Here is a 72,089-nt window from a genome sequence, read left to right as displayed (position 1 = left end):
TTCCAAGTAGAGAGTTGAGTTATCTCGGGAATGGGATCTTAGAAGAAATCAAAGAGTCATTGCATTGGTGAAAAGGTCCATGATTATGTGGAAGGCAAGGAATGAAGGCCCAATAGAATCACAGAGAATGCAAGTGAGAGAGGGGCCCATGCACCTGTGTATTGATGATATATCCTGGGATTTTGTCCCTAACTCTTTTTAATGGAGCAACAAAGGAAATATTTGGGGAAAGTCTTTCCACAATAACATGTTGGAGCAATTGAACAAGGGCATGAATGAGAAAGCATAAATATGTCGCATGGAAAAGAGGGCCTGAATGAAGCTCATGTGTATGCTTACATCACTCTGGAAGGTAATCCCTAGCGGAAATGAAAAGAGTTTCTCACGAAAGCTCTAGGGAAAAACCTCTAGGCTAGGTGTCAAGCATAAAGATCAAAAGTGGATGACAAGATAAGAAAAGGTTTAATGATTGTATAAACAAACAAACATTGCATATATATATATATATATATATATATATATATATATATATATATATATATATATATATATATATATATATATATATATAGCGAGAGAGAGAGAGAGAGAGAGAGAGAGAGATTCTATAGTGCTAGCCTGCGGTGGTTTTCTCCTTTGACCTTATTTAGTTATAGCTTATTTATTAATACATAAATCATGGTTGTGATGATTATTTAACCCTAAAGCCATATATTAATAAAAAATTACAATTTTAAAGTTTTTTGGTTTTTTTAAAGTGTAAAATTTTGATGAAAGATAGAAATCTATAAGCTAAAAAATTAAATGGGTTCCCATTTTTTATTATGATATAATACAAAATGGGGGTGGTTGTTTGCTACAACAACTAGTGACACACTTGGTGAACTAGTTATCTCTATTTATATTAATGAAGAGAATGAACAAGATAATATTGCAGAGGAGGAAACTTATAACTTAAAAAAAAATCTTGATGAGAATTTTTTGGCCATTTAAATAATAAGAAAGAATGACTTGTTCTCATACATTTTTGTCTTACCTTTATCCAGAAGGGAAAGTGTATATCAATTTAATTATTCAAATAATAAAGTATTATTTTGATTTGATTACTAATCACAACTCACTACCATTATATGCATGTTGTTTAACTCAACTTTCTGTTAATTAACATTGCTTCATTTTCAGCAAGCCTATTCAATACCCCAATGAAGTTGCCTTAGTATTATGTATGCATTTACCCACTTCTAGTGATATTTTCCAATACCTTGGTAGGTTTACATACAATTCCCATGACTTCTTATATTTTCGTTTCTAATTTTATTTTGACAATAGTGTTAGAAATTGCATATTTTGCAATGGCAGATAAGAAGTTGGGTGACAAAAAGGTTATTTAGATACCATGCATATCATGGCATTCAATTAGACATTCATCTTATGATCAACCATTCTTATTGAAAATTAAGCATGTAAAGGGAAATTAATACTTCTAGAAAAATAGTACACTTCAAAGTATTTTCCAAAGAACACTTTTTTAAAAAGGATAAATTAACCATAAAATTCAGTCATGATACTAGATATAGTATAAGTTTCAAACTTGTCTACAATAATTTTAAATGATAATTCTCTATAATAAAATACATATAAACAGGATATAAGAAGTGCAACATGTTGCAAATCATTATCAACAAATAAGAAACTAGAAAGCTAGATTTACAAATATTATTTACATATTTACTATAAGATATATATATATATATATATATATATATATATATATATATATATATATATATTCAAAATTTTCCCATTCACAGGAAGATTTTCTTCAACCCCTTCAAGGGTTTGCAAAACAAATGTGGATGGGCCAATATTTTTAGAGATTTAAAAGGGACCAAGCTAGAGTTTCTGGAATTTAGAATGTTTACCTTTATCCTCATGTGCCTTATCCCATTTCAAAACTAACTCACGAACATTGAAATTTTTTTCACCAACTAAACTATTGTTAAACCATTGTTTGATGATTTTTTGATGACTGTTATAAGTTTTCTTGAGTTTTTCTCTCATTTCATCTAGTTTAAAAATTTGTGCTAAGCATTGTTGTAATCTAGAGCAAGGTTGTTCTTGAATGGACTCGATTAGTGCTATCGACGACAAAGAATTTTTGGAGGTAAAATGACTTCCTTCCTATATACCAAAAAGTAAGGGGAATTTCCTAATGATGCTTTGTAATAATTATATCATCCCATAGAGAATATATGAGATCTTTATGCCAACTTCTCTAATTCTCGTCAATGGTTCTCTTAATGATCCTAAAAAAAATTTTATTAGTTGATTCAACTAACCCATTACCTTGGGGATACTATTAAGTTGAATATTTTAATTTGAAAGATTTCTAAGCACAAAATCAGTTAGTGAAATGGCAGAAAAATAAATAGAATTTTCACAAATAAATGTGTTCAGGAAACCAAACCTAGTGGTTATATATTGATCAATACAAGTTATCACTTGTTTAGCAATAAAAAATTTAAGAGGAATGACCTCCACCCATTTGGTAAAGTAGTCAGTTGTGGTGAGAATAAATCAATATTTTTTTGAAAAGTTAGGAAAAATATCACTAATTACATCAAGACCCCATTTCTCTATGGGTTGGTTGATGATTACAAGATGTAAAGGCAACGCTGCTTTTTTTTCTCTTCCGGCAGAAGTCTGGAAAAAAATTGCATTTTCAAACATATGCATGTTCATCTTTGAAAAGTGTAAGCCAGTAATATACTGCATGAAGGATTTTGTGAGTAGAATATCACCTTTGTTATGCAACGAGCTCGAAAAAAAATAGATCAATGACTTAAAATGTATCCTCTTTGAGGGGGAAACCTCCTTTACATTACATAAATGAACAATACTTGGATGATCCAAATGGCAAGACCTCCTTTGTATATATAGGAGTATAAGGGGTCACAATATAATCAAAGCCTACAAAACAATAATAATGTAAGGGAACGACAATAAAAATAGTGGGCTTCTATGGGGCACCATAATAACAATATGGGGGACATGGAAACAATAATAGCAATAAGGAGGTTACACTAACATGGGAACAATAATAGCAATAAGGAGGCTACACTAACAATAACAACAAGGGGGCTACACTAGTATTATAGGGACCTAACATGCCTCTCTCCTTCAAAAAAGTGTTGTCCTCAATGTTTGAGTAGTTTTGGATGCTTATGTATAAAATTCTCATCCTCCCATGTGGAATCTTTAATGGGTAAGTTCTTCCACTTAATGAGATACTCTGAAATTGATTGATTCTGTAGTTGTCGGGTTCTTATTTCCATGACTGCTTCGCACTCAAATAATATGATTTTACCATCTTCGTCAAGTTCTAGCAACATTGTTTGAACTAGAAGCTTGTCACCGATAACCTTCTTTAAGCATGAAACATTGAAAACTAGGTGTGCTCGGGAAGATGCAAGTAGCTCCAATTTGTATACCATAGTACCAATGTTTTGCAACACCTTGGAAGGACCATAGTACTTGGGTGATAATTTATTATCCTTCTTAGATTTCTTGATAGATATTTGTTTGTATGGTTATAGCTATAGAAATACTCAATCAACTACATCAAAACTTCTTTCACTATGATGTTAATATGAATGTTGTTTCATTCGATTTTGAACCATAGTGAAGTTATCCTTAAGAGTTGGAAAACTTGTTGTTGTTGCTCAGTGTGATCTTCGACTACTTGAACCTTAGAATTTTCTCTTAAAGATGATGTGATGGATGGTGGATGATATCCATAAAGGGGTATAAATGGGGGCATTTTTGCTGCAGCATGGAAGGAAGTGTTATACCACCATTCAACTAGAATTAACCACTTGACCCATTGTGTTTGTTTCTCAGATACAAAGAAATGAAGATATACTTCCAAACATTTTTTCACTATCTCAGTTTTCTCATAAGATTTAGGATGACAAGATGCACTATGATATAATTGAGTACCAAGACAGGGAAATAATTCCATCCAAAATTTTCTAGTGAAAATGGGATCTTTGTCACTTACTATAATATTTGGGTTTCCATGAAGCTTTTCAATTATTTCCATAAATGCAGTAGCGACTGTATTAGCTTTAAAAGGATGAGATAATGCACAAAAGTGTGCATACTTAGTAATTCTATCAACTACCACCATGATGACACTCTTTCCTTTAGATTTGGGTAAACCTATGATAAAATCCATTGAGACCTCCTCCCAATGTTGAATTGGAATGGCTAAAGGTTGTAGCAGACCTGGGGTTGTAATTGTCTCAACTTTATTTTGTTGGTAAACCAAACATTCTACCACAAACTTTTGAATATCAGATTTAAGGCCATCCCAAAAAAAGTTCCTTCTTGACCCTATGGTAAGTTTTTAAAAATCGTGAGTGCCCTCTTAAGGGAGAGGTGTGCAATTCCAAAAGAATATTTTGTTTGAGTTGGGAATTCCTATAAAGATATGAGTGATATTTATACTATAATGAATCATTTTTCCAACTAAATGTATCATATGTACTGGGATATTGTTGAAACTTGTGAATAAGTGACCACACCTCTTCATCATTCTTCCATTCATCCCTTACTTCGTTTATCCACTCATGTTGGATAATAGAAATGGAACAAAGAAATTCTTCCACATCCTCATCCTTTCTTGAGAGTGCATATACAACAACATTTTTCTTCCCTATTTTGTAGATGATTTCAAAGTCATAACCCAACATATTTGTCACCCATTTTTGCTTCTCTTCTGAAGATAATATTTGTTACAAAGAGTATTTAACACTATCATGATTTGCTTTTTCCTTGAAGTGACTTCCCATTATGTAAGGTCGGCATCGCTTTAGTGCATGTAGTCTTGCCAACATTTCCTTCTCATAAATAGGTTTGTGTAAATACTTTCCTTTGATTGGATGACTTTCAAAGCAATGGGTCTTCCTTCTACAATTAAAACAAAACCAATTCCATTTCCTAAGGCATCACATTCCACAATAAAAGTTTTTTGAAGTCTGGCATAGCTAAGATCGGTGCTTGGCACATTACCTCTTTAAGATGTTCAAAGGCCTTCATTGCTTCTAGAGTCCAAGAAAATGAATTTTTCTTAAGTAATGATGTTAGAGGTGCCTCTATTCTCCCATAGTTCTTAACAAACTTGCGATAATACCCTGTCAACCCAAGAAATCCTTGAATATGCTTTATTGTTGTGGGTATTTTCCATTCCTTAATAGCTTTAATTTTGTTAGGGTCTACCTTAACACCCTCATGAGATACAATATGATCCAAATATTCCACCTCCTGTACTCAAAAGAAACATTTGGAGGTTTTTGCATATAATTGTTTCTCCTCAAATAGTTTGAGCACCCTGTCAACATGTTGAACATGATCCTTCCATGACTTGTTGTAGATTAGTATATCATCAAAAAATACTAACACGAATTTTCTGAGGGAGGGTTTGAAAATGTGGAAGGTTCATTAGTAAGGCCAAAAGGCATGACCAAAAATTCATAATGACCCTCATGAGTTCTAAATGTTGTTTTCATAATGTCTTCAGTCTTCATTCTAATTTTATGATATCCTAAACAAAGATCCAGCTTAGTGAAGTAAATTGCTCCATGTAACTCATACAATAATTCATCAATGATAGGAATGGGAAATTTATCTTTAATAGTGATTTTGTTGATCTCCCTATAATCTAAAAACATGTGCCATGATCCATCCTTCTTGTGCACCAATACTACTGGAGCAAAGAAATAACTTTGACTAGGTTGAATTATATGAGCCTGTAGAATTTATGCAACCATACGTTCAATTTCACTCTTTCGGGCATAAGGATGTACGTAAGGCCTAATGTTTGGAGGAAAAATTCCTGGAATTAAAAGAATAACATGATCATGAAAATGAATCGGTGTGAGGCCTTTGGGAGTCTCAAACACCTTGGAATGATTGTACAAGACTTTTTGGAGATCTGAAGAAACAGATGATTTCGATGTTTGAACCTCTAGTGAGCATAATTATTCAATTATACCCCATTTTTCTTTATATAGAAGTTTTTTCATGACATTAGAGTTGATTATCTTTCTTGGTTTCCCTGAGATACCCCTTAATTCAACTTCCTTTCCTTCCTAAGAGAATTTCAATAAAATTTATTGAAAATTGAAAGCTATCGTCCGCAAAGATTGTAACCATTGGACTCCTAGTACAACATCAACCACCCATTGGAATGGAAAGCATTGGGTTATTCAATATGTATTCACCCATGGTTATATTGATATTATGGCACTTTCCAAAGCAATTTATATTTCCTCCATTTGCAACCATCACTTGACGCTCTGGTGTTGGACACAGGAAGAAATTAAATTCCTTAGCTATCTTACAATGAATAAAATTATGGGTACTACCCGAATCAATCAACATTATCACCCTTTTCTTCATGGTATATCCTTCTATATTGAAAGTTTGAGGAGCGGTAATTCCTTCCAATGCATTACAAGATATGGTCGGACTCATTTCATATTTCTCTGGGGTTGGCTCCTTGCATATATTGTCCTCTTTTGATGTTTTTTGTTCATTTTTTTCCTCCTCTTCACAATCTATGTAGAATAATTTCCTCTCAGCACACTTATGACCTTCAGTGTATTTGATATCACAACTGTAACAAATCCCTTTTTCTTTCTTTTTCCTTCAATTTTTGTGGTTTCAACCTTGCAGGTTGTAGAATACTAGGAGCAGTAACACTTCCATCTTTATAGTTGTGAGTGGTATACTTCCTTGTTGCCATAATTTTGCTTCCAATTTTTCTTCTCACCCCGAATGCCTTCTCCAATGAGTAATGTTCCCAAAGGAAAAACTCATGGTGGATGTTATTTTTCAAAGTCCCTATAAAGACATCAATCCTATGCTCCTTTGGAATATTGGTTACCCTAATATTCAATTTTCGGAAGTCTTCTATGTGCTCTGCCATTGAACTCTTTTGTTTGAGATTTATCAATTGGTTAAAGAAGTTGTTTCTCTTTGTATATTCATAATGTGTTATCATTTCCTCCATAAAAATTGACCATGTGACAAGTGGTATACAAGAACAAATTCATCTATACCATACAAATTGATTGGGTTCTAAATATAAAGATGTAATTCATACCTTTTGTGAGGGTTGCACATCTTGTAAATTAAAATATTGCTCCATTTGTAGTATCCATGTTACCTGATCCTTGCCATCAAACTTACTCATATCTGCCTTTGTAATATAGTGGTGGTCCTTAAACCCCACATTGGATTCTCTAAAGTAACAATTCATATTCCTTTTTTCCTCATCATGATTTTCATTGATTACCTTGTCACCACATAGAAGCATTTCTTGCAACAAATTTTTCAATCCTTCCATATTGGCATTCATCATTAGTCCATTTATGATTTTAAACCATTAATGTTTCCTTTTATTTCTATTTTTATATCATCCATGTCTCTTTTTAATCCATCCATGTCATCTCTGGTTTCTCTTTGTGAGAGCGAAATTTGTTGCACTTGGTGCCATAACTTTGATACATCATGCTGCAATTATTACGGTTCATGCGTCATAGTAGAGCTTTATAAGGGATTCATGGGTGTATAATTCTTTTGTTTTGGAGACATTTAGAACCAAATACTAATATCTATGCTTCCATATGCCCTTTGAATCACTTCAAACTGATTTTTCAAACAAAAGTTATGCAAAATTTAAAAAATACACACTGTTTTCTTGCGTTTTAAAAACTTGATATTGAAATTGTTGTATCTTTGTAATTTTGGATTTTCAAGTATTGAAATTCAACCCTGCAGTAGCCATGTGAATCTTATTTCTAATGCCACAATTCAGACCAATATTAGATTCTTCAATATAGAGTTATGTCAAATATCACACGATGACCTGATTATGGATTGATTCAGTAGAGAGAAGTTGTACGAGATGCCGCATGTCACTGTTACAACCATCGGCCCTAATATTTCTACACGAAAAACTACAGTCCATTCTCTTTCAGTCACATTTTACATAATTCAAATCCATTGCCTAAAACAAAGGTTATGACGATTTTCCCTAGGTCACCTATTTGAGACTAAATTCTGGAGCATGCAAAAAACCATAACTTCTTTGGACCATATCTCATAAACTATATTGAACCAAGATCTACAATTCTAGCACAAAGTTCAGCATGATTTTGGGTCCATGTGGTCAAAATTTTAGCTTCTAAAGCTTCATAGAAAAACGTTATAGCGAAAATTCCACAATGGTCTGTTTGAAGCAGCTAAACCTTAGACTGATACCAAATGTTATGCAACCAACTCAAAGAAAGATAGATAATCGACTTAAAATGTATCCTCTTTGAGGTGGAAATATCCTTTACATTACATCAATTAACAATTCTTGGATGATCCAAATGACAAGATAATCAAATCCTACATAACAATAATAATGTAAGGGCACAACAATAACAATAATGGCCTTCTATGGGGCACCACAATAACAATATGGGGGATACATGGGAACAATAATAACAATAAGGGCGATACACTAAAAATAAAAATAAGGAGGCTACACTAGTATTATAGGGACCTAAAAACCTCTAGCATGGAATCATAATTATTTCCAAAAAGTATTCCATTGATAAGTTGGTACTGAGTCGCTTTTAATTTAAAGAACATTTTTTCTTAGATTAGAAATGTAAAGGTCTAGTTCCATGAGTTAGAAAATAGATCAAATCATCATAGTTTGAATTCGAAGCATCAGGCATAAACAATACCTGTTGAATATCCTCTAGCTCTCGATCCTCTAAACTATTCTCTGATGGTGAATCAATAGTTTGAGTGACCAACTTATACAATCATTGACCTCAGAAAATATTCACAAGTTAATTTCCAAATCATACTCTTGTAGTGCAACAACCCAATGGCCTCTTTTTTCACCAAGGTAATTCTAAATTAATAGATTCCTCACAACATAGTAGGACATAACTACCATGTTGTGTGACTTAATTAGAAAGGGTCTGAAATGTTTGATTGATTTGAATATTGTGTATGCCTTCTTTTCAACATTTGAATATTTTAATTTAGCTCCTTGTAGTCCACAACTATTGAATGTTATAGGTACTTTTTCATCTTGACCATTTTTTTGAGTTAAAACAACTACATAAGACTGATCAGAAGAAAATGTATATAAAATGAATTCTTTATTGTATGAAGAAAACAAGGAGTGGGCTTTTATAATAGCTTGTTTAATAGAGCCAAATGCTTGATTTTTTGTAACACTCCACATGAAAATTGCATTATTATTGATCATGTTTTGTAAAGGAAACACTATTTATGCAAATTCAGGAGTAAAATACCTTACAAAATTGATCTGGCCTAAAAATGATTGCATTGACATTTTATTGTGTGGGAGTGAAATTTCTAAAATGGATATAGCTCTATCAGGGTCTATAATTATTCAATATTTAGAAACAAAAAATCCCAAAAGTTTACCTTCTTGAAGAGAAAATAATGAATTTTCAGGATTAAGGGATGTACCGTATTTCCTGCATCGTTCGAAAATTGTTTCAAGTCATGAATATGATCAATTCGGTTTTTGGAATATGGTAATGTCATCAAGATATATAACAAGAATTTCATTTATCAATCTTTCGAAAGCAATATCCATTTCCCTCGTGGATGTTTCCACGGTATTGATAAGATAAAATGACATCTTTTGATAAGCATAGGTTCCCCATTTATTCCTAGTTGTAGTCTTTAATCTATCGCTATGATGGATAAGGATTTGATTATATAAAAAAAAACCCATCAAGGAAGGAAATCAGCTCCAATCCAATTACTGATTGTAAAATATGCTCCATAAGAGACAATAGAAAATTATCCTTTTTCTAATACTTTTTTAAGGTTTTTGAAATCAATACATATACTTATATCTTCATTCATTTTCCTGACCGGAACCAGATTGGATATCTATTTGGAATGCCTAACTAGAAAGATAATATTGGATTTCAACAGTTTGTTCAATTCAACTTTAGTTTGAGGTTCAAGATTTGGATGAATCTTTCTTAATTTCTGCTAGATAGGCCTTTCATTAGGTAGCATTGAGATGGTATGTTGGATGATTAAGGTTTCACAAGTCTTAATATCATCATAATTCTAGGAAAACATTTCCTTATATATTCTATGTAGATGAATAAATGCAAGTTTTTGTCTAATGAAAATCGAAGCTCCAGATTTGTACCTTGAGGATTTTTGTCTGAGACAAGATTAATGAGTTCAAATCTCAAGGAACTTCTACAATTTTTACAGTTTTTAAACCTATCTTTAAGATCGTAAAACTCCTCTAACTTGACTCTAAATTTAGGAATAGAATTCTCCTTTTTGTTTTCATTTAATGATTTGTTTAATTCCTTATCATGAGAGTCCTCATCGATGATCTAGCCATCATATGTTCCCTCTAAAGTGATGAACATTATGATGTCCTCATCATCATTGAAAACTTTTTAGTTGGAGATATTATCAGGTATGGAGGGTTTGAATATCAATTCAATTGAAAAACAATATGGGCTGAAGTGTTCAAGTGGGATAAGCTTAGAGGAAACATTTTCGAAAATATTTACACCTACATTTTGCAATATTAGGATGGAACTAATATCAAACAAGTGAAAATGAGAATTTAATTCTTGAAAAAGAAATTGATAATGTTTTAAGTGACTGGAAACATACTGACTAGTGTTTCTTACCTATTTGAATACGATTTCCGAGTCACCAAAAACTTTTAAATATTTCACACCTAGGATTATTGCTTTTCTTAGTCCTTGTACAAGTGCTTCATACTCAACAATGTTATTTGTGCATTCGAACTCAATTCTGCAAGTGAGAATGGTTTTCTACCCCTTGGGGTTGATCAAATTGCATCCTGCACCAACATTATCATTAGACTTTGAACCATAAAAAATACATAATCCAAAATAAAATATTTACAACTTTATCTATAAGGGAATCTACAATATTTTCACAATGATATGTATCATTCTATGAAACAAATTTGATTTCTAAGTATATAATATCAGATGAAAAAGGAGATAATTGTGCATTGAAATTTCCAGAATGTGATGATATGCATAATAATTTCCTAAGATATTGCTGGTAAAGGTCACAGGCTGATTTTATTCTTCCAGTTCAGTGATACTTTCTTCATATGTTTCTCCCAATCAACTATAATTTGATTGGACTTGTCATTATATGGCATCCAAAGGTGTGACCAATCAGTTCCAAAGTAACCCTTTATCTTTTTTGACAAGTCTCCACTCAAGAGAAGACTATAGGACTCAAAGATATTAGTTATTACAATATGTTGGGTAGCGGAAGCCTCGCACAATGGTCATGGGGCACAAAGCCCGCAATTTTGGGTAAAAACAAGGTAAAGACTCTGCGGGATGCGCAGAGTGCAATTTGTAATAAGTCAAAGTCAAAGGGGCAGTTTGCCAAAAAATAATGTAAAGAAATGTAAGATTGAGTCAGCCGCCCATGGATCACGGTCCATGGAAAGGTATAAATAGAGCGAGGCTCTATGGGTAGAGTAGCTAAGTTTGGTTGTATTTTTCTAGATCTAAGATGTAATGGGTTTTTGAGGAAAGCAATCTGAAAGCATCTGTAAGTCTGAGTCGAGGGTTTGGGGTAGTGGATAGAGGCTCTGTAGCTGTGTGCACAGAGGTTTGGAAGAGTTTGCAGCTGTGTGCGCAGACCCCTGCAGCTGAGTGCATAGGACAGATCTAGATGTATTGGTGATAAAGTGGAAATAAAGATAAGTTTCTCGGGGAATCCTATGTTAAAACTAAATTACCGCACATTTGGCCTTCTGTATGGTTAATAAAACTATTTTGATCTATGCACATATGTTTGTTTCTTGAATACTTTTGAATCTGGGTTTAATATTAATACACGAATTGAATAAATTTGATAAATGTTTGCCTAAAGACCACTCTAGGTAGATTTTATTTGCTATACTTCATCCAATAGATTAGATCTGTAGACTGCATGCTAGTATACAGTAAGAGGTATTCTGGATTTGCGTGAATACAGAGTAGTGTGAAGCTGCAGAACGATGCGCGAAACCTCCAGACAACATGGGCTAGTGCCCTCCCTTACTACCTCGGGTGAGACCTCAGTCCGCGCTTTGTGGGTTGTTGCCGAAAGGGCCAATAGCTGCGGGATTTGTTTGGCTAAATACTTCTTTTGAAACTTGGTCAAGCCCATATAAGCCAACAAATGGTTCCATTGCCAGGACTGAGATCTACCTAAGGGGTGTTTGATGTGGGAACACTAGAACCCTACAAAGAAAGAGATTAACAAGTGGTGGGATCTGAAACTCCACAAGTTTGCAGTTCAGGAAAACAGAAACCCGTGAGTATTAGAGGAAGATTGGGTGGACCATTATATATTCACGGATATTCACAGAATCTTCTTTGCATCATTCCGAGTAGAGTTGTACGAGTGGATCGCAAGGCTAGCTGACAGCGTAGGAAGGTGCAAATTGGACCAGCCTATTATGTGGACCCTGGAACTGTTGAGCAGGCTAGAAGCCACCGAGGATAAAATCACATGTGCAGTAGATCATTGGCTAGATCAGGTAATAGGGGGATTTATCACTAAGTTCATGATAGATACAATTGTAAGCTATAGTGAAGTAGAAATACAGTTTCTTCAAGGACCCCAAGGTAGGTATATCAAGTCATTAAATACTTGGATTAAGATGATGTATTGTGAAAAATTATGCATGTGTATTGATGTCTGGAGTAACGCGGAGCAGAAGAGGTTATCATAGAACGGGAGGGGTAGATAATAGTCCTTTGGCTTCTATTTCCTCGGAAAGTGAGGAGGAGCTCGCGAGGTTCTCACCAGGAAGCATGGTCGGGTTGATCAGGGAGTGCTTCCCACTGATACTGGCTCCATCCACTCCACCACCTGCGTTACCTACATCAAATCCATCCATACCAACCCCGACCCAAACTCCTCCTCCACCACCTCCACCAAAGTTGGGATGGTGAGTGCAATCAAACTACTAGTATTTAAGGGTGTGGGGAATGAAGAACTAGGAAGATTCTAGTTTGTGATACAATCTATATGGGACGCTCAAGGCATCACAAATGAGAACATCAAGAAGGCCACCTTAGTTAGTGCACTATAGGACCGCGCGCTAACGTGGTACATAAAATACTCGACCGATCATCCAAATGAGGGAATAGTGGCAATCCAGGATGTGCTAAATAAAGAGTTTGGATGACCAAAATCAGAAACCCAGTCGGTTATTTGGTTCAAGGAGATCACAATGTTGCCTGGAAAAACTTCGTGGGACCTGGACCAAAGGTTTAAAAGCGTTATTCGCAAAGCCAACACGACCTTGACAGATGCGCAGCATTGTGCATGGTTTGTGGCGTCATTGACACCACATCTGAGGATGGCTCTATCACAACAAAAGATCTCAACTCAAGCCGAGGCACTGGAGACAGCAATGAGGTTACACGAGACCCCAATACCAGATCCAGGGTTGGGAGTTCAGCAAATCCACACGCAACTTCAAAACTTGAGTTTAGAAATGCAAATCTTGAAGCAAGAAAGAGTGTCCCGACCAAAGGTGCATGCGGAGGTAGGATGTATTAAATGCAAAATCCAAGCACACGATAAGGACCATTGCCCTGTCTCAGTGAACTATCTGGCGGGGGGAGGCCCGATGCCATTAAAATTGGAGGTACAAGTAGGACCAAGTGTTGTACCTGCACTATGGTGCACAATTTGTCAAGTGGGTGGAAAACATGCAACAGATAACTGCCACCTATTGCAAAAGTATACCCAGACCCCGCAGCAATTGTATTGCAACTTTTGTCGATCAGTGGGACACAATGAGCGAACGTGTCGAAGTTATGACTTAATGATGGAAAGAACCCCAGCTTACCAAATGCAGACTGAAGTGCGAGGAGGATTTCAAGGATGCGGCCAAGGAAGAGGAATGGGGCCTGGGTGGGGCTGCGGATAGTTGATCTGTTATAATTGTGGAGGGCCTGGGCACTGTGCTCATGATTGCACTAACCCGACCAGGACTTCGTGCCCCTATTGCGAGCAGTTTGATCATGAAATGGTAGACTATCCAACATTAGTTGCTCAAATGCGCGAAAAGGGAGTACTACAATCTCCACCAACCCAGAATATCTAGATGATGCGAGCATAACCTCGTGAAGAGGATCCCAGTATAAATATGGTACGAAGGAGAAGAGCCACTATAGGGGGTAATCCACAAGAAGAGCATGTGGAGGGTGAAAAGAGGCGCCACACAATGACAAAGGAACATGACCCTGAGCCAAGTCAGGGGAAGGAGATGCCAAGGGAAGCTCAGCGGAGCTTCGTGAAAGCCTCTACTCCAAGTAGGAGGGATCAAACGGAGCCAGGATTGGACCCCTCCATGATTACTACCTTTCTAAAAACCTGAATGAAACTATTGTTCAATAGTAAAGATGTTCAAGGGTTATAGGAGCTGATCACTAGGTGCATTGAATCAGGTGAGCCACATGTAGTCCAAAAGATAGGAAGACATGCTCTGCGCACTAGACAGGAAATGAGACTGACAGTGCAAATCGGTGAATATGAAATTGATCAGGTCATCCTAGACTTAGGCTCGGATGCGAACGTATTACCTAAACAAACATGGAAGTGCATGGGAAAGCCTACACTTCAATGTTCCCCAATTCAGCTATGCATGGCCCACCAGCAAAAGATCTTATCAATGGGTTGACTGCAAGGAGTGACCGTGTATATCGACGGTGTAAGTACACAAACCGATTTCGAAGTCATAGAGATTGTTGATGACAATAATCCTTACCCTGCATTGCTCGGAATTGATTGGGCAATGGACATGAAAGGGATCATTAACTTAAAAAGGAATAAAATGAAATTCGAAAATAAGTCACTATGAGTAATAGTTTTGTTGGACCCAGTGGAAGGAGAATGCTACACCGAACCTGTGCACAACAAGGACGGTGACGACAAACTGGATTGCATCTACCAGATAACAGCCGAGGACCAAGATTAGGTGCATTCCGTCGATGGTGGAAGATTCTCGTGGGAACGCGATAACATTTTCACAGTGGATTCTGATGGGGAGATTGAATGATGGCAGAACTGGTTGTAGGAAGTGATGAAACTTAACTGCAATATGATTATTTGGTCATTGCGACTCATAACCACCGAGGAAAGACAACAACCAGTGGAAAACGCCGCAACAAATGAAGGGCAGCTCATCTAGCTCGACACTTTAGACGCAGCATGGGAGCAGCATAATGTGGCGAAAGACGTGTTACATGCACCTGGAGGGGGGGGACCGCAGAAGCTGAAATGTAGGAAGCAGTTATAGGTACACATTGTAGGACGTACACAGCTGCCATGTCATTATAGAATGGTCGTTCATCAACGATGATGGGTACGGGTGAACATCAAGCGGCTATCAACTCAACTGGATCTGTGCGAAACGAAGGCTCACGCGATTAGACAGGGAAGTCTCTCTACGACCGAACAACCCAGCATAGATACAGTTCACCCTACCGGTGACAACATCTGCAAAATAATTCAGCAGCTCTAGGCAGCCATTGTGCGGGGTAAAATGAAATTGGGTAAGTTAGAAGAAACAGGGGCCAGACTCTGTGCACAGAGTGCGAAGCTGAATAAAGCAATTGACAAGTTGCAGTTAGAAGTCACATACATAGACTACGCGAAGGAACTAATGGAGGGAACGGACATGGCTGGCTCTCCTACCCTGCCACAAGCAGTGATCCCGCTAGCATGGTTTCACTTGCACCTAAAAGGACAAGGACGCACACACCACACTCCTTTAACAGAATCAAGGAAACGTAGCTCGGGCTAGTTGAGAAATAGAAGACTTGCGCGAGGGGTTTGCCCACCTGACTATTTGTATGAGGCCCAGTCCCAATGCTCCACGCAGTTGGAAGAGGGCGCAATTGTTATAGACATTTTTGTGCCTTACAGCATGAAGCATGAAATGTCAATAATCTAAGGGATCCAAAGTCCCTAAACATGTTGTTCCTACCCCTAGAGGAACAAGGTCAGCAAACCACAGCACTAAATATCAGTTCTCCACCTGAAAACACTCAAAAACAAGCTAATTCTGGATCATGTCAACTGCTCCACTGAGCATCTACGCTGAATGTCAACTGCTCCACTCTGTACCTGCGCTGAATGTCAACTTTAATGAGGGCTACCTGCGCTGGGCGAGATTGGCCAAGTGGCACAGTCATTCTGCAAGGTGTCAAATGCCCAGGAAGCTTCCAAAATGACACTTGGATCAGGGAATTCGCCTTGTGATGAGTAAGAGGATCTAGATCTCCAAGTGGAAGCAAGAAACTCCAAGTGGACTCAAGAACTGAAGAATAACTGAAGTGGGAGAGGACACTAGTCAGCTCCATGCCAAGCTCAAGCTGACTCATCCTTTCTCCAAAACTCCTATATATAGAGCTCTCTCATGAGGTCTATGGAGGCTGGAATCTGGTGAATGTAAGGAAGTGCTGTTGGTTTGTGCATAGAACTATTGGGTGATTGCTTTGAAGGAGGTGAAGAGGAGATTTCTTTCTGCTGGGAGGTGTTGCTGGATTGGGCCTCTTATGGTTGTAACACTCTCAGAAATTTACTTCTTCCATTAATAAAGCATTTGAGGTTCTTCTATATGCATGTGTCTTTGTGGCGTATTGATACTTGTATGTTTGATTTATTCTAATCCTTGAATCAGTTATGGATGTATGCTTCTTGTAGTTTCCCTTTCTTGTGCTTTTGCAGGATCTCTGTGTAGCTGGGCCAGTGAAAGAGCAAGGAGCTGGGAGCAAGCAGCAAAGAGAGAAGATTGGATCAATCATTAGCGGAAGAGAACGGTTAGTGGATCTCTTTCTCCTCTCTCTTACATCTCATAAAGAAGTAATCTTGAATAGCTTTGCATTCGGTTGTTGCTGAGGTACTATCACCCTTAGAGTGGGATAGGGTCATTCCGTATTGGATACTTTTCCCAACAACAAATTGGCGACTCCACTGGGGATCGTATCTTGTTGGTTGTTTGTGTTTTTTGCTATTCATTTCATAAACACAGGGAGTACCGAATCGAAATGCATTTGGATCTTTCAAATGCAAAGTAGAGGGCAACTACTCTAGCTCAGTTTCTGGGAAAGTTTATGATTTGAAGAGCTGATCCACAAGGACTCTGAACAGCTCTTAGTGATAGCTTTTCATCCTCCTTTTCATCCCTTAGTGTGTACTTGACTGATAGCTTCTGATTTGGCGAAAAACTGTGAATTTTTGAGCAATCTGTGACCCGGAAACCAAGAGAAACGAAAGTTTCGTTCTTCAGTGCAGGCTGTGTGAAGGCTGTCTGCATTTCAGTGCAGTTCCCGAAGGGGCTACCTGCACTGAAGGTCAAACTGCCTGTGTACCACCTGCGCTGAACCAGTCTTGCCTTGTGCTACTGGGGTTTCCTGTTGTTTCTTGCCTTGTTTTCACTCTTGTTTTTGCTGCCTGTTACCAGTCAATGTGCCTATCTGAAACCAACTTTCCTTACCACTATTCCGCCTCGGTTGTATAAATAAAATTTGTTTGTTCTTTGTGTATTTCTTGTATCATTTGCAGTTTCCCATAACGAAAGTGAACTAGTCTTGCTGTGGCCTCTTAGATCTAGACCTGTGATAAAGTGTCGTTTTGATCTTAAGAGTTAGTTTGTTTGCTGTTCATAGCTGATTGAGCTTTTGCTTTCGTCATATGGTTTGAATTTATATATTTCTAGTGTCGAAACAAGTAAATCTTAAGGTGTCTTTTGATTTTGGACAAGCTTGTTTGCTTTCACTTGAAATTGAATTCAAAGTTATACAACAGCTTTCTTTTTGTGTCGCACAAACATTAAGAAAGAGAAAAGAAATACCTGCATTTTGCATTTGGCATATAAGTTTGCTTGTTGATTTAGGGAAAAAGTGCATTAGTGTATGCTCTTTGATCTGTGTGAAAAGATTTTTGTCTCTCTTTTCCCTCAGTAGTTAAGATTTTCATAAGTCGAAAAGATTGAAAAAGCTTGCTTCTCATCTTAGACTGCATTTAGGAATTTGTATCAAAACATCTCGTGGTGAACCTTGAAAGGCAAACTTTAAAAAGATCAACTTAAAATATACTGAATGAACCTAACAACGCTTTGAAACATAACGCAAACACATAGAGGTCTAAGCTAGAGATGTGTTCCGGCGTCGTTAAACGTAGTGACTGTCGATCTCGACGAAGGTGGGTGATTCCTCCTGAGAGTCGGTGGCACTAATACGGACTTGTGATCCCACGTACCGTCGCGTATATATTGGGAGACCCCTATAGGCATATATCTTTTATCCATAGGAAGCCGTGTCGGCCGCCCTACTGATCGCAATGCAGTGAACACAGCATTCACGAAGATTGACCACCCGTACCGTAAAACGTATTCTGTGGTTTTGCGAAAGGTTTGGCACACCCTCTGCCTAGATCTCCAGAGCAGTTTCTTTTGGCCTTTTTCAAACTCTATAACTGAAAAAGTCCAACCGAGCATTTTTCACTTCAGGCTCGTTAATACATCGAAGGAGACTAGAGTCATCTTTAGTTTTTTCTCGACTCTTAAAAAGTGAAAAAGAAAGTTGTGTCTAAAAGCGTCTAATAAAATTCATTCAGTTCGGAAACACAAATTTCCCCTTTTAATATTTTGGTTGATCGAGTAATCCGCAATCGTGGAAGAAAGTCAATTGAAACCCCGTCGTTCGCGGAGCCTTACAAGTCAACCGTCTTTGTCTCCAGAATCGAAAACAGTACGGACAAAGCGAAATCGTTTAACCGGTTCAAAATCTCCTTTAAAAGTTAGAACAAGTGTTCCAACTACATCTGAGGTTCCGGTTACTCCAAACATTTCTGGGAACCCTGCCTCTATAGAAGAAGTTCAACAACCACAGAAGGACAGTAATACTGATCCTAGTCTGGGGGCAAATACTTGTGTAACTGAACCAGTTCCATCCGTAACCGGTCCAGAGAGTTTTGTTCCTCAAACAACTGTCGCTGTCGAAGCAACCACTTCTTCGACACCAGAAATATTTTACGGACCTGACGGTCTTCCTCTTCCACCGGGTTTGATTGTGATAGAGGAAATTGCAGAGGATCCGCAAGCAAGTACTCCAACTCATTTTGGAGTCGGGATCACTCTATTTCCTTCATCAGAAGTTAATCCACCACAAGTGGAAGTCCCTGTAGAATCGCTAGGCAATCTATTGGATAGACTTAAGATGTCTGAACAACCGTCATCATCTAGGACTGTGTCAAATGACACAGTGACAGCAGAAGCCCCTGCCGTCACTCCGACAATGTTTGCCGGCATACCAGCTGTCCCAACTAGTTCTCAACAGCTAGAAGGAGTCCACCAAGGGACTATTTCGACAGTATGGTCTATTCCAGTTTGTTCTTCCGGAGTAATACCCGGTAATTCTTATGTTGAAACTCGACAGATTGATCCTCATGGAAGTCAATTTGGGCCATCCAGTCCTCAAGGACTAACAATCCCTCTGAGTTCCGGATTGCTACCGTATGGGGGGCAGTATGCCCTTTCGTTACCTCCTCCGGGAGGATATCCATATGGCAGTTCTCAACAGTATTCAGGTTATACTAGAATTGCATCAAGTAGTTGGGTACCAATGCTACCTCAACAACCGAGGATTGTATATTCTATGCAACGATGTGTACCTTTGACGAACATCCCAACCACACCGGCTATTGTAACTGTGTCACAAGTTCAAGTGATACCTGTTACATGTCAACCTTAGATTTCTCAGGTTGTAATGCAACAGCCGTTTGACCATGGGTCACAACCACAATCGCCAACTGGTGGGACGACACAGGTCCAAACGGGTACAATTACCCCACACCTTGGTCCAACGGTTAGCATAGCACAACAGAACATGGCGTCACAACCGTGGCTTGTGCAATACCAACAACCGCAGTTCCAGCAAGTGTACCAAGGTTCCGAGCAGCAGATCTTTGCGAACAGTGGACAACCGTATATCCAAAACGGTCAAAACCAACCACTTTACAGTGGTCAAGTCCACCAACCGTATCATTCATACCAACATCAATTACATTATGCTGGTATGCAAAGACCCACTGCTCAAACGATTCCATCGTACCCTGGTTACGCTTCGCCTAACCTGAATCAACAGTTACCATTCGTGGAAACTTTAGAGTTACCCGATTTACACCGTTTAACCAATGATCCGATTGCTTATGCCCCTTGGTGGCCAGCGATTCCTCACAAACTTCCATCTGACATTCCTAAATTCAATGGAAATCCAGGTGAAGACCCGTCGAATCACGTGATGACTTTTCATCTGTGGTGTTCGTCGAACACCCTTAACGACGATTCGATAAGGCTTCGCCTTTTTTAGAGGACATTGACAGGTACAGCGGCTAAATGGTATATTGAATTGCCAAGAGCCTCTTTCGACAATTTTAGTTCCCTGGCCACGACTTTCTTAACCCATTTTCAATTACCGATAAGGTATGAAACGGGAACAGAAATATTAACCAACTTCAAATAGACAACTGCTACCCATATATCTGATCATATACATGAGTGGCGTCGTCGTCGTAGGATGGTGAAAACATATGTTCCTGATCAGCTATTAGCTGAATGGTTTATAAAGTCGTTACTTCCAGCTATTACGGAAGATGTGGCCAAGGGGGGAGTCGTAACAGAGGAGCAAGTGATTGCTCGTGCACAATATTTGGACTTAGTTTATACTCAGTCCGGCACACTCTATGACAAAATACCTGACGCCCCTAGACTAGAGTTTTCAATTCCTCCCCCTCCTAAATCAAATAGTGACTCTCATGCCGGTGACGGTGTGATTGGCACAGCAAACGCGAAATCGATAAAGGCTTCGTCAAAGAAAGCCCGTAAGAATTCGGATCAAAATGCAAAAGAAGAAATTCTTGCTTCGGAAGTAAATGCCGTATCAGAAGATAAAGGCAAAGAAACCAATCAACCGGGAAGCAAGAAGAAGCAAAACAAAGGGAAGAAGAAGAAACAGGGTAAGTCATCCCCTGGGAAGAATTCTTCGAACCCTCCTGGGAAAGGGAAACAAAATTATCCATGTCTAATATGTGATGATAAGGATCATACCACAAATATTTGCCCATTCAAAGCTGAGTTAAAGAGGTTCTTTAAAAGTTCCCAAACCTCAGCTGTGTTAACTGATCCATTTCCCAACCCAGGTCAAAATCTGGTTGATAGTGGAAATGCTTCCCCGTCACAAGTACTTATGTTGTCGGTTTCGAAAAAGCAGAATGATGCTTTGATTTCGACAAGGAACAAAGATTATGGGAATCCTCAGCTGTCGAACGAAAAAGGTAAAGATCAACCAAGTAGTTCGACAACAACTTCGTCAGAAGTTGTAACGCCCGCCATCCCTGAATTAACAATAAAACCGCCAAAGGGTGTAGTACACAAGTCGACATTTAATCCTCGCGCCAGAGCGGCGCAGCATTATAACATAGTGGAAGATTTGGCACAATCGCCATCCGCTATGTCGACTCTTGAAGTGCTACAGAATTGTCCAACCCAAAGGCAGGCATTGTTATCAACTATTGGTGGGGTTGATCCCAAGGATTCCAATCTTGTATCCTTTGATCACAAAGGATATGATCCTCAGTTACCAGCACAATTAGCTTTCCTTATTCAAGTGAAAGCCCTCAACAAAACTGTTCACAGAACAATAATTGATGAGGGAGAATCAACATGTATTATGTCGATGAGCTGCTGGAAAACATTAGGATCTCCAACCTTGTCGCGATCATCGACAACATTAAAAGCATTCGACGGAAGGACTTATACCCCTTACGGTATCCTTAATAACTTGAAAGTTGAACTAGGAGGAAAAACAGTGGAAATTGATGTTGAGGTCATTGATGGAAATCTTGACTATAACATCCTACTGGGTAGACCATGGATTTATGCCATGGCAGTTGTCGTGTCGACTTATTTTAGGAAGATCGCATTCCCGTTTGAAGGAGGGATTACGATCGTCGACCAACAGAATTTCCTCCCTAATGGTTCACAAGTTACAGGAAGCATTCCCATGATCCATGAGAGCAACCATTCAATTCAAGATATCGGAGTAGGATTATTGAAAGACCCCACATTGATGGGAACTTTCGCGCTACCACCTCCTATTTACATAGGAAACATACCATTTGTAGCAACCTGCAACATGATATCTTCCACGAAGGTCGACATGGATCATTCAATGGTTTTGCCCCCAAGCCCTTTAGAAATATTGTAGCAATCAATGTTTCAAGCATGGGAGGCGAACCCAAATCAACGCTCGGCAAGCGTTTGGGTAGATAGGTCTAGAGAATATGGAACCCCATTAGATCCTTGGTCAAAAGTACATGGGACTGACGAAGGAATCTTACAATCAATGTTGATTGAGGGGGCACCATGGAATGATCACCACCATCGTTCCCTTCTTCCGGAATATGAAGAAGATACTCAAAGTGACCTTTATCACCCTTCAGTTTTTGAATTCCTAACAAATACTGTAAACACGGTGGATTCCGAGCGAAACCTATCCAATATTGAAGAGACTATAGCCATAAATATCTCGACTAAAACAGATGTTGTAGAGAATATTTATGTCGGCAAAGGTTGTTCCCCTTCAGAACTGGAAATATATAACGCTCTTTTTCACGAATTTAGAGATGTCTTTGCTTGGTCATATGATGAAATGCCAGGCATTGACTCGAGTATTGTTGAACATGAAATTAAAATGTATCCTGATGTCAAACCAGTAAGACAGCGACTTTGGCAAGTGCACCCGAAGAAAGCCACTGCCATTAAGGCGGAAGTTGAAAAACTTCTCCATGCTGGATTCATCTACTCGGTTCCTCTAACCGATTGGGTATCGAATATTGTCCCTATTATGAAGAAACAAGGGACGATTAGAGTGTGTGTCGATTATAGGGATGTAAACCAAGCTTGTCCGAAGGACAACTACCCTACACCCTTCATCGACCAGATAATTGATGAATGCGCCGGATGTGAAATCTTTTCATTTATGGATGGATTTTCCGGGTATAATCAAATAAATATCCGCCCACAGGACCAGTCAAAGACTGCATTTATTTGTCCGTGGGGCACATTCGCTTATCGAAAATTACCCTTTGGTTTGAAGAACGCAGGGGCGACATTTCAGAGGGCGATGAATTATGCCTTCCATGACATCAAGAACATTGTTCAACCTTATCTCGACGATTCCGGCTCATTCGCGAAAGTGGACTGATCATCCGCAGCATTTAAGAGCGATATTTCTACGTTGCCGACACTACAAGATAAGACTCAATCCACACAAATGTGTGTTTTGCGTCGGTTCTGGTCGTTTACTTGGCTTTGTAGTCTCTAAAGACGGGATTCGTCTCGACCCCTGCAAGGTTCAGGCAATCATTAATTTGCCTCCACCTTCAAATTTGCTTCAGATTCAGAAACTCCAAGGGAAAGCAAACTTTCTGAGGAGGTTCATTCCAAATTACGCAGAACTTGCTAAGGGTTATACTCGTCTTTTGAAAAAGGATGTACCTTTTGGGACCAGGTGGCGCAAGCTTCCTTTGATGCTCTGAAAGATTGTCTAGTAAAAGTATCATTAATGTACGCCCCGGATTATCAAAGAGATTTTAACCTGTATCTGGCTGCAGCGGATACGACCATTGTGATGGTTTTAGTTCAAGAAGTCGATGGAATAGAACATCCTATTTATTATTTAAGTAAAAACTTAAATGATACAGAAAGTAAATATTCTTATGTTGAAAAAATAGCGCTTGCAGTTGTTCAAGCGATTCAAAGGTTTCGACATTATGTCCTCTTTCAGAAAACTACCATCTTATCAGATTGCAACCCCATGACTTATATACTGTCGCGACAGTTGCTGGGGGGCAAATATTCAAAATGGATAGCGATCCTTCAAGAGTTTGATCTGGAATTTGTGAAATCCAAATCAAAGAAAGCTCTAGTTTTCGCAGAATTATTGTGCGATCTCCCATCATCGTCCAACGATGAAACATCGGAAGAGTCAATCGTGGATGAAAGTTTGTTTCTGATATCTGTAAGCGATGAGTGGTATGGAGATATCATAGTTTATCTCCAAACCCAAAAGTTCAGGCCTAACACCTCTCGCTCCGAACAAAAACGTATACGATACCAAGCAAAAGACTACATGATCGTCGGTGATACACTTTACCGTCGTGGTGTCGATACAGTTCTGAGGAGGTGCCTTACCCATGAGGAGGCCGAAAAAGCCCTGAATGATTGTCATTCAGGCGCGTGTGGGGGGCATCAGTCTGGATATGCAACAGCACAAAGGATCTTACGAGCAGGATACTTCTGGCCAACCATGTTCAAAGATTGCATAACCACAGTCAGAAGTTGCCATGCTTGTCAAATTTTTGATAGCAAAGCCAGACGACCACCCGCACCTTTACAGCCGATAGTTGCTGTTGGGCCCTTCGCCAAGTGGGGCATCGATGTCATGCAATGTAACCCCACCTCGACCGGGGGGCATGGGTATATTATAGTCGTTGTTGACTATTTTACCAAATGGGCCGAGGCGATGCCTACATTGGATAACACTGGTGAAACAGCTGCCCTTTTCTTTTTCAATCATGTAGTCGCCAGGTTCGGCGTACCACAGGCTATAGTTACAGATCATGGGTCGCATTTTCGCAATCACATGATGGTCGAATTAGCTGCCAAGCTAGGGCTATCTCACGACAGCTCTACCCCATATTATCCGCAAGCCAACGGACAAGTTGAGGCAATCAACAAGGTCCTGAAGCGTATGTTGCAAAGGATGATCGGGGTTCATAAAAGAAGGTGGCACCTAATCCTGTACTCAGCCTTATGGGCTTACCGAACGTCGGTAAAGAACGCAACCGGGTTCACACCTTTTCAACTGGTGTATGGCCTGGAAGCAGTCTTGCCAATCCAGTGCGAAATTTCGTCGCTTAAACTCGCAATCGATCTTCTCCCCGGAACTTCAGAAGAAGAGGCTCGTTTCTTGGAATTAATCCAATTGGATGAAACCCGTCGTGATGCCGCTTTGGCTAATGAGGCCCATAAGAAACAAGTCAAGGCTCAGTTCGACAAAAATGTCAAACCCCGTGTCTTCTCAGAAGGTGATTTGGTCTTGCTTTATGACCAAGAATCCGATAAATTGGGAGCAGGAAAATTCAAGTCCTTATGGATGGGCCCCTATATTGTTAAGAGGGTGTTAGCAAAAGGAGCCTACGAGTTAATGGATTATGACGGAATTCCACTGGCGCAGCCCCGTAATGGGTTGTACCTCAAGCGTTACTATGCTTAAATAGTAACCTGCATGCTTTTGTTGTATTTTGTTTTCGCTAAGGTGTTTGTTCTGGTCAAGTGATCCACCTTTTTCGTTCGTTGCAGATGTCAAACCTTATGGAGACATGTGTTGGATATGCCGACGGAGCGAGTCGTAGTTCGCGGAACCTATCCTCCGCAGCCTGGGCCATTTTTGATCCAAGCGGTGAGTTAGTAAGTTTCAGAGGTGTATGTATTGGGCAATCAATGAATAACATCGCTGAGTATAGCGCGTTGATAGAACTACTCTCTGATGCCATCACACGTGGCATACGCCGACTAATTGTCAGGCTAGACTCACAGCTCATAATACTACAACTCAATGGTATATATTCTGTTCGCAATCCAGCTATTTATCGCATGTTCCTAAGGGTTAAGATCTTGGAAAGACGATTTGATTCAATTCAATATCAACATATTTCAAGAAACTTAAACACATTAACTGACTCATTAGCAAACTATGTGTTAGATAGACATTTGCAACATTTATAAAAAGGACACATCATCAAAGATTGTGCATATGGATCACGCAAATCAACCAGAATAAAACTCGAAAATCAAAATATATATAAGCTGTTTATATAGTTCATACATAATGTTCTGTAACCAAGACAAAATTGGTCATATGACCTAAAACTCAAAAAGATGCTAGGGGGCACCCTAGCCTAGTGGTGCTCATGATAGTACGTCACGGCCTATGCAATCATGCGCAAGAGACGAGTCCATCGTCTAGGCACACCAATAGTATGCCGCTGCAGCTGTAAAGGTAACTCGTCAATCTGTACATCCGGAAGACCACGAGTAAGGCTCTCAACCTGCTCCTGCACAGCTGTAAGGGTCTCAGTATCGTCAAGATCGCGAATAACAACTCTCCTAGCAGGCTCCACTGCCGGGGTAGCAACTGGCGATCTCGGACGAACTGCTAGACGAATAGGACCAATATCTGCATGCACCCAAGAGTACAATTAAAAGTCTTGATAGAATAAAGCACTGCAACATTATGAATAAGAACAGTAAGCAGTAATATGGTCAAGGAGTTTACCAATGGCGCCCCACTGTTCGCCATCCGGTAGCACCAAATCCGGGTCACCTCGGAAATCCATACCCACATATGGATACTCTGAAAACGCCATCTCCTGGCACTCGAACCACCTAAAGAAGGCCTCAGTAAAAGTAATTTGAGGTTGACCAGCATGCCTAGACATGTGGTCAACCCACCTCTGCATGCGTGGCTCGGTCGGAGAAGGCAAGTCGAGTATGATGTACTGAGGCTGCATCAGTGGGATTTTCTCCAAGGCGAAGGCAGTCAGAATAGAACCAAATCCAAAGTTCTTCAGCTTCCCGTCCTTTACCTTGGTTAATTGACTTTTCATCTGAACAAGTACTGCATCACACCAGTTGAATACTTTCGGTTGGAGACACTCCAAGGCGTGCTGCATATAAGACCTGTTGGCAACATGTAGAGCTGCTCTACCGGCCATCCTACCAATAGTGAACAGAATGGACCTGAGAGCCCGATCAGTAATCTCACGGATAACAATCTTGCCGTCTCTGCTCGGCTGAGAACCTTCCCTGCAATACTGGCGGACATAATCTCTGGTGGAATCAGTCCCCCGGGCCGTACCTGACAAGGAAATGGAGGCACCTTGTCTTGACAGTCCAGTCAAGAAGTACATGTCCTCTATGGTCAAGGGGATGGCCATTCCCCTAATCTGGAACACTTGGTTAACAGGATCCCAAGCATCAAGCATGTATTGCAGCAAAGAAATCTGTGCTCTCATACTAGAGATACGGAAGAACTTCAGCAGGCCACAGTTCCGCAACGCGTTCACCGTGACAGGGTCATGGAGGGAAATCATGTCCTCCTCTTCATGTTCTCATTCTTGCCATGTAAGGGACATTTTGTTCAAAGTTCCCTGCAAAGCAAACAAAGAGAAGGAGTAAGTTCCTGATTTTGATGAAAAACTGGCGAAAAATCATCAAAAAATGACCTGAAAACTCAGTTTTCTGAGCCCAACGCAGGCAGAGAGTCTCCCACCTGCGCTGAGGGTCAGGCTGCCTTAAGGCAGCTTGACCTTCAGCGCAGGTTTCGAAAGGGGAACCTGCGCTGGAACTAGGGCGATTTTGCAAAACCCCTGGGGCTCAGAAATACTGGAAAACTGGCATGAAACAGGAAAATGAAACCATGAAGAGAAAGAGCTAGGGTTTAGCTCCTACCTCGTCCAGACGGCGCCGAAAATCGCCCGCAGAATCTCCCGGAATCAGCTGGTGAAAATCAAGGGGGAAGAGGCACCTCCAGGGCTCCGACAAACCAAATGCAAATGAAATGGTAAATGAGAGGTAAAAACACCTTTTAATGGCTTTTTACGCAGTTTAAAGTAAAATATTAGGGTTATAATCTCATTTTCATGCAAATATTATCCATTTCTAACAAAGTTTGTTGCAGCAATTGAAAATGCAGTACTATACTTGAAAAGAGAAAAGCTAGTAATGGTAAAAAATCAAAATTTGACCATATAACCGAGCAGTTTTAGCACATAGTTCATGCTCGTTAAAAAATAAACATAAGATCGAGCAGTTTTACCGTGGAATTTATGCTCGTTAAAAAATAGAAAAGCGTGAGCAAGAGTTTCCTCCAGAGTTTAAGCTCATTAAAAAATGAACCTATCTCGGTAAATAACCATTGTGATCGTAAATTTATTAGCCATAAAAAGCCTTGGTCGTGTTTTGCACCTGCCACCTCCATTCCATTTGGCCAATCGTTCACCTCCATATGATTGTTTACCCATTTTGAGGAACAGCTGCGAAGAGTGATTTCACTTAGCCATCCTTGTGACACTGCCGTGATTGGAAAATTCCAACCTGTACCTGGAATCTGCTGCTATCCCCGTTTATCACTCGTTCCTCAAAAGACGAGTCTTCTTTGAGCTCTTTTCATCTGACTCGTAAAATATGAAAAGTTTGCCGAGTTTTTGCCTTCCAGCTCGTTAAAGTGACCGGAAGAGCTATCCCTCCTCTAGATTTTAATCTTTTTGGACCTGAGGGATTATTACACAAAAAGGTCGAGCGCTTGTTTTATTCGGCTCATTAAAGTTATCGAAAATTCATCCCTTCTGTAGTGTTTTATACTTTTTCGGACTTAAGGGATTAGATGAAGAAAAAGGAATTTTGGAGTTAACTTTCTGTACCTTTTCAGACTCTCTAAAAATGAAAAGGACCGAGTTTTCCTTGTCGTTAGACTCGTTAAAATGATTAAATAGCGACAAACTTGTCTTTAGACGAGAACGAGTTTCCCTATCGCTAGGCTCGTTAAAACATAGCGATGGGCTTGCCCGAAGGGCAAGTTATAGAACAAGCATATGTTATCCTCCTCAAGCTTGACAAAAATAAAGAGGTACTGGTCAGAAATGACTGGGGAAAAATTGGGAGAACCTCAAAGCTTTAATGGTAGCAAGTCGCTCTTGAACATGACACTTTGTCCTCTGTATCACATCGGGTTGGGTTGTTTCATTCACCGGTCTCATCACCATGGTCTTCGCCAAACCATCCACATTTGGGGTAATGCTACCGATCCATCACATCAGTGTCATTATATGTTCAAGAGATGTTGTTCAGAAAGAGTCAACCGTGTCCCATCCACTGCCATACATTATCCTTCATCCACCCATGATCGCCACCCTGAATCATATTTCACAGATTGTTTTCACCTCCACTAAAATCATTAGCTCCGTTCCGTGTCACTGATGTGGGATTCATTAAGGCCCTCCTGTGACTGATCGCTTCTTGTCGACTTCAGCTCATTATCCAAGAAGTTGATCTAGGAACAACCCCTTCAGTACTTTGACGCTTGCATGCCTCAATGGCAAGTTTCTCACTTCCGGCGACAGGTATACATTAATGACCTTCGACCAGAAGATTTTGCGTGGTGTTCGACGCTGAGTCCTTTATTCACACCACGTGAATTGTACTGCAGTACCTTGAGGGTCATTGTCATTATTGGTGATTCCTCTCGCGCTTGTTAACGGTTTACATTATTGACCGGTAATCAAGCGATGTCTTTCCATGTTCGACTTCAGCGCAATTCTCACATGGATCGACTTGTACTTAGAGTGAAGATCGAACGAGTATTGAAGACCCCGGATCTAGTTTCATCCATCCGAGCTGCGATATATATTCAGGAAATATAAACACATTTGATATGTACATCATTACAGCAGATGATCATCCTACTCAAAGGATGATAATTTCAGCAGAGAATTATCAGTCTACCATCAGACGATCGTCTGTTCTATGTACCAAAATGAATTTATAAAGCTGAGCATGGGAATGCCCGCCTCAGCTAGATCATGAAAGCAGAATGAAAAATAATGTATTCTATTGTATTTTATTACAGGACACCTCTCAGCGGTTGAATGAACTTCGGATCCTCCTGATAAAGCATTTCACCCGATAAACGACCTCATACTTTAGGGGGCAACTGTTATAGACATTTTTGTGCCTTACAGCATGAAGCATGAAATGTCAATAATCTAAGGGATCCAAAGTCCCTAAACATGTTGTTCCTACCCCTAGAGGAACAAGGTCAGCAAACCACAACACTAAATATCAGTTCTCCACCTGAAAACACTCAAAAACAAGCTAATTCTGGATCATGTCAACTGCTCCACTGAGCATCTGCGCTGAATGTCAACTGCTCCACTCTGTACCTGCGCTGAATGTCAACTTTAATGAAGGCTACCTGCGCTGGGCGAGATTGGCCAAGTGGCACAGTCATTCTGCAAGGTGTCAAATGCCCAGGAAGCTTCCAAAATGACACTTGGATCAGGGAATTCGCCTTGTGATGAGTAAGAGGATCTAGATCTCCAAGTGGAAGCAAGAAACTCCAAGTGGACTCAAGAACTGAAGAATAACTGAAGTGGGAGAGGACACTAGTCAGATCCATGCCAAGCTCAAGCTGACTCATCCTTTCTCCAAAACTCCTATATATAGAGCTCTCTCATGAGGTCTATGGAGGCTGGAATCTGGTGAATGTAAGGAAGTGCTGTTGGTTTGTGCATAGAACTATTGGGTGATTGCTTTGAAGGAGGTGAAGAGGAGATTTCTTTCTGCTGGGAGGTGTTGCTGGATTGGGCCTCTTATGGTTGTAACACTCTCAGAACTTTACTTCTTCCATTAATAAAGCATTTGAGGTTCTTCTATATGCATGTGTCTTTGTGGCGTATTGATACTTGTATGTTTGATTTATTCTAATCCTTGAATCAGTTATGGATGTATGCTTCTTGTAGTTTCCCTTTCTTGTGCTTTTGCAGGATCTCTGTGTAGTTGGGCCAGTGAAAGAGCAAGGAGCTGGGAGCAAGCAGCAAAGAGAGAAGATTGGATCAATCATTAGCGGAAGAGAACGGTTAGTGGATCTCTTTCTCCTCTCTCTTACATCTCATAAAGAAGTAATCTTGAATAGCTTTGCATTCGGTTGTTGCTGAGGTACTATCACCCTTAGAGTGGGATAGGGTCATTCCGTATTGGATACTTTTCCCAATAACAACAATACTATAAAATACGCTACTGCGAAGCCGCGCAACATGGCCATAGCATACATACAAAAACCGCACTTGCAACCCTGGGGATTCACTACCACGAAGGAAAGATGGAAAGCGACCGTTGCAGGTACTGTTCATGATATGATGGCCCATTTAAAGCACATTGGAGTGGGTGGGGGGCAATTAAGGTAGAACCGCCAAAATCGCATTTATGAGCTGCCGCAAGGGAAAACAATGGATTTTAAATTTGAAATCATATATAATCATAGTAAGGGTCACACCACCACATCTTACGTTCCTGCAAGAAAGCCGCCCTATGTCAGAAACAAGCACAAGATGAATAACAAGCAACTCGAAGAAAGTCCATGGTTTTAGGCATTGCCAAAGCACTACTGGGAAGCAATCCTCAAAGTGAAAAACCCTACCACCAATAGTCCACAACAAGCTTCGCCATAAGCAGCCGAGCTCCCTAAATCACCCCAGATGCCGAGGACTAGTAAGGACCCTCAGGTTCCAAAATTAGTACGAAGGTCGTCGTGACACTTGCACTTTGGAAAGTTCACAATGGAGAAAGAGGGTAAAACTATTACAATTGATAGCGATGAGGAAGCAGAAGAGAATCCCACATATGTCGAAGAAGTAAACCCTTAGGAGGATCCCTTACAGCCAGTGCGACAACCCAAGTATGTGCCTCCTAGCAAGGGGAAGACGAAGGTACCTGCAAACCTAGATGAAGTCGACACTGTAATCGTTACCCCGTCTCTACCAAAAGCAATCCTAGTGGAAAAATCGATGGTTGGCCATGTTGCGACCATGAAATTCAAAGATTGGGACCTCACAGATACAGTAAAATTTCCCCACCTGGAGACTAATGCACTGATGGAGCAGAGTGTAGAAGGGACGGTGACAACACTACAGTTGAAGGAGCGGCTGCGGAAGGTGGACAAATCCAGGTTGCTCTATCTCTTGTCTATTCCTCGCTTCCTCCAGCCTCCTATCACCATGTTGGTCATAAAGCAATTGCTCTGTTTAGTTCATGAGGAAATATTATGGGTCGGCAAACCCGTCCATATCACAGCTAAACTTGTTCATCGGGTTTCGCACCTTCCTTGTGACGGAAGAGACCCTCAGGAAATTGTTGATAGAAGTAGCGATGTCGCGATGATAGAGCAACTGAAAAATAAGTATCAACTCATGAAGGGGCAGCGAGGGTACACCATTGATAGTATTTTAGATAACGCAGTTCGCGTTTCCACTCAATTGCTGGTAGTGAAAGTAATGAGGAAATGTCGAGGCACTGAGATTCTAACAGTAGTCATTGCCCTCGCTGAGGGATGCACAGCTAGAGTACGGTTCAATTGGTCACAACTCCTTTGTGAAGAGTTTTTGACCAACTGCCACGAAGTGCAGGAGGAGGGCAAGATTGTCCATTATGCGTGGCTACTCCTGTCCATCATGCTGGTTGCCACCGACTTACCCAAAGAAAGCCAATTCCCTGTCTTCGACTTGGAATGGCCGGAAGCCACTCGATATGCTTCCCTCTGGGTGAGAAGGGACGCAGGACAAATTCGAAACATCAAAATCTTTTGGATATTGATGGATGCGAATGTACATTAATGGATTAATGAGCTACCCCACCTGTCCGATGGGAACTATGAAAGCACGAAGCATATTGCTGAATTTAAAGCAGACATGCATCGTATCTACATCAGGGCGCGTAAGGACCCGACATGGGCATGGATTTCACTCTAATTTATTTCCATTGATGATGTTTTCGACGGGATTGTGGATACCTGGCCACCAGCATGGCACTGACCAAAGGCGGTAGAGCGCAATGAGGTCACTATCTGGCAGAAAAAGGAGGAAGCTAAGTGTGTCGCGCAGCAAAAGCGCAATGAACAGTTCACCACGAAAGTTCAGGCAGCTCAGGAGATGGCACTGGCAGCAGCAAGAAAGACACCACCATGAGGGGCTGCGTCGACAACAAATTAGTCAGAAGGAACCCACTAAGACGGTTGCGGACGAACCACCAACAACGGGCACGGATTCACCTTTGAAGCGGCAAGCGCCATCGGAATAGCTGAAGCCATGAAAGAAGGCAAAGGCGTATAAAACAGACAGCAGCGTGAGCACTTTAACTGAAGGGGACCTAATTGACATAGAAAACACCGTTTGGGATGCTGCTCGAGATGCAGTCGATGAGGCCATGTTAGAGCAACAAATTATGCTAGGGGAACTCTATACGCAACTACAAGAACTTGGAACAAGAATCACGTTGATAAGCACTAGTGCTATGCTGGGGGTTTCTAGTATGACAATTGCGGAACTATTTTTCAAAGCCCAAATGGCTCATTCCATCCCGATTCTAGTGGGAGCATTAATCACCACAAATGCGGAGGACCGAGCAGTGCTAGGACAACTTATAGGACTAGGGCTAAACATGGCTACTATACCATGTGAAAGTTTGCAAAAACTCCACGACAACACCACAATTGAGCTCCACACCAAGGCCAGCTGCGCCGAACAAGCACTCCAGGAGCAGAAAATTAATATCGAACAGCTGCGCATCCAATGCAACGAAGCAGTCACACAAAAGCAACAGGTGGAGAAGTTAGTAGAAGAAGCCTGCTCGAGTGCTCGAGAGCTAGAAATTGCAGAGGACGTGCCTATTGAGACACAAATCCATAAATTGGCTACTGGGTTCCGAAATGCAAAGGAGGAGGCCACGCGGATCCAACTAGAGCTTAGATCGCAGATCGCGGACTTAAAACTACAAGTTCCAACACCAACACCACCAGAGATCCTAGAGGAACGTAGGAACATTATTACTATGGGGCGCGCGATGCTCACACGTTCAATGGTGGAATGTACTGAGCTACTAACTCATCCAATTGTTACGCTCACTACCCTTCAGGAGGATCCAATGCTTCGCCGATTGGAAACCGAGGCCCAAGAGCTCCAACAAGCTTACGATCAGCTCAAAGGAATCGCGTAGACCATTGTTATTACGTAACACTTGGCTAAGATGTGGGAGGCACAAGACTTGAAAATCCAAACTGATGCCACCAGACAAAAGGAAGCAGTGGTTAAAGCCTATCTCCAGTCGTGGCTGGATGAGGCATTTGTGGTTTCAACCACCATATAGTGAAAGGTAGCCCACATGCAGGTTGAGTATGCCACTATGGAGATAGTAGAGACAGGGACTGAGGTGTCGACGACACACGTGGAACAGATGCAGCGAATGACGGAAGAGTTTGTTGTTAGCACAAGCGATGCACAGAAGATGCTCACCGATCTCCGTGCAAAGTTGGTCGAACCAGCTGAGTGACTCGAGATGAGTCACGATGATTGTGTTGGGGGATTGTTGGGTAGCGGAAACCCCGCACAATGGTCATGGGGCACAAAGCCCGCAATTTTGGGTAAAAACAGGGTAAAGACTCCGCGGGATGCACGGAGCGCAATTTGTAATAAGTCAAAGTCAAAGGGGTAGTCCACCCAAAAATAATGTAAAGAAATGTAAGATTGAGTTGGCCCGCCCATGGATCGCGATCCATGGAAAGGTATAAATAGAGCGAGGCTCTATGGCTAGAGTAGCTAAGTTTGGTTGTATGTTTCTAGATCTAAGATGTAATGGGCTTTTGAGGAAAGTAGTCTGAAAGCATCTGTAAGTCCGAGTCGAGGGTTTGGGGTAGTGGATAGAGGCTCTGCAGTTGTGTGTGCAGAGGCCTGGAAGAGTCTGCAGCTGTGTACGCGGACCTCTATAACTGAGTGCGCAGGATAGATTTGGATGTATTGGTGATAAAGTGGAAATAAAGATAAGTTTCTTGGGGAATCCTATGTTAAATCTGAATTATCACATATCTGGCCTTCTGTATGGTTAATAAAATTGTTTTGATCTATGCACATATGTTTGTTTCTTGAATACTTGTGAATCTGGGTTTAATCTTAAAATGCAAACTGAATAAATTTGATAAATGTTTTCTCAAATACCACTCTAAGTAGATCTGATTTTCTATACTTCATCTAATAGATTAGATCTTTAGACTGCGCGCTAATAAACAGTAAGAGGTATTCTGGATCTGCGTGGATACAGAGAAGCACAAAGCTGCAGAATGGTGCGTGAAACCTCTAGACCACATCTAGGCATCCCAAGGGTGCAGAAACCTGGTTCCAACACCCTCCCCTGCTACCTTGAGTGAGACCTCAGTCTGCACTTCGTGGGCTGTTGCCGAAAGGGCCGGCAGTTGCGGGAATTGTTTGGCTAAATGCTTCTTTCAAACCTAGGTCAGGCCCATATAAGCCAACACAATATCAATCATTTGAAATACTTTAGGATAAGAATCTAATCTAATTAGGACATCTTTCAATTCACCAAAAAACATGACTTTAGTTCTACCAAGTTGTATAATTTTAGTGGATAATTCCTAGGGTCTCGTATTATTTTTTTTTTAAATAGAATATGGCATAATGTTAGAAGAGGCACCAGAATTAACCAAACAATTATGAACATTCTTATTAAAGATATCAAAGGTCAAGAGAAATGGTGGTGTATGTGGATTAGGCCTATCGCCTATGAAAATTACATCTGCTTATTTCATTTTATCAGAGGAAGAAGGGGACTTCGTCTTAGATTTAGTTTTATTATTCACAACAATATTATGTAGGGGATATTTTGAAGTAGAATTCAGAGAATTTAATAAAATATTTTTCTTATATTTTAATTTAATAACCTCATATAGTGAAATATTAGCCTTGGTATTCTCCATATCCTCTATAGTGTTATATTCTATATTATTACAAATTACAATATTTTTGTGAGCATCTTATTTGGAGTGGCACTTTTATTTACAATGGAAGGAGGCAAAGTATTAGGAGTAGTCATAGGAGTTTTTCTCGTTGGCGCTGAAGAGGAACTTGTAAGAGAATGTTTATTGGATGGAGAAGCATTTGTAGGAGGGATTTGATTAGCAATAGATGTACCTATAGATCTTTTTACTCTTGTTGTTACAGGGAGGGCTTCTTCCTCGTCATCTGATAGGGCGCCAATGAAATCCCAAGTCGCATTAGCATCAATTATTTCTTCTTCATCTTTAGTTTGTTGTAGATCCTCTTCCTCATCTTCCTCTTCATCAAATGTTGAAATCTTCCTGGAAGGTGGCGTTTGTTGAGTCCTTCTAAATGGTCTAAAATTTCTTCTTGAAGATGATTCTTCTGTGACTTTCTTCTTTAGGTCAGCAACCTCGTTTGGTAGATTTTTGATGACAATTTGAAAGCCTTCCACATCAAATGCATCTTGAGTGATCCTTTTCTTCTTTTGATCCTTAAATGTGATCATTTTGGTTAGATGAGAGGAAGTTTTCTTCTCTTATATGGGATATTTCTTATCAAGGGCAAGCTTTTTCTTCTCAACATCCATTGATTATTTCATATTATTGGTGAGAGTAATCACTCTAGCCCTATCTATGAATATATCCATTAAAGAAGGAAGAGATAAAATATACCAATCAACTTGAACATATTCACTTGGCTTATACATACTTGGCATCTTATTAAAAAAATTATTAAATCATGAATTGAAATCTTTGACTCATTCGTCAAAACCCATATTTATATTGGACAATTCAATTATTAATGAAGATGATGTCTTTCCATCACAAAATTTCTTTAAAAGTACATCCTCAAAAGTATCCCAATTGGTTATGGATTTATAGGGTAAAGTAAAGTACCCGGAAGGTGTTAGAAAATTATATATTACAGATCAATGGAACACATAAAATATTGCAGAAATATAAACACAGAGGATGCATAAAACAAGAGAGACACAGATATACGTGGTTCACCCAGTTTGGGCTATGTCCACAGAGAAACAGCCAGTCCTTCCTATTATATTATCCAACAAACTGAAGAGATACAACCTATATTAGATCCACTGTAATTCCCTTTTCGCTCTCAATCTTCTCTCTCTTCCTCACTCAGAATACAGATATACATAAACGCGATACAATTCCCTCATATATAGCGAGGGGTTGCCTTCTAGGGCAAAAAACCCTAAATTAAACATAACTTCTACCATTAGATCTCTGCCTAATAAACAACCCAGATTGACTATGAAATTACAACATTTTACAAGGCAATTTTACATCTATTCTTAGCTTCGGGGGCACTGCCCCTGATCCCCTCGCCAGGGGTGGGCTCCCAATGGTCGCAGCTGCCCCCCCCAGACCCCCTTGCAGTGAATATTTTATAGGTGGAATTGCCGCCCCATTACGAAATGGGGTCCAATGCAGTGATACCTTTGAATACAGAAGATAATCAGGCTCCACACCCAACAGAAGGAGCCTTGCCTTCAAAAGTATGAGGAAAAATTCTAGAAACTACATCTTCTTTTGAAACATCTTTTAAGTTGATACCTACCATAAAATTATTGATATGTTCTTCAGGAGGTATATCACTAAAGATTAAAATTTTGGTAGCCATATTTTAGGATGATTAGGAAGAGGATATTGTTTACCCCCAATGTTCACATCTCCAAGGGTTTCTTACAGCCTTTGTGCCATTCTAGTAATTATAGGGGCTGAACCAGTTACAATTGTAGAAGTAGTTATAGTGGATGATGATGAGATTGTGGGTGATGAGGGACGTGTTAGAACTAAAATATTGGAAGATATTGTAGGTTGAATTGAAGACAGAGATGTAGATGAGGATGAAGGATGAAGATCTTGAGATGATTGTGTAGAAGTTAGAGTGATGGTAGGTGTAGGAGGAGGGGAAATAGGAGTAACAGTTTCACTAGCTACTAAATCAGAACATGAGACTGATTTCTTCTGATGGTGTGTGTCTAGTGGAAACTTGAAGGGTTTTTACTCCTAATTTCTCACTTTGACCTCTTTTCAAGATGCCAAAACTCTTCAGTGACGATGTAACACTTCCTTCAGAAGATTCAGATTCTTAAAGTTGATCTCCTAATATTGGTAATCCTTCGATCTTTTGAATAATGCTTTGAATTTAAGGTGATACAGTTGGACCTTGAGGTAAGGGTGTATTAAGTTAAGGTCCCCTAGAAGATCTACGAATAGTAACAGGAAGCAAGTGAGAAGTAACTACAACATCATATCATAAGCGAGGAGATCATGAAGGATATCCCGAACTTGTGGGAGAGATCAAGGGTGAAGATGAAATCTTTGAATGGTTGGCACTTTTATGATGTGATATTCTTGCCATTCATAGTTAGATGGCCCTCCTTATAGAACTATAAATGATTACGGCTAGAAATAACCTCATCAGCATTTGTGAAACCACCCAATCAGAGACCCAAATTAAACTCTTTTATGTTTGGGCTAGTGGTTCTTACTAGTTTTGAATTGGATCTAGTTACTCATATGGAAATTTCTCTAGTGTATGGAGGCTTGAGAATATATGAAATATAAGAGAAATATGGAAAGCAAGATAATAATTCTAAGTAAATAATAAAAGAAAAATGAATAAGATAAAATTAAACTATATCATTTAACATATAACCTAGGTGAAATTGCATATATGAAATGAAAGAGAACTCAAAAACAAGAGATATATATCTCTTCATTAAATTGTTTACTTAAAACAAATGGTAAATGACAAAAAATTCAATTAAATAGTTAATTGAATTGTTATATGAGGAACATCCACATATAATCTCAAATTATTATGTTTGTAAATGATAGATACAATAAGACATAAACGAATGCTTAAATTGTTCACTTACAAACATGAATAAATTCAAATGATTCCAATAAAAAATACATGTACAAAATAAATAATAGTAACAATTTTGCCCTACTTCTTTGAGACATGGAATCAAAATTGGCTCATCTTATATTAGAAAATAAATTCGTACAAAAGTGCAACAGGATCTTTCTTTCAAAATTTCAAAACCCCTAGCCCTAGGCTTGAGAGTGGTTTAAATAGTTATTAAAAAAATAGGAGAATATTTACATCTCTAAAATTCTAAAACTAAAGCAAAAACAAACTTGAGAAAAACATAAATTTTGTTACACGTTTTAAAAATGAAATTTAATTTTCAACTAAGAGGAATAGTTGATGATTTAGAGCCAATGAGTTCTTTCCATTCTTGATAGACTTATATAAGATGATCCAGTTTAGGATGTGAGAAAGGTCTAATGCTAACTTGAAAACTATACACTTGAGCTTGCAAGGATGGTAGTAATTGAGTTCCATGTTCAATGATGACCTTAGTTACTTGAAGCTAATCATGAGGTTTGATGAGGAATTACCAGGTCAACTCGAAATTTACCTTTGACAATTGTTCAATTCTATCATGAACCTCTGCCGTCTCATTTTTCTATTTTTCTTTCAATACTTCTACTTCTAGGAGAGTTTCCTCTAAATTACTTGGTATCATTTTCAACACCTTAAGTGATAGAATGATAGATTGAACAACAAAATTAGAAATCCTTTTAGCATCCTTTACCAATTCCTTAACCATGCATATATTAGTCTTCCAAACATGAAGAACTTTAGATTTTTTCATTTCATTAATTCTAGGTAGGTTTGGAAGGAACCATTTCAGATCCTCGTGCCATTGCAAAATATCATTGAGCCTGCACTTGGTTTCAACATACTAATTTCCAATATCAATCGCATCATCAAGAAAAAAATTAGCCAATTTTTCCAGAGACTGTATTATGCCTAATTTGTTACAGAAAAGTTGTTGCTCATGTTGAATTTTTTTATTTAATTCATGAGCTTCATGCTTAAATTTAGCCAGATCTAAAACATTTGCTTCAATATATTTTATCTACCTTGCAATTCATTTATCTTGACATCCTTTTGTTTGATTTCAAACTCATATTAACTTCTAACAAGGGAAATTTGAGCTTGCATTTGGGCTTTAGTTTGTGAAGAGTGTTGCTCCAGTTGATGTATCCTTTCATATTTTTTCTTGACAAATTCCCTAAATTTTGTTTCTTTATCCATACTGGTAAAAGCATAAGCCCCTACATATTGGGTCAATTCTTCAAATTCCTCATCAAGTGTTGTTGATGTACTTTCCCAAATTAACTCTAACACTAGTACAAAATGAGAGATTAGTGACTACGCAACCAAAAAAGGTAGACACCACAATTATTTCAAGTGAATTATGACTATATTTGACCAATTTTAAGTGACCGAAAAAAAAAAAAAAAAAAAAAAAAGGACGACTAATTTAGTCTAGGGATAAAATATAGGACTAGATATTAAGTGACTCAACTAAAAACGACTAACTTAAATGACTAATTTAGTCTAGGACTAACATATATGACTAGATAATAAGTGACAAAATTAAAAATTATTAACATAAATTAAAAATTATTAACGCTTTACTTGTAAGGGCACGATATCATATTTGTACTTGTTCATATTGGATTTTACATATCTAGGTAACATATCTATGGAATATTAAACATTCTTAAATTTCACATGAGTACATGAAAGCATGAAACACCTTGATATTTAAGCTCTTTAATTATAATTGTGAAAAGGGTTTACAAATTTGCATCATGGTCAAATTTTGTTTTGATATATTAATTTCTTAAATTTTTTGAACACATTTGACATTTTAACCACACCCTTACACAAATCAATGCATGGGAATGTGAAATGACTTTGTTCATCAGGCTAACAGTTCACTATTTTTAAGATTGTCTTGACAGTTTACTTGCTAGCCTTTTTGTAGATGTATGGTCACTTTCTAATATAAAATTCCACATCCTAACACACATAACGAGATAGTGATTGAATCCCAATATTACGACTATTGGTGCACTTTGCACACAATTTAGACAATGCACACAATTCTTAAATATTTGATGTTGACATATGGAATTTATTATTGTTTAGGGGTGCTTTAAAACTTACATTGATATTTATTCTTAATAGAAATTTGTTCTTAATTCACACTGGTTAATGTTCTCACACTATAATGGTATTGCTCATGGTTTAATAGTTGTAATTACACACTTTGGAATGTTACAAATACATCATTTGGGTCACAATTCTATGGTTAGAAACTACCCAACTATAAACGGTGATAAATTGATGATAAATGGATGACATTTAAATGTTACAAATGTGTAAGTGGTCCACATTCAACTTTTTTGTCTTCATTGACCTTAGTGTTGTAGAGGTAAATCCTCTATGCGGATAGACACAATCCCTACTAGCCCAGACCGGGTCTAGCAACAATCACACAATGCTATCACGCAAGTTCCTAATTGCAAATAAGAAGTGGATGGTGAGAACCTACTTGGATTCCAACGCTAGTGTTCGTAGAAGAGATATCGCCCTCGTTCCTTTGCCTTGGCCAGTCACGATCCCCACGATCTCCGTGATTGGACACCTGCACATGCAAAGAACAACACGAAAACAAGCATAAAATCTAGTAGATGCAATTATATATCAGTCAGAAAAGATATAACTCAACATCAAACATAAAACAATAAGAGTGGAACCATAATGATAGTCATCTATTATTAATAAATAACAGAGAAGAATACAACCAAAGTTCTAACGTCAAATCCTTCTCAAGAGGGTCCAGCCAGTAAGTCTCTTAAGCATTCACCTTTGGAGGTAGATCTCCCAAGACAAAAACTCTGTCTCACACAAGTTTACACAAGAAAGAAACACTTCACAACCTTCCTTAAGCTCTTTAGCAATCCCACACTTGTCACACCAACTACCTATCAAGTTCACACACTAGCAGCAACACTCTAAGCACTATCAATTCCAAACTCCAAACTATCCAAAACTAGCTGCTCATGGCAATGGTAGAGGCTTAAATAGGAGAAGGAGTCTCCACAAATGGTGGGAGGATGAGCTTGTCTCCAAGGAAGGTGGCTCAAATGACGAAACAGACATGCCAGAGAAGGGAGGGCGACATTTACAAGGCCAACAACCAGGTCTGGAGTCATCTGGAAGGCCGGCTGTTAGAACAAACTCGCCCAAACTGGATCAGCGCGGGTCCATAACTGTACTGGAGCGCTGACATCGCAGCTCAATAACAAAGAAGGTCATGTCAGCACGATCAGATATGAATAACAGACGCGTTGTCTCATGAAATTCGACCAGCGCAGGAAACACGTGTACTTCCGCGCTGGCAGCGCATTACGTCTGTTATGGAGCGCCCATCAGCGCGTTTATCTTGACAACAATTGCGATGATAGCAAAAACTTTGGCAAAGTGGGTCATTTGGCAACATTAGAGAGCATGAGCATGGATGAATTGGACTCATGACACAGTAGAAAGACTGACAGGGAGACAGTGACAAATTACTGTGTAACAGATGCCCCCTAAAGCATGAAGCCCGAGAGAGTGGGAGGGGTGAAATGCTTTACAAAACTCGCTGAACTGGAACACCACCAAGAAGAATCTGCACATACGTACAACTGATATCTCTGATAATCAATTACATGTAGTCTAGGCATGGGCGCAACCATCCAAAAGACATATGAATGAGGTTTATGGTATGGACGCAGCCACCCAGCTAAAGAGACCATGATGATAATAAAGGTATGGTCGCAGCCATCCATGAAGACTCAGGTATGGGCGCAGCCATCCATCAATGAGTCATGTAATGATCCTAATAATCCACAAAATCGCAGCCTGGATTTCAACAGACAAAACCTAGGGTCTTGCGCTCCATCTCGTCCCAAACAAAGTACAAGTCCAAGCATGTGAATATAGGAGTTGAGGTCAAACATGCAAGAACATCATCTGATTACCAGTCAATGATGAAAACCATTAACAGATGCAAGAGGGACCACCAATAATGACAATGGTCCTCAAGGTACTATAGGTACAATCCACGGCGTGCGAATCAATGAGCTGGCGTCGAACACCCGCAAAATCATTCGATCAGAGGCCAATGATGAAAACCTCGCGTCGAACACGAAGAACCTGCCATTGAGGCATGCAGGCTCTAAGGCACCTGAAGGGAGTCTCTAAGTCACCTTCCTGGATAATGAGCTGAAGTCGACAGGAAGTGACCTTGATCGAAGGTGGGCCATAATGTTTCTCACATCATTGACACGAGACAGAGAAGGATAAGATATTTTATGTGAGGTATCAGAGGGAGGTTGTGATTCTTGCAGACGTCAACTTCTCTTGAACATATCGGCGGCACGATAGTGGACTTGACAGTATTGATATTCAAATGATCAAGGATCATGGTGACAAGTCAATGAGCAGATGAAAAGTCAAACAGGATAACCCAAACCCATGGAGGCCAGTGTAAAACAAGATGAGATGTCCCCACCTCGACACGAATGCAGACTAGTGCCATGTTCAAGAGTGACATACTGCTAACACGACAATGATTATGATTCCATTTTCCCCACCATTCCTGGCGAGTACCCCGATTATTTTTTAACAAGCTTGACGGGGATAGCATATGCTTGGAAGGCGTCATTTTGACAGAATCTGATGTCATTAATTTTTAACGAGTCTGACAAAGGAAGAACTCGGCGTCTTTTCCTGTTTAGAGAGTCTGAAAAGACAACAGAAAGGAAAACTCCAGGGGGGTCCTTTTTCGTAAAGTTGTGTCTCCCGAGCCGAAAAAAGTATAAAACAATGCTTGAAAGAACCGCCCGACCATTACGATCGAGGACTACTTTTCATATATAGTGACATCGACCTGAAAAAGTAAAAAAGCGATCGACATCACGTCATTTCGTAACCATTAACGAACCTGAAACGACAAGGGTCCGACGATCTTTTCGTTTTTACACGGTCGAAAAAGAGTTTAAAGATGACCACCTCTTATTTACGTTTAACGAGTCAAGAGGAATAACTCGGTAATCTTTTCATCTTTAAACGGTCGGAAAAGAGCTGAAAGCTGACCTCCATTTTATTTTCTTTAACGAGTCAAAAAAGGAAAAAATACTCGGCAATCTTTTCATATGTTACGAGTCAAAAAAGAGCTTAAAGGCGACTCATCCTAGAGGAACGAGTGGTATAAAGGGTAGCAACTGGTTCTGGCAATGGTGGAACTGCTCAAAACATGTAATGGTCAAGAGGCTGGCTAATAAAACCACTCATCACTGCGGTTCCTCAGGAAAGGATAAACAACCAAGTGAGAGCATATGATCGGCCAAAGAGATGGTGGCAATGGAATGAAACAACCAAGGTTCATCTAACAGAAATTAGCAGATAAAAGGCAATCACGAGATGTAAATCAGGTATGGGTTCATTTTTACACAAGCTTGAACCATGGAGAACTCTGCTTGGATTCGGTTTCATGTTTACACAAGCTTGAAACGACAAACTATGCTTGTTATAAGTTCGCATGCCCCCAGCATAATGACGCAAATCGAGGTACATTCCCCCCAAGCTTCATTGCATTCAACAAAGTGGATAGAATGAAGGTTCACTCTCGAGATCGATGAAAGACTCGACTTGTAGTTTACGAGATCTTAATCAAAAGAATCGATTTAGAAAGGGAGTTGTTCCATTTTTTAATGAGGTTGAAATAGTAAAAGAACTATCCTCATAACCCTTGTTTCATTTTTTAACGAGCTTGACACAAGATCAGGAACTATGCTCTCACCAAACTTCATCATAATGAATAGAAAGTCAGGGCTTCCAAGTTTGCCACTGCCGGTGGAAGGGAAACATCTCGGAAGTCAGGGCCTAATGCCCCCAGGACACTATGCATGATGGCGGCATCACTGGATCCAGGCATGGGATAGTTGGCCACGTAGTTGATCTGTGGTGGGGTAGATGCAACTAGTGGGTGAAAACTAGGAGGGGACGACAACGGCGCAGGAGGCATCGGGGGACTAACGAATGACACTTGATCAATAGTCACAATTCTTTCATCGTGCGGAAAGAAAACCACACGGAAAAGCGAAGAAACGAGGGCCCCCATGGCGTAAACATAGTCGCGACCAAGGAGAAGACTAAAGTCTAAAACACCTTGGGTAACCAAGACGTCTATATAGACGGTTTTTCCTCCCAAAGTAATAGGGAACTTCGGGAGAACTCCTAGAGATGGACAGGCTCCTCCATCGAAGGCCAACAGATTCTGAGTGACAGGCCCAAGCTGCGGGGAACCTAAAGCTTGCCAAGTAGTGTACGGCATAAGACTGACAGACGCCCCTTCATCCAAAACAGTGCCAGGTACGGCCTTAGCACAGGCATGTACTGTGATTTGGAAAGGAATATGGGATGGAAGGTGACCGGCGATCAGGCGATTCCAATCAAAGGAAGTGACCAGACTACTTGGTGGGGGAATCGTATGATTTCCCCCACGTGCTAAAGGAACTGAAGGAGAACCTTCGGGAGCAGCTGGGTTAAGACAGTCATTTCGGGACTCAAGAGAACCTGAAGAGACGAGAAGAACATGGGCGTGATTCTCTTCCGAAACCGAGTGAGCAAGCGGCGGACTCGAGTCGACACTCTTTCCGACCAATGGTTGGTCTGGAACAGGCTGGGGGCAACCAGGTTCGGGAAGAGGGGCCTGGACAAGAGAAGAATTTGAAGCAATCTCTTTGTCAGCAGGGGAACGATCTGCAGCTGCAGAGAGACATCGATATCCAATGGTTAGTTGGGGTAAAGGAGTTGTAAGACTTGCCAAAACACTGGAGGCTTTATCCATGAGTGGAAAAAGGTGAAGGGGATGATTGCCTTCACAAAGTCTACAGGGGATTCGAATCTTCCCTTTCTCCTTACCTTTGTGAGTCGATAGGGGAACATCGCCATGAGCCTCAGTGGACGATGAGGGGCAGGCCGGATCACGAGACCATACTTCTAAGACCCTGGGGATGCCAGGACAATCATGAAGAAGATGGTCCCCCTTGCATAATCTACAAGGAAATTTGACCTTCCGCGGAGGAGCAGAAGGTGGCCTGACTTCAGGTGTACTCGGAGTAAGAGCTATACTTCTAGCCTCTCCCTTGGGGGCCTTATTCTTTTTCGTCTTCTTCTTCTTCTTCTTAGCCACCGGTTACTCGAATCGAGACTTTCACCAGGCGAAGTAGAAGATGAGGATGTAGAAGTAGGCATAGAAGGGGAGAGGTCCACCTTAGAATCAACATGATGTTGTTCAGGTGGAGGGACTGATTGATCAGATGGTGAGACCGCAGGGACCAAAGAGGTTGAGAACAACCAAACCAGCAACCCAACAGTTAGCCCTGGGAGGGACAACGTTGCCATATAAGGAGCACCAACATTTCCAAAAGGAGCGAAATGAGCAGGGTTCCTGTCAGAGGGGATCCCTGGGTTGGTGAACCCTAGAAAAGTTGCCATCGAGAACGAAAAGAAGCCTACTCAAGCTAACGCAAACAAGATCTAACCGGGTAATGTTAATCACGGCCAAATAAATTTTAAGATGCAAGGACACAACTTGACCTTTTCATGTTTTAAGAGTCGAGAAAAGGACAAAAAGGTGACTCTAGTCGCCTTCGAATGTTTTGTGAGCCTGAAGTGACAAACTGCTCAAGTGAGCCTTTTCTTTTAAGGATTCCGAAAAGGATCAAAAGTGACTACTCTGGAGAGACTAGGAAAAGGGTTTACCAAACAAATCCCTAAAACTGCATATACACCTTGGCAGTCATATGAAAACCAAGGACTTCTTGTACGGCAGTCAATCTTCCCGAATGTTGTGTGTGGTGTGTTACGGCTTGTAAGGCAGCAGACACGGCTTCCTATGGATAAAGGATGATAACCTAGTGGGGTCTCCCCTATATACGCGACGGTATGTGGGAGGTCAAATCCGTGCTAGACCACTATCGAGTCACAAAAGGAGGAATCTCCCAACCGTAATGTGAAACAACAGTGACTAGGTTTAACGACGCCGGAGCACGTCTCTAGCCTAGACCTCTAATCAATGAGCGTTATGTTCCAATGCATTTTTAAGTTCATTCAGTTCATTTTATGGTTGATCTTGAATTAGGTTTCGGTTTTCAGGCCCTACCGTATGTAATGTCTCAAAGCCTAGGATGCAGCTAAAATGAATGAAGTATCCTTTTCTTCGATGAACACCTACCTATGGGAGGGTAGAAATATCATTCCCAAACCAAGACAAGCGAATGCAAACACTAAGAAACACAATGCATGAATACACTAATCTCACGATGCATCGATACTACTAATGAAAGATTTAAATTTTGCTTTTCAATTTCTCAAACATGAAAATTCGTAATGCAAATGCACTTTCACTTTCGTATGCTAAATGAATTTTTTTTTTTCTTTGTGAATTCAAAGAGACAAACAAGCAAGTGTGAATTGATCAATCCAAACAATTGTGATCTATGCTTAGTAGTGAAGAATTCTAATCAACATAAAAAATCGGTTCATTAATCGACACTAAAAATCAACCAGCAACAAGCAGTGAAAAAGCCTCAAGCAAATCAATAAGAAGGTTGTGGATGAACCTTGAATAGACAAGTAACCAGAGCAAACGGTTTCTCGATGAAACTTCTAAAGGGCTAGGTCACATGGTCTAAAAAACACAAGACTCACTCGAATGAAATCAAAGAGAGAGCGCCCCTAACCAAAAGCAATGAAAACAAGCTAATGAGAGACCAAAGATTCTGGGTTCGATCCCCAGTGGAGTCGCCAAATTGTTGTAGAGGTAAATCCTCTCTGCGGATAGAGACGATCCCTACTAGCCCAGACCGGGTCTAGCAACAATCACACAATGCTATCACGCAAGTTCCTAATTGAAAATAAGAAGTGGATGGTGAGAACCTACTTGGATTCCAATGCTAGTGTTCATAGAAGAGATATCGCCCTCATTCCTTTGCCTTGGCCGGTCACGATCCCCACGATCTCCATGATTGGACACCTGCACATGTAAAGAACAACACGAAAATAAGCATAAAATCTAGTAGATGCAATTATATATCAGTCAGAAAAGATATAACTCAACATCAAACATAAAACAATGAGAGTGGAACCATAATGATAGTCATCTATTATTAATAAATAATAGAGAAGAATACAACCAAAGTTCTGACGTCAAATCCTTCTCAAGAGGGTCCAGCCAGCAAGTCTCTTAAGCATTCACCTTTGGAGGTAGATCTCCCAAGACAAAAACTCTGTCTCACACAAGTTTACACAAGAAAGAAACACTTCACAACCTTCCTTAAGCTCTCTATCAATCCCACACTTGTCACACCAACTACCTATCAAGTTCACACACTAGCAGCAACACTCTAAACACTATCAATTCCAAACTCCAAACTATCCAAAACTAGCTTCTCATGGCAATGGTAGAGGATTAAATACGAGAAGGAGTCTCCACAAATGATGGGAGGATGAGCTTGTCTCCAAGGAAGGTGGCTCAAATGACGAAACAGAAATGCCAGATAAGGGAGGGCGACATTTACAAGGCCAACAACCAGGTCTGGAGTCATCTGGAAGGCTGGCTGTTAGAACAAACTCGCCCAAACTGGATCAACGCAGGTCCATAACTGTACTGGAGCGCTGACATCGCATCTGAATAACAAAGAAGGTCATGTCAGCGCGATCAGATATGAATAACAGACGCATTGTCTCATGAAATTTGACCAGCGCGGGAAACACGTGTACTTCCGCGCTGGCAGCGCATTCCGTCTGTTATGGAGCGCCCATCAGCGCATTTATCTTGACAACAGTCGCGATGATAGCAAAAAATTTGGCAAAGTGGGTCATTTGGCAACATTAGAGAGCATGAGCATGGATGAATTGGACTCATGACACAATTGAAAGACTGACAAGGAGACAGTGACAAATTACTGTGTAACACTTAGTAACAACAACAAGTTTGAATATTTACTTTATTTATCATCGCAAACACATAACTCTTTGTCGTCCCAAACATAGTTAATATTATTGGTGTATGATCTCTTAATTGTGGAATGGTCTCTTGATGATGATAACGAACTCTCAATATTCAATGCTCATGAATATGATGAATGAATGATCTAATGACTTACTTGTATGGACACAATTTATGATTTATTTTCTACTTTTATTGTACTATTTTATATATGCTTCGCTAGCATCTCATGTTATATGGTTAATTGAGAAAGTTTTATCTTTCATTTTTCAAGTATAATTTCGTTGCATGAATAAGAATAGTTGTATAATTAAAATAATTTAAAATTTGTTCATAATTCATGGTTTGTTTGACTATTCACGCACATATCCATGGCCTTTTACTTTGAGAGTGAGTAGTGCCAAATCACTAGTCTTCGTTAAGGAACTTCCCTTCCTTACTCAATGACCTATCTTATCCCAATCTTTAAGGATTCCCCCCTTGAAAAGGATATCCTTCAGTGTAGTCTAAAGAATGAGATAAGGCCACCAAGGTGACATTGGGTGGCTTGCTTGAGAGTTTCCTTTAAGGCATTCTGGGTGGGGTTAAGACCTTTTTTTTTTCTATGGGAGTGTTTGAGTGGGGACGTAATTTAGAAAATGCTTACAAGAAAAATAGTTTCCCTTATTTCCATCACATCAACTACCTGCAATAAAATCATGTGTTTTTAATAACAGCTAATTTTGATAAATATTGAATTCAATAAAAATAAAAAATAAGATTATTATTATTATTGTTTTTTTTTGGTATATGGAAGAACTGACAACTATAGCGAGCTTTTACTTACGTGACAGAGGATCGATTATATCCACTACCAAATTCACCTCCAAGTGTACCCACAATCCCTCACATATGGCACACTTAGATACTTAGATATTAGACGAAAGACCAAAGTGTCAAAACAAATCTCGAGAGATTGAAAACCCTATTAGAGAGGTAAAAAGAATTAGAATAAACATTATTAAACGAACCTAAAGTCCTACAATTGACTAACTTATTATTATTATTATTATTGCTACCATTGTTATTATTATTAATATTAAAAGGAGAACCATCATTTTTAATGTTCTTATTATATTTATTATACCTCTTAATTCTATTATAGTTATTAATAACTTGATTTTCATTATTAACCCCAATAATCCTATTATTCAAAATAATAATAATAGTAATAAGAATAATAATAATAATAATAATAATAATAATAATAATAATAATAATTATTATTATTATTATTATTATTATTATTATTATTAATCATATTATTATTAATATTATTATTATTAAAACAAATCATATTAATACTATCAAGATTCTTATTACTATTATTGCAACCCCTACATTGGGTTTATGGTTAAACGATCCAACCGAAACCATACACGAATCCGCAATAACAACTTTGGAGACAAAGTCAACAATTCCTTTGTCCAACTGAGGTCGCGAGAAGAAACATGCTAATCCACCATCAGAAACACAGTCTGAGAAAGCACCAAAGAGGGTAGCACACCTACCTGAGGGTCGATTGCTGAAGAGTCCACCGGTGAGGCCGCTTGCGGTGAACGAACATCGAAGCTGGCCCTGCCTATGGCATACCAAGGGGAAGGTGAAAGTTGGAATTTGCAACTTCTTGAAATTATGAATGGAAGCATAACTTATGTGTTCATTCAGAGACTCGAAAATCCCATCAAGCATAATGGAAGCATATGCAGATGAGAGTTTTGATCAAAGTATGATAAAAGTTACAAATTCAAATCAAAATATGTTTGTGTTTTGTTGTGAATTAGGTTATTTGCTAGGGAATATTTATGATTTATACTCATCCAAGTACAGGAGCGGTCAACAACTAAATGATGTAGTGAATCTGTTCCACCAAAAGGGAATTGTGATTGTGGGCGACATCGTGATAAACCATTGGTGTGGGATGAAGCAGGATGATAAAGGGTATTGGTGCATGTCCGAGGATGGGAAGGGGGATAGGAGTCTGGACTGGGGACATTGGTAGGTGTTGTGGTCACCAACAACCCCCCCCTTTTTGTTTGACATTAGCAATAACACCAAGCAAAGGGGGGACCCTGAATAAAAAATCCAAAAAATATTTTTGTTAAAGTTTTTGTGTTTTAGACTCCCTAAGGCTTGATCGCATCGCAAAGAGAGAGTGAAGCGTTTCCTAAGCGCAAAAAACAAGCTACGAAGAAGCGACGCGAAGTTCATCGCATCGCATACATTCAAAGCGCTCTTAAAAAAGAAAATCTTAAGGAATCGGCGATCGCCGATATGCGACATCGCATATCGCAACGTCGCTTGAAACAACATAAGTAACTGAATGAAAATCTGCGATCTGCGATCTGCGATATCAACGATCTGCGATCTGCGATATTGGCAATTTGCGATAACACTTAATGACGTCGCAGTCCTCGATATTGCAATTCCAATCGCAGAAAGGACTCATCGCAAGAATTCTCCGACATAAACGGTAAACCCAAAATTGAGCGCGCACCTTAAGGGAAATTAATGATTGCATGCTTGAGTATCCAAGAATGATTGTATCGCATTTTTCGAAGAGTCAAATCATGATGAGTGTCAGAATTACGCATTCATTAGAACTTAATGCTTTCATGTCAATCTTTTCGTCATTTCTCTTCTTCTTTGCGTAAACTGCAAGACATGTAACTGATATAAATCTATATGCAGGAAACATCTAAGGAAAAGAGGAAAGCACCAATGGGGTAACAGAGAGAAGATGCCTCCGCAAATGGATGCCGCATGCAGCAGGACCGCAGATTCCAGAGTATCACCCAACAGGCGCTGATGAAAATAGAATATCTAAGACTCAGAGTCAAAGGTGCACAAAAGCAGCGTGTTTGCAAAAGATCTTGAAGCTCAGATTGGGTAAAGCAAAAAGAGAAACGTAAAAGAAGGAGGACGCTCCAGAAAAGCCTGGAACAAAGAACGGAAGCAATTCTCGATACAGGGTATTGTCCAGACAACGCGACTCCTAACTCATTGAGTCATTCGCACGACCGGAAACCGAAATAGCAACAGTAAAATCAGTTCGAAAGGAACCTGGGTTGTACTAAGTATACGCACAGCGAATACACCCAGCTAGAGAAAGGTTTTCGAAAATATCTTCTAGTCTGTCAGAAAGAGGTGCCAGCTCTTGTTGTTTCCACTTTTATCACTCAAACGAAAGAAGAAGATAGCGAGCCGACTCTTCCCAGGCAAACGTTGCATTGCTTACAGCACTAAGGAGCAGATATAGAAACGGTTAGAAATTAGATTTCATTTTTAGAAATAAATTTGCTTTTAGTAAAATGGCGGTCATTTGAAGCCGTTCCCTAAATTTGTGTAATTAAGATTAATTAGTTAGTAGTATTTAACCCTTCTCATGGCATTTGGAGAAGGGTCCGGAAATCTGTCAAAAAACTTGTCCTCAGAACATGCACTTTTGCACCCTCGGAGGGGGTTTTTGATGAATGGATGGATCGAGATTTATTTATGTTTGCATTTTAATGTCTGTTACTGATGTTGCACTTCTGTACTCTTAGCAGATATTAGAACAAGTAGAAATAAATCGTTATTGCTTGAAGTTTATTAGTGAAATCAGTCATAAATGGTACTTTTATCTCTTGATTAATTTCTGCTTATATTCCTAAAGTGATATGCAGCTGAGTTCTTTATATGTTAATGTATGAATGTGTGTATTACCATTTGGCACTTATGTACGGTGGAGTCATTTATTTGTGCTTGACATATGAATAACTAATTATGCGATATGCTGTTCACAACTGTTTTGCCTAACTTTTTATCCAGAATGGTTTATCTTAATGGATTTCTATTCTTATGATATCTGAATGATCTTTATTACCAGCTATTGTTCGAAATCTTTTTAGATCGCATAATAGAAGAAAAATACCCCGGGTTAGCATAGATTAGATGTATTGTTTTTCATTAGATTACAATAGCATAGAATTAGTTTAGAAGTTAGAATTAAATTAGCTTAAAATACCCCTAGATCAATACCATCAAACTCTACACACACACACACCCCTCACATTGGGAAACTGGTCCCATTACCCCCAGTCGGACCCGCTACTCCAAATGGGCAAGGAGCCACCAACCAGGTTCCGGACTGGGTGGGTATCCCCCTTGTTGTTGACCCGATTTTGGGGCCCTCAACATATTTGGCGCTAGAAGGAGGGCACGAGCTATGAATGGCGCATAAATCAAAATCTAAATACCATTCTGAGAGCAAATCACCCTCACCAACTCCCCCGACTTCTCCGATACGATTAAACTCGGAGCTAGAAGTCGCTCGGGCATCCACCGCTGCTACACACCCTAATATATCAGACCAGCTTATCATTGATCCCCCTGAACTTCAAACTTTGATTTGTAAACTCCAGGGATTCTCTATTTTTACTCAAGGGTCTAATAAATCTAAAGGCAGCGTGACTTCGCAGTACAATCCTGCTCATCCCCTGACCAGATTGAAGAGTGAAAAGTTTGGCATCCAGCCAATTGAAATCCCTCTCCCCACTAGGAAAAGAGCAAGGAAAGCACTTCCAGAGTCTGACAGAGAGACTCTTTCATCTACCTCGTCCATTTCAACTCCCTCACCGCGAAGTCAGCCACCCACATCTTCACCCCAGATCACTCATCCATCTTCCGCAACCCTTCCTCCGCGATCATCGAAGATCATAATATCTCCATCTTCTCAGCATCAGAGATCATCTTCTGCACTTCTATTAACTAGCAGCTCAACGATGGCCCAGTCTCCATGGAACAACCCTGGGGCGGTTTTAATGCCTCCACCCCTGAGTCCAATACCGGCCCATCCTGAGAAATGGCTACCTAAATTCAATCCAGAAACAAGCATGCTAGCTGAAGAACATATCAATAATTTCATGCTTTCTGTTAATCTCAACGGAGTTACCAACGAAGATGCTGTTGTCCGGCTTTTCCCCTATACAATGCAAGGAACAGCCGGGTCATGGTACTTTTCGTTACCTTCCGGATCTATCACGAGCTGGGACATTTTTCAAAGTCAATTTCTAACCAAGTTCGGTGATGATAGATCAACAACGACATTGATCAACGAATTATCCAATCTTAAAGCTGAGGCTAGAGAACCCATTAAAGATTTCAATTTATGGTTCAATAAGATCCTCAACAAAATCCCCGCTGCTTCTTAACCTAGCGAGGAAGTAAGATGTGAATGGTATATTACGGCCTTACCATCAAACTTGGCCATCTTCGTAGATAGGGCAAGCAAGACAACCTTAGTTGAAAACTTAACAGAGGCGTTAGCAGTTGAAAAACGCGTAGTAGCCCTTGAAAAGAGATCTGCAATTGAAGAACGTAAATCTAAGAAAATCTCTTTCAAAGAAGACACCAAGAAGAAACAAACGAAAGATCCTTTCGATATGGAAGGATTACAAAAAGTCTTAAAGGCCATGTCCAATGAGATGATTGATATAAGAAAACAAGTAGCAGAAACGTCTTCAAAAAAGCCTTTCAGGACTTTTAAAAGAAACCCTCCCATGGAGACGAAGCCACCCAACGCTGTCTCAAACGTTGCATCTGAAGAAGAAGAAGAGAATACCATCGAAGCACAGACCGACGATGAAGAAGTGGTGGAACTACAAGGAATGTGGGATTTCATCCTCCCACAAGAAGAGGATCAAGAAGCATTTCCGGTTAGCACACGAAGCAAAAATCAACTTGATCCTCCCCAAACTACCCCTAAACAGAAGGGCGCAAGCCCTACAGCAAAAGATAAGGTCGCAACAAAGAAAACAATCTCTAGAGCGACCCAATTTAGCCTAGTCCAATCAGACCAATCGCCTCCATCAAGAACACTGATAGTGTCGGATGAAATGGAGTATAACATCATCGATGACATGAAAAAGACTAGGGCTAATATCACCCTTTACGAGTTGAGCAAATTGAAACATCAACAGAAAATAATGATGAAAGAATTACATGCCGTGCCTACTACACCTTTACCTACGGCTGTAGCTTCCCACAATGTGGGAAGACATCCAATCAACATGATCAATAAGATTGATCCAAATGACATCGCCTTAATTGGAGGAAGATCTAGATCTCATACTCCTCCTTTTCTCCTCACTTATGAAATTTTCAATAAAAACGTGCACAATTGCTTGGTTGATTCTGGTGCTTCAACCAATATTTTACCTAGGTCAATATGTGCCAAATTGAATGTTCAACCGCAAAAATCTGCAGTGCGCATAGTTCAACTTGATCGATCGCAAGTCGAAGTGATAGGTGAACTTAATCAAGTGACCATAAGACTGTCGTCTAACCCCAAGGTATGCTAGGTTATCGACATTCTAGTAGCTGATATCCCTGAATTCTATGGTTTGATTCTTAGCAGGGACTGGTCCGAAAAACTCCACGAATACTTTTCAACCGACTGGTCACACATGTGGTTACCCTACAACAGTAAACCAAATCAAATAAAGGTTGAACGAGAGTTGCACCAAAAATACATAGTGACAGAATTGGAAGGAGAGAATGAAGCAATAGCATACAACAACAGCATCATAGGAAACTACTCGGTAGATTCTTTCCTCGGAAATTTCAATGCTCATATATCACCTTATTTGGAAAATTCAGTTTTGTCCCAAGTAGAAAACTTTTCCCAAACTGATGATTCAAAATGTGTTAGTTTTTTAGATAACCCTGTAAATACATCTTTATTTTGGAAATTATATTTTGATGGCTCTAAGTCCAACGATGGAGCAGGAGCAGGATGCATTCTGATTAGCCCAGACGGAAATAAGACCATGCTTACATGCAGACTTGAGTTCGATTGTACAAACAATACAGCGGAATACGAGGCCTTGGTGCAAGGCCTATACAAAGCAATCGGATTGAACGTTAAGTATCTTCAAGTCTTTGGAGATTCTGAGATTGTCGTTAAACAGGTACGTAACACCATACACTGCATGTCAAGTCATTTGAAGCACTATCGATCTTTAGTACAAGATCTGACTGCACATTTCATAGCATTCAATATTTCGTCAATCCCAAGACTCCAAAATGCAAGCGCAGACCTGTTAGCTAACGTAGCCTCTAGACTTATTCCCTCCGAAGATTTCTGTCCAGATAGATTCTCAATAGAATTAATCTTTAGACCGTCCATCCCTGACAACATCACCAACTGGAGAGTATGCAACGACGATCCGGACATCGTAAGTTTCCTCACCTCTGAAGGATCCTACTCAAACCAGATAATCGACGAAGACTGTCATGATCACCAAATACAACAAAGTAGCACTGATAATGCTATACCCAAATCGGTGGTCAAGTTAGAAGACCTATATGATTTGAAAAGTCGGTTCAAAAGGTCAGCTAATGCCAAACTCTACAGTTCAACTCTGAACTATGAATCGGTGAACCTAGGAACCGATGAGAAGCCACAAAACGTTAATCTAGGCCAGGGCCTAGCCCCTGAAGAAAAATCAGCATATATCCGTCTTCTGAGACAGTACAAAAACGTTTTCTCCTGGAATTACGATGAGCTGAAGACTTACAACACTTCTATCATTCAACACACTATCCCTATGATTGACAATGAAAAACCTGTCCAACAGAAGCTAAGGAAAATCCACCCCAACTTGGAAAATCAGATAAAGACTAAGTTGAACAAGTTGTTGAGAGCCAGAATAATTTTCCTGGTCAGACATTCCAAATGTGTATCCAATATGGTACCCGTTAGAAAGAAACACGGAGATATTAGGATCTGTATCGACTTCTGGAATCTCAACAAAGCCTGCCAGAAAGACAATTTTCCCCTCCCACCTACGGAGCAAATATTACAGGCAGTAGCAGGCTCAGAGTTAATGTCTTTTCTGGATGGATTTTCAGGATACAATCAAGTGCTGGTACATCCCGATGATCAGTTAAAAACCACCTTCCGAACCAAATGGGGTACCTACGCGTATCGGAAGATGCCATTTGGTCTGATCAATGCCGGCGCCACCTTTCAAAGAGCCATGGACATTGCATTTAAAGGTTTAGTCAATAAATCGGTAGTGATTTACCTGGACGATATAACAGTGTACTCCAAGAACCGAAGTGACCACCTCAAAGATTTGAAACAAATCTTTCAAAGATGTTTAAGGTATGGGATCTCACTTAACCCGAAGAAATCTTTTTTCGCATTAAGTGAAGGGAAATTGCTAGGATTCATAGTGTCAAAATATGGTATTCACATTGAACCTGACAGAATCAAAGAAATTTCTAAGATATCCATGCCCCATAACAAAAAGACCATGCAATCTTTCCTGGGACAGATCAATTTTGTAAAAAGGTTTGTCCCGGATTTTTCACGTATTATTTCTCCTTTACAAAAAATGATAAAAGAGAATTCAAACTTTAAATGGGGTCTAGACGAGCATGAAGCATTCAACTTGATCAAACAAGCCATCATCAACGCTCCATCTTTAGCAACCCCAAATTTTTCAGAACCTTTTATCTTATACACGTTTGCCTTAGAGAAATCTTATGCTACGATTTTAACTCAAGCGAATCAAGAAAAGGCAAAAGCTCCAATCGCATTTTTTAGCTCGAACTTACAAGGTGCTGAACTCAATTATTCAGACGTGGAGAAACAGGCATATGCTGTTTTCAAACCAATCAAATATTTAAGACCTTTCTTGCTAAAAGGACATACCAAAGTCATAGTACCATTCCCAGCGGTAAGAAACCTCCTGATACAGAAGGATGTGGGTGAAAAGAGAGCGAATTGGATCACCGCCTTACAAGAATACGATCTTGAGATCAAGCCAGCACACATCGTGAGAGGTCTAGGCTTCTGCAAGATGTTAGCTGGAGCATCGCAAATTCCTAAGAACTCGTCTGAAGAGGTACACACGTGTGAGGTAAGCCTAAATGACGCAAAATCATTATATGCTGACACCATTTATTTTCTTAAGAACGGGTATGCTCCATCTCACCTGGATCACACCAAGAAGAGGGCCCTGAGATTGAAAGCTAAATAATACCAGCTCATAAATGATGTTCTGTTTAAAAGAAATTACGATTCTGTGCTTCTTAGATGTCTTGAGAAAACTGAAGCCGAAAAGGTTTTGCAGGAACTTCACGATGGACCAGCAGGTGGACACTATGCTAGAGAAGCCACCGCACATAAAATCTTGCATGCAGGATATTACTGGCCCACGCTGTTCAAAGACTCATACAATTACGTAAGGAAATGCCAAGTCTGCCAGACTGCTGCAGGGAAACAAAAGAAGTCATCCATGCCACTGCAGTTGGTTAACATTGAGCAACCGTTCAGTCAATGGGGCCTGGACATAATAGGTGAGATCGTTCCTCACTCTTCTAAACAGCATAGGTATATCCTCACGGGAACTGACTATTTTACCAAATGGGTAGAAGCAGTTCCTCTCAAGACAGCTAATTCTGAAAACATTATTGAATTCATAGATCAGTTTATCATCACTAGGTTTGGATTGCCAACGGCCTTAATGTTTGATAATGCATCATATTTTTCTGGAAATGCAATGACTGAGTTTGCGCTCAAAAGAGGGTTCAAACTGAAGTGTTCTGCCAACTACTATCCGCAAGGTAACGGGTTGGCCGAATCAACAAACAAGAACCTAATCAGGATTATTAAAAAGACAGTCGACCAAAACAAAAAGAATTGGCACAAAGCGCTGGTAAATGCCTTATGGGCAGATAGAATTACAAAGAAAGCTTCTATCGGCACTTCTCCCTTTAATTTAGTTTATGGGAGAGAATCGGTTCTTCCTACTCACTTAGTCATCCCCTCTTTGTCCTTAGTTCAATACATCGATGAAGTACCTACTTCCTCCTTACAATTAAGACAAATGGAAATAACCAAACTAGAAGAACGACGAGAACAAGCTAAGAAAACCCATGCTCACCACCAAGCGCTAATAAAATCCTCTTTTGACTCAAACATAATGACCAAAAAAAATTTTCAGATGGGAGATTTAGTTTTAAAATGGGATAAGGCTCATGAAGAAAAGGGAAAACATACGAAATTCCAGAAGCTGTGGCTTGGTCCTTTTCAGATTGTAGAGGTCATAGGCCCATCGACTTTTGTGTTGCAGGATTTAACAGGCAGGAGAGATTCTCTGCCTGTGAATGGACAAATTCTCAAAATGTATTTTCCATAGAAGATCATTCTTCTATTTTTTGTAGGATAGTTTTAGTTTTATTTTTGTTTTTCTTTTCTTATAAATAAGACTGGTTGTGAATGATCATAAATAGTCATGAAAGAGCACACCATTTCTCTATCAGATTTTATTTTCACTTGTATAAATAGCAAAACTTTTCGAAAAATCTGACTTTTATTATTGACAAATAGAGTTAACTTTAACCTGAATATGATGTTAGTTTCAACTTCGAAAATCTTGGATGAAAGCAACTTTTGGTAAAATATTGTTTTATGCCAACACAATGAAAGGTATCATCAATAATAAAATAAATATTCTCTGTAAAACTGTTGTTTTCAAACTCTATTATTATCGTCCAGAGCTTTCTTAAGCAAAAACAATGACTTCCTCCCTGCTGAGGGAAATCGCAGCATCCAGAGAAACAATCCAAGAAAACACTATATCTCAAAGAATAAGAGGTCTCATCACGAGCCGGCTTATCATGATCACAGATATTATAACTTGCTGACTTTGCCAATACTGTCTATCAAAACAGGACAACGATTCAAGATTGTTGCAATCAAAAGACAAGGGGTCTCATCACGAGCCAACTTGTTCAGCAGAAGTGTAAATCAAGTGAATGACTGTGTCATAATTTGGCCACCAAACCAAGACATTGTTCTTTAGAGAATAAAAAAAAGAAAAAAAAAAGTGTCAAAAGGATTTTTCTCTAAAATGTTGTAAATAACCTCAAGCAGGAAAAAGGATCATTGCTGGATAACATGGTAACCCTGTCGAGGCTATGGACGCTTGCGGGCAGCAGAGGCTCTACCTACGACAAATGAGCATATTTTAGAAAGCCAGTACGCAGAGAAGACCTTATTTTATCTTTAAAAAGGACCGAGTAATGTCTGGTATGAATACAAGAACTAACCTAGAGGAAGCAGACAATCGGAATAAAAAGGTTGTGACGAAATATCATTGACAGGATAAGGGGTAATATACTCTATCTGTCCATAACAAAATTTAGACATACGAAAATTTTTCTGTTTTGGAAGTGAAAATGCAATAGAAAAGCAGAGATAACTAGTTCTTCACAGTGAATCTCCATTGTTGTGGTCACCAACAACCCCCCCTTTTTTGTTTGATATTAGCAATAACACCAAGCAAAGGGGGGACCCTGAATAAAAAATCCAAAAAATATTTTTGTTAAAGTTTTTGTGTTTTAGACTCCCTAAGGCTTGATCGCATCGCAAAGAGAGAGTGAAGCATTTCCTAAGCGCAAAAAACAAGCTACGAAGAAGCGACGCGAAGTTCATCGCGTCGCATACATTCAAAGCGCTCTTAAAAAAGAAAATCTTAAGGAATCGGCGATCGCCAATATGCGACGTCGCATATCGCAACGTCGCTTGAAACAGCATAAGTAACTGAATGAAAATCTGCGATCTGCGATATCAACGATCTGCGATCGGCGATATTGGCAATTTGCGATAACACTTAATGACGTCGCAGTCCTCGATACTGCGATTCCAATCGCAGAAAGGACTCATTGCAAGAATTCTCTGACATAAACAGTAAACCCAAAATTGAGCGCGCACCTTAAGGGAAATTAATGATCACATGCTTGAGTATCCAAGAATGATTGTATCGCGTTTTTCGAAGAGTCAAATCATGATGAGTGTCAGAATTACGCATTCATTAGAACTTAATGCTTTCATGTCAATCTTTTCGTCATTTCTCTTCTTCTTTGCGTAAACTGCAAGACATGTAACTGATATAAATCTATATGCAGGAAACATCTAAGGAAAAGAGGAAAGTGCCAATGGGGTAACAAAGAGAAGATGCCTCCGCAAATGGATGCCGCATGCAGCAGGACCGCGGATTCCAGAGTATCACCCAACAGGCGCTGATGAAAATAGACTATCTAAGACTCAGAGTCAAAGGCGCACAAAAGCAGCGTGTTTGCAAAAGATCTTGAAGCTCAGACTGGGTAAAGCAAAAAGAGAAACGCAAAAGGAGGACACTCCAGAAAAGCATGGAATAAAGAACGGAAGCAATTCTCGATACAGGGGATTGTCCAGACAACGCGACTCCTAACTCATTGAGTCATTCGCATGACCGGAAACCGAAATAGCAACAGCAAAATCAGTTCGAAAGGAACCTGGGTTGTACTATGTGTACGCACAATGAATACACCCAGCTAGAGAAAGGTTTTCGAAAATATCTTCTAGTCTGTCAGAAAGAGGTGCCAGCTCTTGTTGTTTCCACTTTTATCACTCAAACGAAAGAAGAAGACAGCCAGCCGACTCTTCCCAGGCAAACGTTGCATTGCTTACAGCACTAAGGAGCAGATACAGAAACAGTTAGAAATTAGATTTCATTTTTAGAAATAAATTTGCTTTTAGTAAAAGGGCAGTCATTTGAAGCCGTTCCCTAAATTTGTGTAATTAAGATTAATTAGTCAGTAGTATTTAACCCTTATCATGGCATTTGGAGAAGGGTCCGGAAATCTGTCAAAAAACTTGTCCTCATAACATGCACTTTTGCACCCTCGGAGGGGGTTTTTGATGAATGGATGGATCGAGATTTATTTATGTTTGCATTTTAATGTCTGTTACTGATGTTTCACTTCTGTACTCTTAGTAGATATTAGAACAAGTAGAAATAAATCATTATTGCTTGAAGTTTATTAGTGAAATTAGTCATAAATGGTACTTTTATCTCTTGATTAATTTCTGCTTATATTCCTAAAGTGATATGCAGCTGAGTTCTTTATATGTTAATGTATGAATGTGTGTATTACCATTTGGCACTTCTGTACGGTGGATTCATTTATTTGTGCTTGACATATGAATAACTAATTATGCGATATGCTGTTCACAACTGTTTTGCCTAACTTTTTATGCAGAATGGTTTATCTTAATGGATTTCTATTCTTATGATAGCTGAATGATCTTTATTACCAGCTATTGTTCGAAATCTTTTTAGATCGCATAATAGAAGAAAAATACCCCGGGTTAGCGTAGATTAGATGTATTGTTATTCATTAGATTACAATAGCATAGAATTAGTTTAGAAGTTAGAATTAAATTAGCTTAAAATACCCCTAGATCAATACCATCAAACTCTACACACACACACACCCCTCACATTGGGAAACTGGTCCCATTACCCCCAGTCGGACCCGCTACTCCAAACGGGCAAGGAGCCGCCAACCAGGTTCCGGACCGGGTGGGTATCCCCCTTCTTGTTGACCCAATTTCGGGGCCCTCAACAGTAGGTCACCGTGAATGACCAACCATATGCGTGCGGCTCCGGCCAGGCAGACACCGACGAGGACTTCGTAGGAGCCCCAAATGTGGACCACACCAATCCCAAGATACAACAAGATTTGTTGGAGTGGATGAATTGGATCAAGTCCAAGGTGGGGTTTGACAGGTACAGGTTCAACTTCTCTAATCGGTACATTAGAAATATGTTGGGTAGTTATATACAAAACACCACCCCCAATTTCGCAGTTGGGGAGATGTGGGACACCGATCGCCAAAAAGTAGTGGATTGGATGCACTCAACGGGTGACCAAGCCTTCGACTTTGATTTCCATACCAAAGAGATCCTGTAGGATGCACTCAATTCTAATGACCTCTCGTACCTAAAGGATTTTGATAGAAAACCCCCTGCCATGGTCAGCCTGTTGCCCCAGAAAGCATCACCTTCATTGAGAATCACGACACCGGCTCCACCCAGAACCTCTGGCCCTTCCCCTCTGATAAACTGCTACAGGGATACACCTACATTCTGACTCACCCCGGCATTCCCACCATTGTAATCATCTTCTATACTCTTTCTTGCATTATTTGCGACTAATTAAGGTGGATATTTAGTTAATTGATAACGTTGTTTTTTAATTTGCAGTTTTATGATTGTTTCGTGGATGGGAATTTGAAGAATGAAATTAAAAACCTAATTTTCATTCACAAGAGAAATAACATAAATGCTAATAGCAATTCTAGATTTATAACTATGGAGGGTGAACTGTACATGGTGTCTATTGAAGAAAATATTGTGATGAAGACATGGGCGACATGGGGAAGATGATTTCTTGAAAAGTATTATTAATGTAGACTATCACTTTTGGGGAGATGTTGTCTTGGAAAGTATTATGAATACAGTGCAGTCATCGAATCTCATATGGCTTCACACGGAGGTATGTTCCTACCCTCGCATGGCCTCTTGGCCTCCATTATCAAAGTTAAGAGTTTTAGAAGTGCTCAATGAGTGGGGTGGCTAGAAGATTCCATCATTTTGGCCACAGGAATCGCAGGTGAATAGTTATTTGTTGAATTAAAGTGAGAATATATGTGTGTGTGTGTGTGTGTGTGTGTGTGTGTGTGTGTGTGTGTGTGTGTGTTTGCGTGTGTGTGCGCGCATGTGTGTGTGTGTGTTAGGTTAAGGATAAATTATATAAGAAATTGATGTATGATATATTTTAGTGACTTTATAGAAGGAAAACATGATGACTATTAGGCAGCACAAGATCTCCAATAAATTCCAAAAGGAGGTTTTTATTTTTGTAACTACTTTGATTACTTAGGAACCTGATATAACATTTTTGTAAATACAGTCATCTCTATCATTAGAATAATTAAAACATGTCAACATTTTTGCAAGCCGCTTGCGGTCAACGAAGATCGAAGTTGGTCCTAGCCCTGACATACCAAGGGGAAGGCGACATTGACACGTAGAGACATGCTTGTGTTTTGCTCTTGGAGTCCCTTCCTTTTGTTTTGTCACCAAACTAGGTCTTGTTGAAGGTGAAAACAGAGGCTCAGAAAATTGCTACTAAATGGAAATTTAGGGTCACTAGAATGATAAGCTCTCCATCCCTGATCACTAATGTGAGGATGGCCTATAAAATGACTACCATCCTTAATTTGACAGTTTGTTTGGAACTCATGTACAGAAAATCCCAACAGCTGTGTATATGCACTTCATCGTCATTCCCTTAGTTTACACAACGAGCATAAGTAAAAATCACTAGATTCAAGCAGATGATTCCTTAAAACTCTAGCCTGTGCAATCCCCCATTTTACAATGAACTGCGTAAATGCATCTCTAGTGCCCTCCCTCCTAGACAAGTTTTCCTTTTTTGGTTTTGTTGGTAAATGGCACTTCTACCTTTGGCTTAGATGGCCCAACTGGAGAGGCTATTGTACCATATTTGCCCAGTATTTTCACCTGGCCTCATATGTTGAGATGCTTGATATCTATTTATTGTGAATGACACTAAGAATTCCACCCAATCTCAGATGTGGTAGTTAACTTTGCTGACCAAATCATCATAGCTATGTCTTCAGGGGTTCTAACCTGGGTTTGAGCTGTTAAATTGCATTATTTTAACCACTTGTCTACAATTCACCTGGCACCTTGTAACCTGGTATAGGTAAATTGTTGCAATGACTTTGTTTTTGGAACAATTCTTATTTGGACTTTAAAATGGATAGAATTTATTATCCACACAGTTCAAAATGTGTGTTGTTTGTGTGTGCATGCCTAGTTTATAGTTAATTTAGAACATGGTTTAGAGCTGTGTATGGAATTTAATATTAACATATGTTGTCTTGAATCTACACTTTGTCCCTGCTTTTACAAATATTCAGGCATAGAATGTGAATTTGGACATCAATCTTGAGAGATTTTCTGTATTGTTTTTTCTTGATAGAAGCTTGAAATTTTCCTCATATATCTAAACATTTTGGGTTTTGCTAAATGAGTCTTACTGAGGTGAAATATCACAAGTCTAAAATAATTACGTTGACTATTTTGGTCTCCTAAAAGTCATTTTGATAATTTGGTATGCTGTGAATGTTGAATTTCAAATTAAGGATGTCTTAAAATCTAGAATTGGAGTGCAATTGGTCCAGGCCCAAGGGTCAGTCTAGATTTGTATCAGAATTGGCTGATGGATAGGTTTATGAACTGGTTCATTGAAAACCTGCGTTACTTGATATAGCATCTCCATGTGTAAGATCCATGGATCTAATTCCTATTTTTTAGGTTCCACCCATGATCCGACATGGAAGCAAATTTGTGAGTGAAGGAAGTGGATCTGTGAGTGAAGGAAACAAATCCCGAGCCTATGAAATGGATCCTGAAACTTCCAGTGCTTTTTTACCATTGATCCCCTGAAATGTTTTTTTAATGAAAAACACTTAATAGTAAAACCCTAGACCCCATAAAGAATGAAGAAAAGTTAAACAATTAATATGACACCAATTAATCAGTTAATCATGACAATAGCATAACATGTGGATTGGCTTTGACAAAGACTTCTATGTTTTTATTGAATGAAACTACTAGTCCCTTTCAAATTTCCACTTCAAAAACATTCTTCCTCATGACAGTACAATATCTGTATGCTATTTAAAATCCTTCAGAGTATATGAATGCTATGCATTTCAATTTTCTTGTTAAAAATGGCCATATCGTTGAGAAAATCACCAGGGCTATTTGCCCATACTTCCTTTTGAATTTAAAAAAATCGTGTTTCAGAGTCTAGACATTGTTTTTCTAACTCCATATACAGCAAAACAAACATGGCAGTATTCTTGTGCTCCATAATGAAACCAACCATGTCTAGCCTGTCATACTTGCAATTAAATTTATGGGCATCAAACCAGTCAAAAAAATGTATATTTAGTTGTTGTTGAATGATTGCAAAGTATATACGTTCTAAATGCACATAATGATAAATTTCTTGTAATTGAAGTGATGGAAACATATAAAACTCCTGAATTTTAAATTGCATTCTTATAGGTAACTATGGAATGTCAAAATATGCTCTCGATGTTTGATCTATTAAGGTATGCTCTACTTACCTCTTTAGGAAATGGCCAAGGATCCATGAGTAGTTTTTTTATTGGCTAGTTTGTTGAGCAATAATTTTGATGTCAATGTGTCAATGATAGGTGCATTTATAGGTGAATTCTTGTGATTTTCTTAGATTAGTTTTCCAAATGCGTAGAAATAATTTTCAAACTATGCATGGAATTCATAAGACCAAATGAATGTTAATTTCCTCCTTTTCAAGCGTGAGGCAACAACTTTTGTCCTTGTTCAATTGTTTACAAGTTGATGTGTATTTTTATGTATAAATACTGCTTGGCTGATGATTTCATCCTTCATATAGATGATTATTATTCTTAGTATGCCTTCATCGGAAAGGTTTTTTTATTGGTTGGTTAATGATTTCATTCTCCACACATAGATGATTATTATGTTTAATATGCCTTCAACAGAAAGGTTTCTTGAACTTGCTGACTCTTGTCCTCTAAATTATTTTGAAATTGCTTACAAAGTTGTGGTTTATACAAGTTGTTTTCAAGGCTTTATGGGCTTGTAATTGGTTGATTTTGGTCATGCATGACATGTTTGGTCTTGTTTCTTGCATTTGTTGTGGAAAAATTGCATAGTCAAAGGGAAATGGATGCTTTATGGTTTGTCTTTGCATTTGGACTTGTAGAGAAATTTCCACATGCTCCCTTGTTGAAGGCATATCTCAAGCATCAAAGGAAATCATAAGAAGAAATAGCAAAAAAAGGAAGAGATCATGTTGATTCACTAGTATGTTTATTCTTATTGGTGTGGTTCATGCTCCCTTGTCAATATAAACTATCAAAATATTAACTTGTCATTAGACATATTCTCTGAGCACTTCCATGTATTATTGTAGAATTCAGTAGCCTCAAAATAAATTCATTCATTGAACAATGTAATAAAGTTCATTGAAGTGCACAAACTTGAAGCATAGATTGCTACCAAATGTCTTGGAAAACTTGTGGCTCAGTTATAGAAATACATGGAAGAGAGGAAAAGATCTACAAAAGCCATTAGGACTGAGACTGAATGGGCTTGTCTTAACAATGATAATGGTCATGGTGGTGTTGGTGCTATTGATGGTTAATTGTTCCCTAAACCTTCCCCTCCCAGTGCCTTTTTCCTTCCCAATTCTTCTTCGTTGCTCCCTAAAACTAACCCTCCTAGTACCTTTTCCCTTTCCAATTCTTCTTCATTGCTCCCTAATAAACCTACCCATCCCAGTGCCTTTGCCCCTTCCAATTTTTCTAACTTACAACATCCTGCTCCAATGGCCAGTATCCCATCTTACAATTTACCTGGTCAGGGTGTATATGATAGGGGAAGCCAAGACATATATCGATCGGCCTATGATGTTGGAAACAACCCATTATCTTTGTCTAAATCTCATTTATATCCATCAGAAAGTCTACAATCATCTTTGTATGGGGTTTTCTCCTATCATGGATCAACCAGTTATGGAAGTTATAATATTGGCAGTGGTGTGCCTCCAGCAACTTCTTACCAGTCTTCATATTTACGTTAGGTCTGCTTTATTTGGTATTTTGGAAGCCATGTCTTGAGTTGCTAATGTAAACTAAACTACCTCCCGAATGAACTTTGAAGTAATCACTTTTCTGTTACAGGTCTAGGAAGAATAACGTTTTCAATAATTTCAAATGTAATTTTTTTATTTTGGTCATGGGATCACCCAAATAGTTTTGCTAAATTGTTTGCAAGTTACTCTTCTTAGCTTTATTTGGATGCAAATATTTTCCTTTCAAAAAGTACCTTCCTGATTTTTCCTAGTGGACTATGTAATTGCTAAATATGCTTTGAATTTCTTTTAAAATATTTCACTAAATTTTCATAACAGGGCGGATGCTATGGTAAAAAATCAACATTTAAATTATGGAAAGAAATGAACAAGGGGATCATATGAAACAAATGAAGGCTTCAAGTTGGATTGATTGCAAAACATGCATGTGAGTACAATAAGCGTCTCCCATTTACATAATTTTGCTAGCCATCTTACCATGCCTACCTTGAACTTATGTTTCTGCACTTCAAATTGTTGGGATTCGAAGATATTTTTCACTCTCCTTGTTTTACTATTTTTTGTAATTCAATTTTCTTGATTTATTTTTGAGTTCTTCCTCTACTTTTATTTTCTCATCAAAATTTCATCTCTCATTGAGAAGGTTTGTCGCCATGGTATAACTGTGTGGACTCAAATTAGATGAATTACCAGGGGGGAAAATGATTAAACTCTAGAGGCAATAAATTTGGGGTTTTGGGTGCTTTGGTGGTAAATCCAAGGGGTTATATATCATTGATCCTTCCTTGATAATTGGTGTTGTTTTACAACTTGGGATTTTTTCTGCAATGGTAGCACTAATCCAGATCTCTATGGTGGGGCTAGATTTTCGATGGATCTGCATGTTTGGTGCCCCCAAAATTGTGACATCTCAACCACCTGAGTGATTTCAGATTCTATCGATGCTTATAATGGAAATTGAACTGGCGATTTCCTTATCCTTGACCATATAATTTACTTATTTATCTCATGGAGGTTCTTGCCACACCTTTCGTTGTCCAAGAGATTGTATCTTTCATATTTGTGTGTGGGAATCATTTATCCCACCTTAGATGTATCATTGTGGTTCCCCATTACACAGATATGAACTTTTCCATGTCAGAGTGGAAATAATTCATTTGTTACATGGCCTATTTCCCGCATCCCATTACAGGAAAGGATGCAATCAAAACATAAAATATTCACTATGGGTAATGTGGATCTTTCTTCTTCCCCACCCACTATCTCTTCTTTTTAAAGTCAGATTCTGACACTTTTCCTATGCTCATTAGTCTGCACATATCTTCGTTTTGCTTTATTCACTATTTTACTTTACTTACTTATCATCCACTACTTTATTATTTGTTTCAAAAACAATGTTTCTTATTCTATGGATAAAATTAAATTTCGTAGAAAATCGAATAGGATATCGTGTGTTTTCCATTAACAATTTTCTTATTCTTAACGATTTTATTGTACCAATTATAGAGTTTCCCTTTCCTTAGCAGAGATCCTAGAACTGCCCCAAATAAATTCGATTAGGAATAGCTAGAACTGTTGGTATTATGATACAAATGTTGTCCTTGATGGCAACTCACTCACACATCAGTTCAGTTTTGATGAAAGGTAACCCACAGTGTAACAAGTCTATTTAGATGTAACATGGCATTGGTACAGAAGAACAGGTAGATGGAAGTAAGATTAGAATAAAGAAGTTGAAGGAAAAGGATGGTGTAAAGAAGTTTAAGATGTGTACATTGGTCCACTTTTTCAAAACAACGTATACACGTTGGTTCACAAAAAAAGAGAGCGTATAAGTATACATGCACTTTCACAAGAACAAAGCGCATATATGTTGGAAAATCAAGGAAATTCAAGAGTAAACAATATCATGGGTCAATACCATGGTATTAGCCCACAATATTGAGCGGAGTAATTACTATTTGATCATGTCCAAGAATACCATAGGTCCTAAGTGGTTTTGGTCTGAGGTATTAAGAAAGGCCTAAAACTATATAAGGAGGAGAAGATCATAAGGCCAGGTGTGCAAGTAAAAGGGTTTTCTCAGGAATACTTCTATCTAAAGTATATTTTATGTTGCAGGGGCTATGTTTGTGATTTGATCTGAAATATTATGTGCACCTTGAATTCAATGTTGGATCAGGATCATGAGACCTGAAATGACTTATCATTGAATGATATGATATTGGTTGGGCTAGATCTGATTGTGTACACCTGTTTTATTCTTTAAATGTCATGATCTGGGTTTGTCTGAAGTCTGGAATAGCAATGAAGTTATGAGTTAATATTTGCATATCTATACACTGGTTCATCTTGGTAAAAGTGCGTATACACGTAGGTTCTACTCTTCCAAGTAGCGTATACAAAAGAAAATCCTATTCTTCAAATATGACTGATCTATCTGATCAGTTTTATTGTTTTACTACTATCTGTCAATGAAGTCTTCTTAGATCTAAATGTAAAACTGAATGCATAAGGAGTTTGGTGTCTAATTGATTGATTGTCTAAGTAAGAAGGGTTATCTCTGCTATTGTATGTCTAAATCTCTGTAAATTGACAGTAGATGTTCAATATATTGTTGGTTGGTACAAACTTGATTCAAAAGTTTTATGTTTTAGTAGTTTTGAGGGTATACGCAAGTTTGGTTAAAGGAAGTAGCATATGCAAGCAAGTTGGGTTCAGTAAAGTAGCATATACATTCTAATGCATGATTTTTTAGGTTATATATGGTTCTTAATGATGATGTAGATTTATGGGTTCAGCACAATGTCTCGTGTCAGTTATCTGATTGATCAGATTAACTGATTGTTGGTTGATGCACTTTGAGTTTCAAAGTTTTTGATGGGTCTAGTGTGAAAATTTGATGAAACAAGGCCTACATTTGTATTGTCGTGTGTTGTAGCATATTTTGGTTTTGGTAAGTTAGAATCAATTAGTCAAAAAATGAAAATATTTTTCAAAAAATGTTAAGCTAGGATATGGACAAAAAGAATAATGAACAAAAAGAATGTTAGGAAATATCTTGATAACATGTCCATATCAAAGAAAATGTTAGAATAGATGCCCTAAAAAATGAAGGCAAAAATAAAATATTAGGTTAGAGAGAAAAGCAAAAAGCAATAAACTCTGAAAGTGTGCAAGTCCAAGTGCCACTACTTTTACTTTATTATGTAAAATAATGATTATGTGCAGCTTGTCATAAATGCCACAACCCATGATAGTAAAATAGTTTAATCTTGGCTAGTTCATGCTTTAAATTTCATGTTTATAGTTAAAGAATAAAGATCTAGCCAAATTGTTTAATCTTGGTAGATCAGTAGTTAGGTAGAGAATAATAAGGAGCTCATCAGTTTAATCTGAGCCCTTGGATGTTATAAAGTTAGAATTAGATAGTTTTATTTTCAAAAGAAAAAGGAAATAAAGGGTTTGCTAGCTTAAATGCACCCAATTAAGTGAATAAAAAAGGTTAAGGTAAGTAAAGGGTAGGTAGAAGAAAGGTTGCATAAGTACAAAGTTGGTTGAGGCATAAGCACATTTATCATGCTTGATCATGTGTTACAGTTTGCAGGAGCAATTATGAAGGTGAAAATATGTTCACAAGTTGATTTGGTTAACTTCCCCTCATTTCATTTCATCCCCCACTACATACTTACTAATTACCTCATTATCTCATCATTTCCTAGGAAAATACCCTTTTCCCTTCATTTTCACCTTTGCCAATTGGTTTCACACATTTTCCTAGCAATTTACCCTCCAAAGTCATTCCCCTACCTAAAAACCCATTTTCCCTAGTGTGAAACCCATTCCCCTTTGAAGAAATCACTTTCCCCTTGTAATTTTCCTATTTTTCCTAGAAAACCCATAAAACCCCATAAAAAACTCATAATACCCCTTATCCTAACTTTTATTCCCCCCTCCACTTTATAAATTTAACTCCGCTATGTTCATGTTTTCCGACAAAAACACTTTTTACACATAAAACCCCTTTAGCCTAAGTTTTATGTTAACCCCGCATTACTTAACAAAACTACGCAAATCACCATTTTCCCGACAAAACCCATTTAACCCAACCCCGTGGTGTGGTTAAACAAACCCCGAATTTAACCTTGGGTATGGTTAATAAACCTTCCCCGATACCTGTTTAACATATATCCCTAGTGTATTTATTCCCTCGTCCCACTTTATTAACGCCATCCCAATATGCTTAAACCCTGCTTATATCGTAAAATAATTACAAATCCTTTGTAATTAACCCCTGGGCCTGCTAATCTCCATTGGCTATCCTCTGTGCAACTCCACCGCGTGATAGACGTCAGATCATCTGCTCCCAGATCCAACAACCCATAGCAATATCGTGTGCTCCCAATCTCCTAGCTTTACTTGCCTGAGAGCACGCGAGATTCGTGGTTTTGCTCAGGCCACTTGTGGTTACGTGGTAGTCCCACGTTAACTCGCGTGCCCTCGGAGGAAAACCACCCACGGCCAAAAGTGGTGCGATGGCCTCTAAAACCTCCTCCCCGCGAAGTTCAAAACATCACTATTCACTTACCAGTTTCCACGCCAAATTTTAAAAAGTTAACCGTTTCCCGTTCAAATG

General features: G+C 39.2%; 2 pseudogenes; both read left to right on the top strand.

Moving 5' to 3' along the window:
* Positions 1 to 50,564: 50,564 nt before the first annotated feature.
* LOC149142063 (alpha-amylase isozyme 3B-like) lies at positions 50,565 to 63,138 on the top strand (annotated as a pseudogene).
* A 3,324-nt stretch (positions 63,139 to 66,462) lies between these two features.
* LOC149142062 (uncharacterized) lies at positions 66,463 to 67,441 on the top strand (annotated as a pseudogene).
* Positions 67,442 to 72,089: the final 4,648 nt, after the last annotated feature.

Source organism: Pinus tabuliformis, chromosome X (assembly GCF_031772625.1).
Source record: "Pinus tabuliformis cultivar Carrire ecotype Pingquan chromosome X, CPIR1, whole genome shotgun sequence".
Lineage (NCBI taxonomy): Eukaryota > Viridiplantae > Streptophyta > Pinopsida > Pinales > Pinaceae > Pinus > Pinus tabuliformis.
Note: the sequence above shows the minus strand (reverse complement) of the source record. Positions and strands in the feature narration are given on the sequence as shown.